A 72,089-nucleotide genomic window follows, 5' to 3' on the forward strand; every position below is an offset into this window, starting at 1 on the left:
TCTCTGTACATATTACATAGTGAATCTAGAGGGATTAAATATCAATTATTTACCAAATGCATTTTGTTTTTCATAAAACAGCAGCACATCAGTTTAGAGTGATTTGTTTAAGTCTGAAAGGACACCAGGGGAAGATATTCTTCACCAATTTTGCCACTTTTTTCCTCTTGAATCTTTTAGATATATGGGCCTCTCTAGCACAAGAAAAATAATTTTATAGAAAAGCTGTTTCCTCCCAGTTATGCAGTGAGAGATGATTTTTCCTTCCTTATATGATTATGTCATTATGTTTCACACTCCTTTCTGGTACATTTCCAAGAGGAACTATTTTTCCCTTTTCTACCTGGTATATCATCTGTATCCTTTCTCTTTTACCCTCTCTCCTTTTTCCATTTCATATCAGTTCATATTCTCATTATCCTCTTCCTGACTCACTGATTCTTTTGTGCTTATATATTTTCCTGTCCTAGCTTGGTCATTTCCCTCCTATCCTGTGATTACCATGATCCTAAACATTTTTGGTATGAAGCTTCTGATATGAACCGAGGCCTTTTAAGACACTTTTTCTAGCAAATAAGAAACCTCACACTTTATTCAAAGGTATGATTTTTGTGTATAACTATTAACAACTGTGCTCTCTTCCCAATTCTTAATTGAAAACAATGGTAACTACCACAATTAAGTCCCTAAGCCTTCCTCAGTGATCAATGCAAAGAAATGGAGGAAAACAATAGAATGGGAAAGACTAGAGATTTCTTCAAGGAAACATTTCATGCACAGATGGGCACAATAGAGGAGAGAAATGGTATGGACCTAACAGAAGCAGAAGATATTAAGAAGAGATGTCAAGAATACACAGAAGAACTATACAAAAAAGGTATTTGAGACCCAGATAATCATGATGGTGTGATCACTCACCTAGAGCCAGACATCCTGGAATGTGAAGTCAAGTGGGCCTTAGGAAGCATCAATACAAACAAAGCAAGTGAAGGTGATGGAATTTCAGTTGAGTTATTTCACATCCTAAAAGATGATGCTGAAAGTGCTAAACTCAATATGCCAGCAAATTTGGAAAACTCAGCAGTGGCCACAGGACTGGAAAAGGTCAGTTTTCATTCCAATCCCAAAGAAAAGCAATGTCAAAGAATGTTCAAACTACCGCACAATTGCACTCATCCCACATGCTAGTAAAGTAATGCTCAAAATTCTCCAAGCCAGGCTTCAGCAATATGTGAACCATGAACTTCCAGATGTTAAAGTTGGATTTAGAAAAGGCAGAAGAACCAGAGGTCAAATTGCCAGCATCTGCTGGATCACTGAATAACCAAGAGAGTTCCAAAAAAAACATCTACTTCTGCTTTCTTGACTATGCCAAAGCCTTTGACTGTGTGGATCACAACAACTGTGGAAAATTCTGAAAGATATAGGAATACCAGGCCACCTGACCTGCCTCTTGAGAAACCTGTAAGCAGGTCAGGAATCAACAGTTAGTACTGGACATGGAACAACAGACTTGTTCCAAATCGGGAAAGGGTTACATCAAGGCTGCATATTGTCACCCCGCTTATTTAACTTATATGCAGAGTACATCATGAGAAACACTAGGCTGGAGGAAGCACAAGCTGGAATCAAGATTGCCAGGAGAAATATTAATAACCTCAGATATGTAGATGACACCACCCTTATGGCAGAAAGCGAAGAAGAACTAAAGAGCTTCTTGATGGAAGTGAAAGAAGAGAGTGAAAAAGTTGGCTTAAAACTCAACATTCAGAAAACTAAGATCAAGGCATCTGGTCCCATCACTTCATAGCAAATAGATGGGGAAAAGTGGAAACAGTGAGAGACTTTATTTTGGGGGCTCCAAAATCACTGTAGATGGTGAGTTCAGCCATGAAATTAAAAGACGCTTGCTCCTTGGAAGAAAAGTTATGACCAACCTGCACTGCTGCTACTGCTAAGTCGCTTCAGTCGTGTCTGACTCTGTGCAATCCCATAGACGGCAGCCCACCAGGCTTCCCCGTCCCTGGGATTCTCCAGGCAAGAACACTGGAGTGGGCTGCCATTTCCTTCTCCAATGCATGGAAGTGAAAAGTGAAAGTGAAGTCACTCAGTCGTGTCCGACTCTAGCGACTCCATGGACTGCAGCCTACCAGGCTCCTCCGTCCATGGGATTTTCCAGGCAAAAACACTAGACAACCTATTCAAAAGCAGAGACATTACTTTGCCAACTAAGGTCCATCTAATCAAAGCTATGTTTTTTCCAATAATCATGTATGGATGTGAGAATTGGATTATAAAGAAAGCTGAGCACAGAAGAAGTGATGCTTTTGAACTGTGGTGTTGGAGAAGACTCTTGAGAGTCCCTTGGACTGCAAGGAGATCCAACCAGTCCATCCTAAAGGAGATCAGTCCTGATGTTGCAGAAACCAGTATTCTAGAAACCAAGCACACACTTGGAGAGTTGGAGATTTCAGGTTTATTATGCAGGCGGGCCCAGAGGAGTTAACACTCCAAGCTCTGAGCCCGGAACAAAGGTATTACAGGGTTTTTATGGACAGACTGTAGTGGGCAACACTAGATGTTAATAGGCTGGTTTAAACTAAGGGTTTTTGCACACTCAGGAACAGCAGTCAAGATGGGGAGAGAGATGTCTGGCCTTTAACACAAACAGGCATGATTAAGCAAGTTCACAGGGGCCAGATTATTGCAAAGAGCAGGACAAGAGTGAGTGAGATAAGCTCCAGTTCCTAGTATTCCAAGTCCCCACTTTCCGAGACTATGTGACCTAAGTGATCTAGACTTTGCAAGGGGCAAGCTGAGTTACAGAGACAGAAGGAGGAGGTTATGTAAAATTTTAGCTTTTTCTTTTCACTGAATATTCATTGGAAGGACTGATGCTGAAGCTGAAAGTCCAATGCTTTGACCACCTGATACGAAGAACTGACTCATTAGAAAAGACCCTGATCCTGGGAAAGATTGAAGGAGGGAGGAGAAGGGGATGACAGAGGATGAGATGGCTGGATGGCATCACCGACTTGATGGATGTGAGTCTGAGTGAACTCCAGGAGTTGGTGATGGATGGGGAGGCCTGGCGACTCAATACACGGGGTCGGAACGAGTTGGACACAACTTAGTGACTGAACTGAACTGATACTCAGGTACTGTTTAATCCCTTTCCATACATTATTTCTAATATTTACAAATTTTTTATTCGGTAAGGTCATGTTGTGCACATAAAGGAAGAAAGGTTCAAACAGTAACAACAATATATCCAAGATCAGTCAGCAGAGGTAATATTAGAACTCAGAATTAATCTGATACCAAGTTTTGTGTTCTTCTCATGAGATTATATAATCTTTTAAAACTAGGTTTTGTAGGAACCTAAATGGTAGAAGCATATTTCTATCTCATCACTTCTTTATAAAACTTGAATAACCTCAAAGACATTTGAAAATAGTACAAGTTTCATGGAAACTTTCTTCCGAACTGTAGGCCAGCACAGTCCAATAAAGCTTTCTGTGATGATGGACATCTATATCCATGGTGTCCATTATAGCAGTTGCTAGCCACATGTAGCTTGAGCACGTGAAATGTGGCTAGTATGCTGATGCAACTGACAAGGGATTAATCTCCAAAATTTACAAACAGTTTGTGCAGCTCAGTATTAAAAAAACACCAGTCAGAATGGCCACCATCAAGAAGTCTACAAACAATGCTGGAGAGTTTGTTGAAAAAAGGGAACTTTCGTAACATTGTTGGTGGAAATGTAAACTGGTGTGCCCACTACGGAGAACAGTATGGAGGTTCCTTTAAAAATTAAAAATAAAGCTATCCTATGATCCAGTAATGTCTGGGCAGACATCCAGAGAAAAACATGGCTCAAAAGGATACATGTACCTCATTGTTAATTACAGAGCAGTTTACAATAGCCCAGACATGGAAGCAACCTGAATGTCCACTGACAGATGAGTGGATAAAGAAGAAGTGGTACATATATATACCAGCCACTGGTATATACCAGCCACTGAAAAGAAAGAAATAATGCCATTTCCAGCAACATGGATGACCTGGAGATTATCATATTAAGTGAAGTAAAATAGACAGAGAAAGACAAATATCATATGCTTATATGTGAAATTAAAGAAGAAGAATACAAATGAACTTATTTACAAAACAGAAACAGACTAACAGACTAAGTCATGGACTTAGATAATGAACTTATGGTTAATAGCGGGGATGAGTGACTGGAAGGGAGATGGACTAGGGGTTTGGGGCTAATATACACACACTGCTATATTGAAAAGAGATAACCAACAAAGGCCTATTGTATAACACAGGGAACTCTGCGCAATGTTCTGTAATGACCTAAAGGGGAATGTAATTTGAAAAAGAATGGATACATATACGTGTATAACTGAGTCACTTTGCTATATACCTGAAACTCATGCAACATTGTTAATCAATTATAATCCAATATAAAACTAAAAATCAAACAAAGAAATGTGGCTTGTATGACTGATAAGCTGAATTTATAATTTAATCTTAAATCATTTACATTTAGTTTGAAATAGCCAAATGTGACTACCACGTTGGATAGGGCAGCTATAGGATGTGCAAGCTTTCTTACAATTGTTTCCTATTGTAGTAGTTTTACGGCATTTTTGCCCTCTTTGAGATCTTCCTGTCCCTTGTAGCCACTTTGAAATCACTGTGAGAAGGGCCAAATAAATTATTAGAGTCTTTGATTACAATCACGGTCATGGATATTAGTGGAAATTATGTTTAAATTTTAATTTCTAAGAACTATATTATGTCATCACAATACATCTTTGCTTTTGCTTAGCTTCTTTACAATGAATGTTAATAACTTAACACGTTTGTCTTTGAGACTTAATTAGCGTCAATGTGTAATGTAAAGGTTTTCTTTAACACCGCTAATTCATGGCAGGTTTTTTTCTCTTTTTTTTACTCCATGGCATCATCTCTTGCTCTCTTTACGCTTTGTACTCATGCATTTAGTATTCAAAGCTAAAAAAGGCTGAGGTTATGTACTCTACACTGTGGATATCATCTCTATGCCATGCAATTTATATATCAAAACATTAAAAAAAAACTCAAAATGAATTGGGGGTAAGATGTTATTCACACACATTTTTTCAAAGATGCTCTTCATAAAATATATCTGCTTGGGGACTTCCCTGACACAAGTATCTGTGTGTGTGGGGGGGTATATATATATATATTTATATCTACCTAACAAACCAAAACACACAATGAAATCTGTTTGCAGTACATAAAAACAAAATTATGTAAAGAAGTAATGTGGACCCATATAGTATGTATCCATCTTATTTTTACAATAGTATTTATTGTTTGATTTTTTGTATTATAAAATAAATCATTATCTCACCAAAAGTAATCCTCTAAAAGCTCCTTTAATAATGAACTCCCATGTTTTATTAAAAAGAGATTATATAATTAATATTTGTGGAGTATATCCATTGCCTACATATATTATATCTGAAATTATTTTGATAAGGGCCAATTTAGGATATAGTAATGAAAAACCAGAATTGTTTCAGGGAAAAGTTTATACTTGGGAGTGTATAACACAATCTCAGTTACAAAATGAAAGTATCTGGGCATTGAGAACTTTGAATATATAGGCATTTGTTGCCCACTAATGTAAGCTGTGCATAATTTAAAAAAAAAATCACTTTCAGGAACATACAATTCTACTGATTATACATACATTTTTCAAGGACATTTCTCCACTGTCTCCTCCCCTGGAATTCTTCCCTTAGGGTGTGAACCAAGTAAAAGGAAATGAGCCTTTAATAAAACTTAAAAACAACTACTCCAGTTCCAGTTCGCTTTTTGTTTTCAAAAATTTCATGACCTATAAAAGATAGGGGGAAAAGGTGGTGGAAGCAAATGTCAGAGGAAAAATAATAGTTATTTAGAGTATTATATTTCTCTTAATTTAATAGCACCATTTCAAAGCTTAGACACACTTTATTTATAACCAAAAGTACATTTTGTAGAGACTGCTGTTGAGAATATTTTCTGTCAGGACAGTCATTCAAGCTGGTTAGCCACAAGCTTCTACGGGTCATGAATTCTCCTGAAACAAGTAAATGTGACAGAGGTATTTTACCCACATGTGGGATAACACCAACTATCTTTCTCCTTTTTTGTGTAAGTATATTATCTTCAAGTAAAATTTATTTTAAGTTATTCAAAATTATAAAATCATGCTACTGTCACATGTAAGAAACAAGAGTAAATTATGTTCAAGATTTAATATTCACCAAAAAATACTACCATTGTTTTCCTTTTCCATTTGTACAAGACATGTATTTTTTTTGTCACTGTACATAAAGTAATTTCTACTAAAATATGTATTTAGATATTGAGGAGACCCATTTTAGGCTTCCCTGGTGGCTCAGATGATAAAGAATCTGCCTGTAATGCAGGAGACCTGGGTTCAATCACTGAGTTGTTAAAAATCCCCTTGAGAAGGAAATGCCAACCCATTCCAGTATTCTTGCCTGGAGCCTGGTGGGCTATATCCCAGGGGGTCACAAAGACCCATTTTAGTACTCTTGAAGTCTACTACTACTGTTTCATTTTAACTTTTTTATCTCCTTGATAAATAGCCTGACAGTTAAAAAATGAGAACTCAGTATGTCATCACTATAATTAGGAAATTATCACCATAAAATTAGCTAAAATCAGAACTAGAATAGTTCTTAGAGATTTTCTAATACAAGTCATTTTAGAAGACATTAAGAATGGAATTTGTATAGGTCGGGCACTAATTATAATTACCATATATTGACCTTGGGATCTGAACATTTTAAACAAGGCCTTTCATTAAATCATTTGTCAGTTCTAGGATGAATATTATAATCACCTCAATTACTATATAAGGAAATTCAACTTCAGAGACCAAGGAAAGAATGGGAAAAAATGAAAAAAAGAAATCAACAGGCAAAAAACAAAAGAGGTAAACATCTGTTATGCATGATAAGCAAGAAGAAATTAAATTTCTAATCTATGATTAGAAATGATTTGAAAGATATAATTGAAGCTCTCTTGCTTCCTGAATATTCCATTATAAAACATTTTTTGTCTCAGACAACTGATTTTCATGTAAAATAAATTTATAGGGCAAACGAAGTTTAAGTATGTGGTTGTTGTTCAGTCACTAAATCATGTCCGCTTATTGGGACCCCATGGACTGCAGCACGCCAGGCTCTTCTGTCCTTCACTATCTCACAGAGTCTGCTCAGATTCATGTCCATTGAGTTAGTGACACTATCTAACCATTTCAAATCTGCTGTTCCCTTCTTTTACTTTCAATCTTTCCCTGGATCAGAGTCTTTTCCAGTGAGTTAGCTCTTTGCATCAGGTGGTCAAAATTTTGGAGCACCAGCAACAGTCCTTCCAGTGAATATTCAGCATTGATTTCCTTTAAGATTGACTGGCTTGATCTCCTTGCAGTCCAAGGGACTCTCAAGAGTCTTCTCCAGCACCACAGTATGAAAGCATCAATTCTTTAGTGGTCAGCCTTTTTGTAAACATTACTATGGAATTAAAATCCTCTCAGTATAATAGAGGGGATTTTTCCTTGTCACATTAACAGATTTAACAATGTTATTATTAATCAAATCTTGCATTTTTATTTTTCAAATGCACATGGCATATGATACTTTGTAAAGTTATAGGTTTTTCTTTTACTAACCAAATTTTGCATAGCCTGTCAACATTTCTTGAAGTTACATTCATATCCGTTCTCTTATTTAATGGCTCAGCAGGTAAAGAATCCACCTGCAATGCGGGAGACACAGGAGATCTGGTTCCATCCAAATCCCTGGGTCAGGGAGATCCCCTGGAGGAGGAAATGGCAAACCACTCCAGTATTCTTGCCTGAACTACCGGACAGAGGAGCCTGACAGTCTACAGTCCATGGAATCGTAAGAGCTGGACATGACTGATGCAAGCATGCACATAACCATCCATGCCTGGTATCAGAGTCTCCGCTTTACAGATACAGCCTTTGCTTGACGATGAGTGGATGGGGAAATCGGAAGCAGATAGGATCACGAGGAAGGGGGCGTCCCTGGAGAAAGAGAAACAGCCATGGCCTTCTTGACCTGGCCACAGTCCTTGCTCTTGAACAGATCTCAGGTAATTAATGATCTTAAGGGAACAAAAGAATGCAAAAACAAATGACTGTTATCATGCAAGAGTGTAGAATTCCCCCAGTGGCAGGAACCTCGGGAGACCCAAGTTTGATCCCTGGGTCGAGAGTATCCCCTGGAGGAGGAAATGGCAACCCACTCCAGTATTCTTGCTTGGAGAATCCCATGGACAGAGGAGCCTGGCGGGCAACGGTCCATAAGGTCACAAAGAGTCGGACATGACTAAAGCGCCTTAGCAGCAGCCTACAAGAGAAGTAACTAAAGCAAAGAAGTTGAATCAGTTGTAAAGGCTCCCAGGGATGTCTCAATGATCAAGATTTGTCTGAAGCACTCAATCACCAGAACAGCTGTCATCTAAGGGAGGATGATGTTGGCTTTAGCTCTCCTAACTTCAGTCAGTTAAAACTGGAACTCTGTCAAGTGCCCAAGCCTGTTCATGAATATGCGTGTACCGTTAGCTTAACATTTCCCCAGTTCTGCTGTGCAGGGAGACACTGCTTTGGGGAAGATCCCCTGTGTTCTCCTTAGTTGCTGGAAGTAATCAATCCTTCCTTCTCCTGCTCTTTGGCTTGGTTATATCTTGTGGCCTGACCAAGGCGTAAACCCAGTTTTTAGGTGACAAGATGGCTGTAGCTCTGTGAAATCCTGTAAAAGCTAGAATTCATCAGCTTTGCTCTGGAACACAGACTCCCAGACTAGGTGCTCTAGTTTTCCCCAGAAACTATATAGAATCACTTCAGAAAAGAAAACCACTTTTTGCAGGATGGAGGAGTAGGGGAGTAGTGATGGAGTAGGAGCTGGGAGGTGGTAGAACCTGCTTATCTGGTTTCCAGTTATTCTTAGGTTGGGGGACTTGTTGGGAAATTGGTATTGAACTGCAAAAATGTATTTACAGTCAATCAACTTATTTTGATTCCCACATCTCTTGTATTTTTACTCAAACCAAGCATTTTTGCCTCCCAAGATTCTCTGAGGTTTGATGAGATAGAGACTTGATTCCTGGAGGCCTTGTCTAGTATTTCTGTCCTGTTTCATTAGTAACCACTTCATAGTTCATTTCAATCTTTCACAAAGTTTGGAAATTCTTTTTCTTTGTTTTTCGATCGTTGTAGACTCACACGCAGTTGTAAGGAATCATAAAGAAGGATCCCATGTACACTTTACCAAGTATTTTTAAATGGTAGAGTATTAATATTAACATTAATACAATCCATTAATCTCATATAGATGCTCCCAGTTTTACATGCATTCATGTGTACGTGAGTGTGTGTATGTGTGAGTGTGAGTGTGTGTGTGCTTATTCCTTTGCGATCCCCTCAAGATTCATCCAACTTGCATGTTGCAATGATTTGCTCCCCCTTTTTGCTGGTTTCTAACATACTGGGAATTTGAATATCAACTTATTAAATGTGAGTTTAGAGAGCCATGGAGAATAGGAAATTTTTTAGTTTTAATAAGAAAGAAATTGGTTCCTAAAATTTAAGGTAAATTTTTGCCATCAATCCTAAAAGTTTTAGAATGAGTTTTTGAATGAGGGCATTGCTCGAGAATGAACACTGATAATTGCAGGAGCGTGTATTATTGCAATAAAAGCAAGTCATGCCATGTTAAATTAGTTTTATTATTAAAATATGTCTAGGCTATAAGACCTTCAATGTTAACAATGATTGTATCAATCCAAGAGCTGTCATCCATCAAGGAGCCATTTCTGAATTCTCTATTCTGATGTGAGAGTTGGACCATAAGAAAGGCTGAACACCTGATGCTTTTGAACTGTGGAGTTGGAGAAGACTCTTTAGAGTCCCTTGGACTACAAGGAGATCCAACCAGTCCATCCTAAAAGAAATCAGTCCAGAATATTCACTGGAAGGGCTGATGCTGAAGCTGAAGCTCCAGTACTTAGGCCACCTGATGCAAATAACTGACTCATTAGAAAAGACCCTGACACAACTGAGCTACTAAACAACCACAGCAACATTCTACCCCTGAATCAAAATTTTACTGTACTGAATACAGCACATTATAAGGAGCCACAATATCTTTTGAAAAAATATTAGCTATTATTTATTTATTTAAAGTTCTGGTCACACCCCATGGCACGTGGGATCTGATTTCCTTGACTGGAGATCAAACCCACAACTCCTGTAATGCAGAAGGAGGAGGCAGGCAGTCTTAAGCACTGGACCACAGAGGAAGTCTGTCATAATATCTTTATATGTCCCCTAAGAAAGGTCCGTCTAGTCAAGGCTATGGTTTTTCCAGTGGTCATGTATGGATGTGAGAGTTGGACTGTGAAGAAAGCTGAGTGCCAAAGAATTGATGCTTTTGAACTGTGGTGTTGGAGAAGACTCTTGAGAGTCCCTTGGACTGCAAGGAGATCCAACCAGTCCATTCTAAACAAGATCAGTCCTGGGTGTTCTTTGGAAGGAATGATGCTAAAGCTGAAACTCCAGTACTTTGGCCACCTCATGCGAAGAGTTGACCCATTGGAAATTACTCTGACGCTGGGAGGGATTGGGGGCAAGAGGAGAAGGGGACAACAGAGGATGAGATGGCTGGATGGCATCACTGACTCGATGGACATGGGTTTGGGTGGACTCCAGGAGTTAGTGATGGACAGGGAGGCCTGGCATGCTGCAATTCATGGGGTCACAAAGAGTCGGACACGACTGAGTGACTGAACTGAACTGAAGCTAAGTTTTCTTCTTAAGTGTCTTGGCTGTTTTTAGCCCTTTGGTCTTTCATATATATTTTAGAATAAATTTGCCAAATTTATTAAATAATGCCCTTAGGAATTTTGAAGGAATTTTTAAAAATGCCTGAAAAATATATGTATGTTGAAAATTGACATCTTTTCAGTATTGATTACTCCCATCTATCAATATGTTGCATCACCACATTTTAAAAGTTTTCCTTCACATCCTTCAATAAATGCTATCATTTTCCATATAAATTTTGCACATTGTTTTTTCTTTTTTGTATTTTGTTGCTATTAATAACTCCTTTCATTTGTAGATTTAGGTTTTTAGTTTGTGGTAATGTAGACAATCATACAATGTATACAAAAATACAGTTTCATTTCTATCTTTCCAATTCTCTTACATCATATATTTATTTCTTTTTCTTATGGTACTGGCAAGTCTATGCAGTCCAATGTTGAATGCAAATGTCGATAGTGATCAGAATCATCTTGTTTCTAAAGGGAATGTTATTAAGGAATTATAAAGGGTGTGCTTTAGTATTTCTTTATATTTATAATTTTAACTGAATTTTTTCTTAGTTCATACTACATTTCAGGTTAAGAAAAGTGTCATTCTTTTCTTTAGATTATGTCATCAATATTTTATCCCTTTTTTGGACAAGTAAGTCATCTGAATATTTTAGCTCATTTTGTACATTTTACGTATAGACTGTATTTTCCTACAGACTTTTAGTTCTGTCTTGATTTTTTATCCTGATAATTTAATAATTTAGAACTTATTGTTATTATTTTCATAATATAAACATTTGGGTTGACCCACATATTATTCAGTTTTTATATCAAATTTGCTCTCTAGAATGATTTTTTTCTTTCTGATCTTTATTCTTTGGTAATTCTTAGAATAATAAAATCACTCAATTTCTGTTTTCCTGAAACTATCTGTAGTTTAATTTTATCTTTGAAAAATGGGTTCACAGTATATCAGTTGCTTGGGTACCCAGGTCACCTTTTCTCTTGAACCTTGAAGATATTATTTCATTGTTTCTGGTTTCCACTGGGATGTCCAAAATACTTTTGAAACTGAGAATTAGATTCATTAAACTCTAACTTGCTTGTCTAATAAACAGTAAATTATAACCTATCTTCACTAACCAAGCTCACTTTAATTGTTCTTGCAAACTGTATAACTTCCAAGCTTCACATAGCTTCTTAGTATATCATAAGACTCCTTTAACTGTCTCATATAGATAACACCTCTAATGTGTGGGCCAGAATATTAATGATTGCCTAAGTTGTTTTTCAGCAACTTGGAATTGGTTCTAGCCCAGCTCAAGTTAATCTAGACCACTCACCATTCAATTGGACCTATGGAAGATCCTCTAGAGAAGGAAATGGCAACCCAGTCCAGTACTCTTGCCTGGAAAATTCCATGGACTGAGGAGCCTAGTAGGCTACAGTCCATGGGGTCGCAAAGAGTCAGACACGACTGAGCGACTTCACTTCACTTCAAATGTCTGATAACCTTTCAACATCAGAGGGCCAAAAACTCCGCCCTCGGGTTATGTTAATGCTGCTATTTTCTGAACAGGCATCCTAGGAAGAAGCAGGTAATGTAGATAGACTTGTAGAGAGCAGCAATTACTTCCCTTTTTCCTGCCTTCAGTCACCTTCCCCTGAACCTCTGACCACCCTGTACTCTGCCTGTAAATATCCCGAGCCCTTCACCTTTGGGGAGGTGGATTTGAAGTTTGTTTTCCCATCTATTTGCTTGTCTGCCTCTTGAAAAAACCTTTTCTGGGCTACAGATCTCAGCATTTGTCTTGCTGCACATCGGACAAGCCTGGTTTAGTAACATTTTCATCTTCGGAGTCCTTGGAGTTATTTCATTCTCTTATTCAACAAATATTTAATATGAGCCTGTTACTAAGCCTGTTTTGCTCTTAATAACATTGTATGTGTGTACACATATACAGCATTATACGTGTGTATGCTCAGTCGTGTCTGACTCTTTGCAACCCCATGGACTGTAGCCCACCAGGCTCCTCTGTCCAAGGAATTCTCCAGGCAAGAATACTGGAGTGGGGTGCCATCTCCTTCTCCAGGGGATCTTCCTCACCCAGGGATCAAATCTGTGTCTCCTGCATCTCTTGCATTTCAGGCACATTCTTTACAGTCTCAGCCACCTCTATAAGGAGGAACAAGCCTCCAAATGTGTTGTATGACTACTGGGGAATCCAGATCTAAAGACCTATCTTCTGAAAAATGAACAGTAGAAGAAAAGACCTAACAATTTTTTTACAGATAAAAATCAATTTCCTTTTTTGTCATTAGAAGCCATTTGAAAGATATTTGAAAATGGCATAGACATAAATACTCACTTCTGTAGATCTCTGCCAAGAAAATTATGAATCTTTTACCAAGCAAGTTATATGCACAGATAAGAGCAAATGTTACACACATCTGTATACAGAAAAGAAAAATATTCCTAGGCCATAAAGTGCTAGAAAATAAATTTCTTCAGAGTTTTGACTGGCTTCTGAACATCTGCAAAAGTGAAAACTGGGAGAAAATCTAGATAATTAAACATGAAACAATGAAAGGAAGTCTCAAACTGTATCCTAGCCTTGAGATGGAGTGAGCCCAGCTTCCACACAGAAGGTACTTCCACCAAACCAGAATCTCCTCCACTCATCTGGTTTGTTGTTTTAGATCAAATGCACTCTATATAACCCTTTATAAAAATATATCCATTTTTGTAATTAGTGTGTATTGAATCAGGTAGCCAATAATACAACATGTGCACTTAAAAATAATGTAAGGACTTCCCTGGTGGTCCAGTGGCTAAGGCTAAGTCTCCATGCTCCCAATGCAGGGGGACCTGGGTTCAATCCCTGGTCAGGGAAGTAGATCACACATGTCACAATTAAGAGTTTGCATAAGAATCGAATTGCCCGTCCATGTCCGACGCAGGATACAGCATGCTTGGGGCTGGTGCACGGTGATGACCCAGAGAGATGTTATGGGGAGGGAGGTGGGAGGGGGATTCATGTTTGGGAACGCATGTACACCCGTGGTGAATTCATGTCAATGTATGGCAACACCAATACACTATTGTAAAGTAAAATAAAGTAAAAATAAAAATTAAAAAAAAAAAGTTTGCGTGCTGTAACTAGAGATCAAATAAATAATACTTAAAAAAACTAATGATTGACAAATCCCACAATAATTTAGAATTCAGAAGTATTTCAACACATTTTCATCCTGATTATGTTTTTCCAGAAGTAAGATAATTTAAAAATTTTATGTTTTTATAAATTCTGTCAAAAATATTGAAAAGTAAAGGTAACTATGAAAATGTGAGTCCCTTTTTTTCTGTTTTTCCTAAGCAAAAAGATGAGTATCTTACTTATTCAATTATATGGAAATAAACCTTAGCAAGAATATTATAGAGATGATGACTTTTCATATTTGCACAGTGGAGTCTCTAAATTTTCTATTACATTCCATTATTCTCCTTTCAGTTCAGTTGAGTTTAGTCGCTCAGTTGTGTCCGACTCTTTGTGATCCCATGAATCGCAGCACGCCAAGCCTCCCTGTCCATCACCAACTCCCGGAGTTCACTCAGACTCACGTCCATCGAGTCGGTGATGCCATCCAGCCATCTCATCCTTGGTTGTCCCCTTCTCCTCCTGCCCCCAATCCCTCCCAGCATCAAAGTCTTTTCCAATGGGTCAACTCTTTGCATGAGGTGGCCAAAGTACTGGAGTTTCAGCTTTAGCATCATTCCTTCCAAAGAAATCCCAGGGTTGATCTCCTTCAGAATGGACTGGTTGGATCTCCTTGCAGTCCAAGGGACTCTCAAGAGTCTTCTCCAACATCACAGTTCAAAAGCATCAATTCTTCAGCTCTCAGCTTTCTTTACAGTCCAGGTCTCACATCCATACATGACTACTGGAAAAACCATAGCCTTGGCTAGACGGACCTTTGTTGGCAAAGTAATGTCTCTGCTTTTCAATATGCTATCTAGGTTGGTCATAACTTTTCTCCCAAGGAGTAAGCGTCTTTTAATTTCATGGCTGCAGTCACCATCTGCAGTGATTTTGGAGCCCCAAAAAATAAAGTCTGACACTGTTTCCACTGTTTCCCCATCTGAAGTGATGGGACCGGATGCCATGATCTTGGTTTTCTGAATGTTGAGCTTTAAGCCAACTTTTTCACTCTCCTCTTTCACTTTCATCAAGAAGCTTTTTAGTTCCTCTTCACTTTCTGCCATAAAGGTGGTGTCTTCTGCATATCCGAGGTATTTGATATTTCTCCCAGCAATCTTGATTCCAGCTTGTGTTTCTTCCAGTCCAGCGTTTCTCATGATGTACTCTGCATATAAGTTAAATAAGCAGGGTGACAATATACAGCCTTGACATACTCCTTTTGGAACTAGTCTGTTGTTCCATGTCCAGTTCTAACTGTTGCTTCCTGACCTGCATACAGATTTCTCAAGAGGCTGGGCAGCTATATTTTAACTTCCAATGAATTTAAAATTGATGCAAATATATCAAAATTTTCAAAATGAGCAGAAACAACCTAATTTTAGAGAATCAGGACTGTAAAAATTTATACGGGATCAACTTCATATTATGGTTTTTCAGATTTTCCTAGAGCTACTCAGGAATATATGACAGGTTTCACGAAGATGATTATTGCTTCACACTAAATCATATTGTGATGACAATTGGGATGAATGAGAATTATACAAGAGTTAATGCTGCTGCTGCTAAGTCGCTTCAGGCGTGTCCGACTCTGTGCGACCCCATATATGGCCGCCCACCAGGCTCCCCCGTCCCTGGGATTCTCCAGGCAAGAACACTGGAGTGGGTTCCCATTTCCTTCTCCAATGCATGAAAGTGAAAAGTGAAAGTGAAGTCGCTCAGTTGTGTCCGACTCTTCGCGACCCCATGGACTGCAGCCCACCAGGCTCCTCTGTCCATGGGATTCTCCAGGCAAGAGTACTGGGGTGGGGTGCCATCGCCTTCTCTGAATTAATGCTTGAGGTGATCAAAGATGGGGGAAACCAGATTCTCAACAGTTTAGTGCTGTTATAAGTGGCATGGTACTGTTGTCCCTACTTCCAGCGCCTTCCTAATGCTCAGAGAATCCAGTCTAAGTAGCAAAACTTGCAAAGACTCTTGAAATTTTAACTAGCTTATGTTTCCCGAGATGTCTCATGTAATTCTTTCTCAAAGCCCACTTACCCACTTCCTGGACAGTGATATCCAGAATACCCACAGTGCTGTCATAACTCCTCTCTTTGTTGATGTTGCTTTCTGTCTAACTCTTTCTCCAACTGGCACAATTATTTTCATACTTTCATACACAGTACCAAAGTCATCACTTCATCATGAAGAAAAACAGCTATCCTTGTACTCCTTACAGCATAGTGCTTAACATTCTGTTGTAATTAAATGTTTACAGTTAGGTTTCCCCTAATTGGTTTTAAACGGGGCCCATCAATATAGAAATTTTTTTTTTTCTTATACTTACACACCACTTTATATTAAAAAAACTAAATATAGATTATATTTTAGAGGTATTTATGAAAACAAGAATTCCCTTTTCAAAATCAATATGCAAAATAGAGCCAAAGACATTAGAATTTTAGTAAGTAACTGAAAATTATAAAAAATAGGTATTGGATAAAATTAATTGCTTTGGAACAGACTATGGATTTCTGAAGAGTTCCCCCCCACCCCCAACTTACTGTATAAATATAGTTTTTCAACATTGGAAGGCAGTCTTTTTTTTTTTTTCCAGTCTATTTCTTTATCCAACACAAATTAAACCCAAAGTGTTGTAGCTGAGAGTTTGAAATCATCCTCTACATGTCAGTAGGAGATGAGGAAAGGACAGAAAAGGAGTCTCATGTCCCCAAAGCAGTTTGGAGGTGGGGGAAAGGCGGGTACTTAGCAACTGAGCTGAGGAAATGACGAGAAGGAAATTGTTTTGTGTCTCAGGAACTGTGTGGAATTCCAAGATAAGAAAAACAGTTGCTAATTTGAGTATAAAAGCAGGAAACATGAAACACTTATTTCCTTTCATGCAAACACAAGTATATGAGAGGTTGTGTGAAAATTATTCGTCTTCTGCCGAACTACAAAGACACAGACTCAAAGTTCTTCTTCTGGACACACTGGCTTTTCTTCTCTCTTCTCTTCTTTGTGGATATTATGGCTAATAACACAACAAGTTTAGGGAGCCCATGGCCAGAAAACTTTTGGGGTAAGATTTTCTTTAGCTGTTTTTAATTTAAAATTAGAATGTGGAGAAATGTACTGCCTAGAGGTGATTAAAACCTTGGAAATCCCTGAGCCATTTTGCTTACTCTAAATTGACGACCTAACATTTTCATAGATTTAGTACAAAAAAATGTGTTCATGTAAAATGTCTGTAATGTGGGCTGTGAAATCATTCAGGTAGAATCTGGACAACAAGATTTTGGCTGGTGTTACAAAATAATAAAAAAAATAATAAGAAATGATAATTAGAAAATAAGAATAAAAATGAAAAAAATGAAAGTCATTGCTGTTTAGAAAATACTAATGTGGATTTTGTTGGAAAATTGTTTTGTCTTATGGTTATACAGATTATGTATCTTATTTAATGAAACAAAGAATTTCTACAGAGATTAATTTTAACTTACATTGTCAGTGTTATACTCTTTAATTTCCAAAGTAAATCTAAATAATAAATGTACTGAAGGAATGTGATGACATGATCAAGTAAAAAAATCATATTATGAAATTAGAGGGAAAAACTGTAACAGAACAAGTTAAGTGGAAATAACATCACAAATAACATTATAAAGAAAGCTTATCACAGGGAAAAAGGGAAAAATACAAAGGTAGTTTTTGGCTGGGTTCCGACACAACTTCTGGTCAATCAGCAGCAACAGAATAGAGCTGAGGTAAAATCCATGTCTTCCAAGGCTGCAGACTCAGGGAAGAAGGGCTGAGACATGAAATTGATGCAGGTGCTTGGGTTTAGGGAAATTTAAAAAATAAAGGGAGAAGTTGGGTTAAATCCAGAAAAAAAATTTTTTAAAGGAGACAATGGAGTTCATGAAGCGATCACTTCCCCAAGGGAATCACTTGGAATCACTTTCCGCTGTGATTCCAAGGTATGTTTGGGGAGCTCTCAGGTGAAAAAAAAAGAAAAAAAGAAAGATGGGCGGGGGTGCCGCCTGCCCCTAACCACCTACCTGGTCTTCCACCATCACGGAAATTTTCATGGAGGAAATGAATTCTCTTTTTACCATCAACATTTATGTTCATTTCATGTCTGAAAATGAGAGATATTAGTATATATCCTATTGTAATTCTTAAAGAATTAAGAAAAAGAAAGTAAATTATACTTGGATATTGTAAAGAATAGCTTTTGGTAATGTTATTCTACTTACACCAAAAGACAAGTCTGAATTGTGAGTGTTAATTATATGGGTTTCTTACAATACAGTTTGCTGTCCTCCTTCATAGAGAAAGTGAATGTGCTAAACAGATGCTAAAAAATAGTGAGAATGTGTTTACATTAAATTCATCATTGCAAAAATGATGTATAAATTACTGAAAAGTAATTCTTACTGCAAAATTACCAAATCAACTCTTTTTTCAGACCAAAGTAAAATTTTCAAGACTATGTAAAGATTTAAGGGAAAAAAATAATTATCCACTGATTAAAACATGGAGCATAGTCATAAAATATCCCCAGTTAAAAATGGAATGTTTAGTGGCAATTTACCAATCCTACAATCATATTTTTTTAGTATAGAAATCTATGCTTAAGAAAGAATTCAAACTTATTATTCCAAAGATAGTTCTGAGTGTTTCTTTATCTTACTTTGTGAATACAATGGAAAATAGATGGAAATAATGAAAACCAGGAAGGGGAGTGTAACATTGATAAGCATTAACAAAGCCAAACAGATATGTTATGCAGATATAATATTATAATGTTTGATGATGTGGGGAAAATATATAGAAGATCCCATTATTTCTTCTGGGGTAAAAAAAAAAAAAATTAAGTGTAAAATGCAAAAATGTGGATCTATGAAAAAGTTTTCTAAAATATAAATGTTGACCTTTAAAATTTTTATCTCCTTTTTATGTCTAAATTGATATCTATCATGTCCACTGTCTCCACAAAAAATGTTATTTGAAAATACTGCAAAGTGCAGTGCAATGCATTGTCTATTTATTGCTTCCAAAATCAATTGTCTGCTTGTTGGCATTTTGAATTCAGAAGACAGGGAAAGAACAGTGTAGAAAAGCAAAACTTGTACATCAAACCATACAAATTTCCCAGACTTATGCTAAGGCTGCATAAAAAATTGCTTTCCAAATGTAATTTCCCTGGTTTACTTTAAAGAATATTGAAAAATTAGATAAAGATACCAGGTTATTACCAATAATGATAGTGTACATTTTACTGATAATCACCCAGTAAAATTTACTAAATGTTGTACAAACATGACAGTAATTAATGCAAAGGCGATGATAAAACTGGCCTGACCACACAGCTGAAGACTCACATTTCTCACTTTTGCTGTCTTTCATGCATTTCCCTTCCCTATAAACAATCCCAGTGAAGGCAACAGGAAACATAACCTGTTAAAGTTTGCTGCGCTCTGCTTTAATGAAATTGTAGACCAGTGTCATTAAACTTGGTTAGTCTTTTCGTATTTAGAGTCCTAAATAAGACCATTTGGTAATACTTCTTGCCTTACCATGTGTGGTTTTGGCTAGTATTGTGAAAAATTAGAGAATTTATGGGTTTAGGAATTTGCCTTTATTCACCTGATTTAATCCTCATCAAATCTATAATGTCTGTCCTAAAGAAGATTACACTTTTGCAAACATATGTATGCAGCATATGTCTATATTGCTATGGAATAATGCTAGATAATATTTAGTAAAATGGCAATGAATGTTATGAGTTAGAAAAATGAAAGTGTTAGTCCGTAAGTTGTGACGCCATGGACTATAGTCTGCTGGACTCCTCTTTCCATGGCAAGAATAGTAGAGTAGGTAGCCATTCCCTTCTCCAGGGGATCTTCCGGACCCAGGGATTGAATCCAGGTCTCCTGCATTGCAGGCAGATTCTTCACTGTCTGAAACACCTGATCCCTAAATACTTTTTAGAAAAAAAAGTGAGGCTTTACCTGTTTGTATAAATCGGACAAGGTTCAAATAGGGAGACCATTCTAGGAAGAACATTGTAGTCATTCATATTTCTTATATTATCTTATTAAATCATTCTTTCATCTGTTTATCTATCCAGTTCATTAGTTTACTCAGAAGCATTGACTGACCACTCTTTATATATTAGGCAATGTGCCTAGTGTTTGTGAGATAACTATGGCATGGTTTGAGAATTTCAGGAAAATCAGGAAACAATGTTATTAGCAAATATACAGAAGTTAAAAATACACAAGCTGAGTTTGCAGAGAACTGAATGACTTGAGAGAGATTTGTGTAGTTTTGGCTGTTAGTGTAAAAGTTTACCGGGAGGAGTGAATGGCTACCCACTCCAGTATTATAGTATACTGTAAAAGTTTGCCTGGAGAATTCCATGTACAGAGACCTGATTAACCTTGGCCTTCCCTAGTGGCTCAGAAGTAAAGACTCTTCCTGTAATGCAGGAGATCTGATTTAACCTAATTATTTTTAATTTAGTTACTTCAAGCTTCCCCACTCCCCTCTTAACTTTCCTCTACAGCTGGAAAGGGGATGAGACAGGACTGGGAACCCTACACTATCAAGGGTGTTGGAAAGAGCGGGCTATTGGTTCTTGGTCAAGTTCTGCTCTCTGTTGCCTCTACTGATGTGTATTTCTCATCTGCTTTAGGGGCATTGCCCTTTTTTCTTGCCTTTACTGCTGAAGATTATTACCATAAAATCTGATGATCTGTGCGACATTTGCTAATGGCATGATTTTTCCTTTCTAGTCTATTGGCTCCTTTCCATCTGTCTCAGCTGGCACAGAACAATATTGAATGCTCTTTCATAACCTTGGACTTGAGGGCATTTGGGCTGTATATAAGACCCTTAGATCTGGATATACTAATGTCAATACTTCCTCATCCCTACTCTGCTTTTCAGGGATCCAGAGTTTCTCAAAGGGGTTTATCATCTTTCCCATCTGGATCCCAAGAAGTTGGAAATGGAAATCAATTTCTCTGGGATTCCCTAAACAAATCTGTAGCTCATTCACAGGCAGAAATGGAGTAATGGCCCCTTATCTAGGACCCTCACTGGTCACATGTATGCATAGCCCTTTTTCGGTCTCCAAAACTTCTCCTCTTCACACTGCTTCTGAAAATTTACTTGTTACAGATTGAATATTTAAGTCCCCTCCCCGATTCAGTGTTGAATCCTTAACCCCCTAATGCAATGTTATTTGGAGATAGGGCCTTTGAGGCTTCATTGGGATCAAATTAGAAGGTGGGTCCCCCATGATGGGGTTAATGGCCTTATAAGAGGAGAAAGAGATAAGTGTTCTTTCTCCATCTGTGTGCTAGCACTGAGATGAGGGTGTGGGCTCTCACTAGAACCTGGTCATGCTGGCACCTGGATGCTGGGCATCCTGGTTCCCAGAACTGTGAGAAATAAATGTCTGTTGTTGAAGCCACCCAGTCTGTGGTATTTAAACAGCAGCCCAAGTTGACCTGGGCATGACTCATGGACCACAGTTCATTTTTCCAGCACTGTTCATTATATTAAAAGCTATGTTCTTGAGTCTTTCAGGTGCTCAGTATTTTGAAATTGCAACAAGTAAACAAACAAAACAAAAAACTCAAACACTCTTGTGTCTTTCACAATGTCTACTGATTGGAGTAAAACAATTTGTTTTCAAGACTATCTTCTATTCTAAGTATTTAATAATCCTGTTAGTAATTCTGACCATCAGTTTTTTTCTTTTTGTGTGTGTGTGCATCTTTGATAACAGCTCTAATTCTCTCCAAGATAATTGAAGAGATGGAGGATTGTTAATTGATTTCTTGGGCAATCAAGTGCTGTCAAGGGAAGCAAACCTTGGCTAATAGCTGAAAACTTTATTTCATAACCTGAGAAAAATATGTCACTTAGCGATCTACCCCAGAAGATGAAAGAAGGTTGTTTCTAGAGAGGTTGAGGAGGGAGAAAGCTTATGGGCTAGGAATGCTCCCCAACAATGTTCTTTATATTCCCTCTTCCCAAATAGTAAACAATTACTATGTTTCAAATGTGTATTTTTAATTTGTATTTTAAAAACTCTTGGACATCTATGCAACATTTCATATTAACAGCCTAATAACTACTTGCATTATATCAGTTACCTAGGAAGCTTGATTGACAAGTATTTACAAATGCTTGTCTTTAAAACTGCTGTATCTCAGTTCCACAGACAGAAGTTTCATGATTCATCTCGCACTGAACTCCATGCTCAGAGACTGGCTCAGTAGGATGAAGCAGAGCCTAGAAGAATGTAATTTTTAATAGGTTCCTGACTTTAGAACTTCTGCATTTATGTTAATGATAGAAATTTGCTTATAGTAGTCTTTTCTTACAATAGCCTTGTCAGATTCTGGTATCAATGTTAGGCAGGTTTCCTAAAACAGGTTAGGAAGTGAAAAAAACTCTATTATTTGGAAAAAATTGTGTAAGAGTGGCATTGTTTATTGTTTAAATGTTTGAAAGAATTCACCAGTGTAATTATCTGTAGTATTTTTAATAAGAAGGTTTTAAGTGAAAAGTCAATGTGTTTAACAATATTGGATAATTCAGATTTCCTACTGATCATTTGATTACTTTAGTGCAGTTTGTGTCTTGTAGGAATTTGCCCATTTGAATTAAATTTCTAAATGTGTTGCCTTAAAGTTGTTCATGACCTTCTCTGATATACTTTTCTAAAATTTATTATGAAAGAAATATACAGAAAAAATGGAAGAATTTTGCAGTGAAATCCATATACTTACTCCTAGATTATGCTATTAACATTTTTATAATATTTATTTTATCAACCAATCTTAGTTTCTATTTCCAAGAAAATGGAAGATATCAGTATGCTTCCCCCCAATTAATTTAGCATTTATAGTATTAACAAGAATTTAATATTTTTAGTTTTTTTCTTTGAAAGTCAAACATACATCAATAAAATGTGTAAATGATCAAAAAATGAAGTGCACAGATCATAACTGAATATTTGCTGAATTTTGATAAAGACTTACACACCCGAGTAACCCAAAGCCTAGTAAAGATATAGAACATTATCTCCAACCTGAAAAGTCCCCTAATGATAATGACACTTCTTAGTCAACCCCGTTTACATCATCCCCAGAGGAAATCACTACTATGTATTTATTGAAAAAATATCCACGTATAAGTGGACCTGTGCAGTTCAAACCTGTGTTGTTCAAGGGTTAACTGTATTTCTATCTTTGTGAGGCCTACTTTATTCCTTATTCACTATTACTCTTAGGGAGCAGCTCTCTGGAAACCCTTAGAGTCTAGAATATTTCCCAAAGTCTACCTTCCTTGGTATCACCTGTGTTCCAGACCTACAGAGATTTCACAGAATTCTACTCAGACTTTTTGCCTCTCTTTACAGATTATTGTGATAAGGCATTTCCTTTTCGCTTAAAATTTTCTCCCTCAAGTTAGCAGTTTGGGTAGGTCTCTAATGACTACAAGTTAAGTCACTTCAGCCAAGTCACTTTGTGACCCTATGGACTGTAGCCCGCTAGGCTCCTCTGCCCATGAGATTCTCCAGGCAAGAATACTGGAGTGGGCTGCCAAGCCCTCCTCCAGGGGATCTTCCCGACCCAGGAATTGAACTTGTGTCTCTTATGTCTCCTGCATTGGCAGGTGGGTTCTTTACTGCTAGTGCCATCTGGGAAGCCCCCTAAAGACTACGCCAAGATTTTAAAATATGTATTTTTGATCTATATTTTATAATTGGTCCCAGCAGTTTGATACAGTTGGTTTATCACACACAGAAAGTGATGGTCTACCTGTTCCTTCTGAACATAGTTTAACTTACCTTCTACTCTAACAGTACTTTTGAATAATTATATTCATAGTATGACTACAGTCTGGCTACTGTACTGAGAACTGAGTAAGGAGAGAAGCAGGAACCAGCGAGAAGGCTATATAGTAATAGTCCAAGTCACAGATGGTGGTGACTTGGATCAGGAAGGTAGCAGAGTAGATAATGAGAAGTTGAATTCTGGATACGTTCTGATAATAGACCCAATAGGATTTTCTGGGAGATGAGATACACATAAGAAATGCTTGCTCTTGTTTAAATTATTGTAATTAAGTTTTCTGAACCTTCAATATAATTATTCCTAAAAACAATTTTTGCCAAAATCTTATTGTCTGAACCATCCTGCTATATTCTCTAGGGTACCAAGATTAGCACAGTCTCCTTCAGTAATAGCTAAGCTTAATGATTCTTAAGATTGCAAAGGATTTTGTGAATTGATCAATGTTCTATTGTCAAAGATAAAATCACTGTTCAGATATTAGAACAATTCAACTCAAGGCCACTAGGTGGTGACGTTTACTGAATTTTGATAGTAGTGGCCAGAATTTTAGGTACGGATTAGATTTATTGAAAACCAGATTTAATATTAGAATCTTAGAATTGAAAGGCACTATAGTGACCATTATTATTAGACTAGGAAGAGTAGTCAAATGACACAGGAAAGCTTTGTCGTTCTTTGAGGACCAATGTGCCAGCCCCTTAGTAGATATATAGACATGTTATAAAATAGGATAACACTTGTTATATGCTATGCCTTACTGATGTTAGAGTTTGTTCCTTTTTTTGCTTTAAAGGGAGATCTGTCATTTTTAAAGCAATCATTTGATCTTTTTAGTTGCATTATAATTGTTGTTACTTGAAGTAAAATTGTTTCCCCTTGGTTTTACATTTTAAAAGTTTCTAATTTTTTCTTGAAATGAAGTTTATGCTAATTTTGGCTATAGATTAATCTTTTAGAACACATTGTCTGAAGAAGCTGTGGTAGAATGGCTCAGAGGGCATATGCACTGAGATGATGCTAAGGAACTCTTGGAAACTTTAAATGCTTTTATGGAATTTTAAGATTTTAGCTTCACTGAGTTGAAATAAAGTAAGTATGTCTCTTTATCTCATCTATTATGCATGCTTATATACTGAGATATTCAGAATCTTCCATCAGACTCTAGTGGTTACACAGGTTTATACACAAAAGCAAGAGCATGCTTGGTCAAAAGTTTGCTTGGGTTTTCTGTAATATCTTATGGAAGCACTCAAATGAACTTTTTGGCCAACCCAATATTTTGTAGACTTTAATATTTATTTTCTCACTTTATGTCGTACCTAAGTGAATGCAACAGTGCCCCGACTAGTGTTGGTTGCCAATATTCAATTATTAAAATAAATATTTTATTTATGTGCAGTGGTTGGCTCAGACAGTAAAGAATCCGCCTGCAATGTGGGAGACCTGGGTTTGATCCCTGGGTTGGGAAGATCCCCTGGAGGAGGAGATGGCAACTCACTCCAGTATTCTTGCCTGGAGTCTGGTGGGCTATAGTCCATGGGATCACAGTCAGACACGGCCGAGTGACTAACAGACACACACTCACCCATAGCATAAATCTTCTTGTTCAGTTGCTAAGTCACGTCTGACTCTTTGCGACCCCGTGAACTGCAGCACACCAGATTTCCCTGTCTTCACCATCTCCCAGAATTTGCTCAAACTCATGTCCATTCAGTCAGTGATGCCATTCAACCACCTCATCCTCTGTCACTCCCTCCTCCTGGCCTCAATCTTTCCCAGCATCAGGGTCTTTTCCAGTGAGTTGGCTGTTCATGTCAGGTGGCCAAAGTATTTACTGGAGCTTCAGCTTCAGCATCAGTCCTTCCAATGAATATTCAGGGTTGATTTCCTTTAGGACTGAGTGGTTTGATCTCCTTGCTGTCCAAGGGACTCTCAAGAGTCTTCTTCAGCACCACAATTCGAAAGCATGACTCTGTTTCAATATAAAAAAAAACAACTCAGAGTTTTAGCTGAGGCAAGAGTTTTAGTTGAAACATTATATCTCTGATTCTATATCTGAAGTTGTTGATATTTAAAATTCTCTGGTGGAGGTTGTTGATTCAGAAATGTAATTGCAAAATATATAACACTGCTTTACCACATTTCCTCCAAGTATTTCTATCTGTAACTGGCTACCAAATCTGGTATTAAATCAATACAATTTTATGCATTTCAAATTTTTCATTTCAGATTAATATTTTCTGACAACACACCAAAGATAAAGAGCTTTTCCCTAATTGGGGTTCTTTGACAATTAAGGGATGTAATACACTTAAAATAGTGTCCAAGACCCTACATTAAATTAATCAATTTACAAATGCATATTACTGTTTACCAAAATAATGAAATAAAAATATGGTTGCATTTGTAAACTGTGTTCATTCCAACATCAAAATTTTCTTAATCTTAGTTTTAGTGAAACCTTTCTAACTTAGAATAATAGAAGTTCGAATTTAGAAGGAGCTTACAGTTTACCAACTAAGTCTCAACTTAATGCGTTATTTTTCTACTCAAAGACACAATAACATTAAAATGAATCATAGTATATCTCTCATTCATCCATTCTAAATAGAAAGACAGAATTTCTGAGTGACTTTATTCATATTCTTTGATTAAAGTGCTTATCATGATAATCCACTTACGTATCCTCTGGAGCATAAACTACTTAATGCATAAACTCTTCCAGAGACAACCGACCGCTTAATAATGTAAAATAAATTATTCAAATTATGTGCAATACACCTCACAAGAGCAGAGATTGCTAAACCTCACTGAAATATAGTGAAATTAGGTATTTTTCTTAACAAAAGAACCTAATTTAGTAAAATTTCTGGATTCACATACTTATTTGGAAGAAGACAAAGGACTGGGTTTTATGAAGTATTTGAGTAGTTTATGATTTTTACTTAGTTCTCTTACAAAAACAATGAAAACATTTTTCAGTAAAATCCAGAATTTAGATAGCTATTATAAACAACACAAAACTTCAAGTAAAAATGTAATGGTTATAATACAAATTAAAATTTTATCTAGTAAATCTATTCTCTGATAAACTACTGTTGCATAAAATGGCAAAGGCAAGTAAATATAAAGTAAGCAGATGATAGAATTTCTAAAACATTAAAATTTGATCTGATTATCAAATTACTACTATAAAATAACATTACTATTTAGGTTTTAGGAGCAAGAGCTTCTAAGCCTCAGTTTATCACCATTTTTCTCCTCAATGTCTTATCTCTAGGACGTTAGATGGTGTGATACTATGGAATAATTTTTATATTCTTTTCACTTTGAGACTCCCATGATCAGATTCTTTCCTATTCTTACTACAGCTTCCCAGATTAAGCCATTGTTATTTCATGTTCGAATCATTGTTTCCCTCTCCTCCCTGCTTCTCTGTTTTCAGTCTACCACAGATATCAACACCAGCTGCATCTTTATCCTTCCTATGGGTAACTGTTCAAGCCTCTTCTTTGCCCACAGGGAAAGGGTTGAACTTCTTAGAGAAGTACTCAGGGCTTTCCATCATCTGTCTCCCAGCCTACTGTGGGTAAAGTGGCCAATGACCCACTCACTGTCCCACCTAAAGGGCATTTTCTTACTTTAAGTCTTCTAGAATGTTAACTCCACTACAGATTATTTTCTTCCCTGCTCTTTCTGTACTTAGCAGTACTGGGTATCTAGTGGGTGCTTTATATGCTAACAAATGAATTGATTAAATTTCTCTGGGTCTCCTGGTTGCTAATCACTTCTCCCTAAAAGTCTCTTTCCACTTTGATTCAGTGCTAGTAACCTTTCTTGTCTCTGTGGGCCATCCTAATTAGCCCTTCTGTGTTTCCCTGGTGTTGACCTCTGCCACCTGTTAAATTCTGGTTTGCCTGGAAGTTTGTTGTCAACTCACTTCTATAAACACATTTGTTTCTTTTAGTAGAAGTGCGTTCCTTGGATAGTTGAACTCTCTTGCAGCATGAAGAGTCTGAATTTTGCATCCTTTTAAACTCCATATTTATTTAACCCTGAATTCCCTAATATACACTCCAGGACACGCAAACTCAACATCTTCCTAATATCAGTTCCAGCCCCAGTTTTACAGTCTCACATTACTTCCCTATTTGGACAAACAATACTAGTCAGCACCTATCCACCCTCACTTGCCCACACCAGAACCTGAGAGTCATTCTAGGTTCATCCTTTCCTCAGGGTAGCAAAATGTGGTGTTTTTACTGGCTGACTGTGTGTGCATGTGTGTGTGTGTGTGTTTGGTTGCTTTTTGCTTTTTGTTGGTTGACTTTAATTTTTAGAGAATGGAGTTGGGAGGAATTGCATGTCCTTTGTCTTAAATTTTCTTTTGTTTTGAAGGATCCTCCAGTTTCCCCTCAGTCTTGCCTCTTCCCTCCTTCATTGTGTGGTTTCCAAAAAGCACCCGTCTTTTTCTTTCTTTTTTTAAACAACTTTATTGAGATACATTTACAGACCATATAGTTCCCCCACTTAAAGCATACAATTAAATGGTTTTGTTATAGGAGTTGTGTGACCACCACCAGCATCAGATTTAAGAACATTTTGTCCTTCAAAAAAGGGCTTCCCTGATGGAGAAGGGCTAGGTTTCCCACTCCAGTATTCTTAGGCTTCCCTGTGGCTCAGTTGGTAAAGAATCTGCCTACAATGTGGGAGACCTGGGTTCAATCCCTGGGTTGGGAAGATCCCTTGGAGAAGCGAAAGGCTACCCACTCCAGAATTCTGGCCTGGAGAATTCCATTGAGTCCATGGGGTTGCAAAGAGTTGGACACGACTGAATGACTGTCACCTTCACTTTTGTCCTTCAAAAAGAAATCCTGTCCCAACTTACAGGTCCCTCCCATTCCCTTCCACCTCACCCCCTTGGCCTAGATCATCACCAGTCTACTTTCTTTCTATGTAGTTTGTGTCTTCTGGAAATTTCCTGTGGGTAGAATCATAAAATGTGTGATCCTTTTGTGATAGGACTCTGCCTCTTCTCATTCCTATATTCACTTGTAAGTCCCTTTCCTGGTCAGCATGCTCATGGACCAAAATACCTTTTCATTTTATTTTTATAGTATTTCCAGAATTGCTCTTCTTCTCCACGACAACATGGTGGAAGTATGGGAGATAATTTATTGATTTTTATTTTCCATCATTTATTTTTTAGATAAATTGAAGTTTGGATATTTGTTGTCTTCTAATTATGCTGAAAGCATAGTTTTGTATATTTTTATTTGGTCGTCTTGTTGTCCTCTATTGTTTTTCAGAAGAAACTTTGGAAAATCCTGATTTCCATGGTCTCTTTGTGTTGGCAGCCCAGATTTTCTATAATTCCCTTTTTGAGTTCTGAATATTTGGGGGCACTGATAGTTACAAGTTAATTTGGAATTTTACTGTATTATCGATAAGGCTAATTTTAGGTTCTGACAGTGCTTATTGCTTTTTTCCAGATAAAGCCTAACTCTATAAAACTCCAGTCTCAAGAGATTTCACTTTAAGGCCATGACTCAATATTAGATGAGAGACAATTTTGAAGAACTATCCTGAGTCTAGAAGATCTGCTATAAATCATCTTGTATTTCAGAAGTCATCTTCCTGTTATAAAGAATTCACTGCCTAGATTTGACATGAAGAGTTGTTTTAGAGATTTTGATACAAGCATTTGTGATAAACATTGGATATAACAAATATGGTCTTTCCACAGGAGAAAAACATGACAATATAAGATAGAAGGATGCTAAAATAGATCCAAAAATGAAGGAACAATGAATATCCTTTTTGTTTATTAATACCGGCTTGTTTTGTTATTTCTATATTATAGATTTGGTGCATGCTGTCATAGACTATATTAACAAACTGGAGAGAACTTTTGTTATCATAAAATCTAACTCCTTCATTTGAAGAAAGTAATAAAATAAGTGAGTTTAAATAAATTTTTATAAAAATCACACAGAATGTTAGGAATAGAGCTGAGTTTGGAACCCTGAATCAATTAGCTTTTGCTGTGTAACAATCCACCCCATTTACTTAGCTCACAATTCCGTAGGTGGACAACTTGGGCTGGAGTCAGCTTGATGGATTTTCTGCTGGTCTTTTTTCATGAGCCATACTCAATTGCTAGGTTGACTGTATTTAAAATTCAGCACATACTGAGTTTTCCAAATAGAAAATTCTAAAATTATATCCAGGTATCAGGGGGAAATATACTGAAATGTATGGGATTTGAGTGAGAACAACAGATTTTAGGATAGTGTGAAAATCAATATGGGTTGTGGGTTAGATCATGGGTGTGTGTGTCTGTGTGTGGTGGATGATAAGGGTGGAGGGGTCTTCTAATATTCAGCATGTCTTTCCAGTTAATGCAGGGCTCTGCTACTCAGTGTTATTCAAGAATATGTTTTTATTTCATAAAAAGAAGCAATAAGGTATTTGGGAAAGGCATTTTTCCCTCCTTACAACAGGAAATCTGGACAAGTTCTGTGAACTGGAGGATACTGGTGTATAGCAGAGATTCTATGGAGGTTCAGGGGATAGGAATTTCATGATCACAAGGGCATGATAAGAGCGTGAACCAGCTTGGGGACCAAGAAAGAGTTCAGCAGTCTGCAAAGCTCATGTCATCAATGAGTGAAAGATAAAGGTGACAGTCCAGGAGTTCTGGAAATAAGACATAAATCAGTCAGCCCCCCAGATGGTTCTAGCCCAGCACTTCCTGTCTCAGAATGAGAACGGATGTGAGGCATCAGGCAGCCTGCAGGGTGGGAGACACTGGTGGGGGATTTGAAAGCGGACAGAGGAAAAGGCAAAGTCAATGTGACTATGAAATTCTTTATCGATTTTTGGCACATTGGTTACTACTGTCATTCAAAAGGAAGTAACCTTTGGATTATATTTGCAACTATAAAAATTTATGAGCTCAATAAAGAAGAGCCTTTTTTCAAAATATGAGACTTTTTAATTATGAATTTCTTAAAGATAAGAAAATAGTGTAAGCAATGTGGAATGTTGCAGCTAAAAAGATGTCCTTTTACATCCTTTCTTGTTTTTCTTTGATAAATGAAGCCTAACAGCTTCATTTATTTATACCCACCCAACACCATCTTCTATCTCCCAAATCCAAAACCTAAGTTAATCAAATATTCCATAGTCCTCATTTGCATTTTGCCTGTATATTTAGTTGAACACCTATCTATAAATCATATTACCTATTTGTTTTCTTGGTTTCAGAGGATGTGATAATGTCCTTCACGGTATCCGTGGCAACGGTACTTGTAATCGGAGGATTTATTTGGGCTTTGTCTGTCTGTTTGTCTCGAAGAAGGGCCAGCGCCCCCATCTCGCAGTGGAGTTCAAGCCGGCGATCCAGATCTTCGTATACCCACGGCCTCAACAGAAATGGATTTTACCGCCACAGTGGCTGCGAACGTCGAAGCAACCTCAGCCTGGCAAGCCTCACTTTCCAGCGACAAGCTTCCCTGGAACAAGCCAATTCCTTTCCAAGAAAATCAAGCTTCAGAGGCTCAACTTTCCACCCCTTTCTGCAATGCCCACCACTTCCTGTGGAAACTGAGAGTCAGCTGGTGACTTTCCCTTCATCCACTACCTCCTCGACCATCAACACTTCCCACAGCCTCGGCCGTCCAGATTTCCACTGGTCCAATCACAATCTTCGGATTGGCGTTTCACCCCCACCCCCACCTGCCTATGAGTCCATCATAAAGGCTTTCTCGGACTCCTGAGTAGGGTGCTTCTGTTTTCGTTTCTTTCTTTTCTTGTTTTTTATTGAAGGGAAATTACAAATAGGCAAAACAGAATTTTGAGGACCTGGCCCAAATGCCTAATGAGTTTCCAAACTGAAATATGCACACACAAGTTGGACATCACAATGTAAAACAGATTTCCTTTTTTTTTTTTTTTGTCTCACACACAAAGATAATATTTTTCCAAATAGTTATATATTTATGTATTTTGTATTCAACGTGGGAATTTTTAAAGATAGCGATTCTTACCAAAGAATCAACTGGATACAGTATATATGTCTTTTAGACTAAAACAAAAACTCTGGATTTTTGTGGTTTACAATTTTTACTCAATGTCCAATGTGACTATAAAGGGGAAAAATTACTGTGTAACTTTAAAAAATTCCTGTCTTAAGGGATTTTAGTTTAACTTTCTTAAGAAAGACAAGTGAATCATTTGACAATCTTGGATTTTTAGTGATTTTATGGACATAAAATGATGGAACATAGGAGATTCTGATGTTTCTTGCTTTTACTCATTTGTGACAAGTGAGGAAATCAAGCAAAGAAAGCTGAACTCAGTGAGTGTTACAGAATAGTGCAATTCTGACACGTATTTTCCCCCCAACTCCTTTTGTTCTTTTCCCAAGAATAGTTATCCTCTTTACGGAGGCAAAATCCTCGGATTTACTCACTTGATGATTTGACCTTTCTTTACTGTTTTCGTTCTATTGTTATAAAAACAATAGCAAATCCAATTCATTTGCTCTAAAAACAAACTCTAATACTGAGTTTACATTTTTCTTAAGGGATAAACTTTATTCCTTACATTTAAATCTAGCAATGGGGAAAGCTTGTTACCTAAGGATTTTCTGTAACTTCAAAGACAAATAAAGGAGGGCTAGTAGAGAGAAAGTCTGTTATCCAAATTAGATGTTACAGCCGTGAAGAATTTTCCTTCCTGGATGGGCCCATCAGTCATCATCTTTTATTTACTTCTCTATGGATTTCAACCTCAGCTTCTGTGAAGAGTCTTTGTACAAAGATGAAACTATGCCAGCTGGTCCTTGGTGCAGACAGTTATTTAAGGAGTCCATCTCCACAAGAAGCCACCCTTTTAAAGGAAAAGAGCTTCAGTGGCCAGAGATGACTGGCTGGTCTTTTTCATTTAAGGACATGAGTTCCCAGAATTATTACTCAGAAGACCTAGGGTTTGTTTGTGAATATTTAGCTTATGTTGCTGTTTCTTCTCTGAACACTGGGATTTTCCGTAAAGAAAAATGTCCTCTCATGATAATTTCTGCAATGCAGCAGTCCCAGCTAATGGTGTCTGAATACGATTCAATACTGTAATAGATATTTACTCAATAAAAGATTCTGCATAGCATTTTCTTTATTTTTTTTTAGCTTACATTTTCCACTGTTCCTCAAGAACAGTTATGCTTAATGATGTCTATAGTAAATGTCTATAAATAGATGCTTTCTAATGCAATATACCTGAAAGGAGGAAGGAGGAGGGACGGGAGGGACAGAGGAAGAAAGGAAGGAAAGAGAAAAAAAGCTCGAAAGATAGCAAATTTGTAAGTTTTTTTTAATAAAAACTTAGTTATAGTCACATAAAATTTTAAGAGATCTTTGCTTGTTGCTGTTCAGTCGCTAAGTCGTGTCCACGTCTGTGGGACCCCATGGACTACAGCACACCAGGCCTCCCTGTCCCTCACTACCTCCTGGAGTTTCCTGGAAATCATGTCCATTGAGTCAGTGATGCCATTCAACTCTATCTTTGCTTGTATGCCATCTTTAATGTCTAATATGCGAGGCAAGCAAAGTATATGGTTTTTGTGTAGAATTTATGTTGAGAGTAAAAACTGCTTCATCTCTCTTAAATAAGGAAAATGAGAGCAGAGATCCTCTCTATTTAACCATCTGAAAGAATTATTACCTTTTCCCTCACCAAGTTATGAAATGATCAAAATGAGTATGTTGTAAATGTGCAATGTATAAAACATGAAATTAAAACAAAAACTGGAGGCCTTCTCTTAATGTAATTATTTTATTTGAAATATTTAGTTGATTATGAAATAAAATTAAACATGTCAATTTTGATTCAGAGTTTATTTATTGAATAGCTTGTGACTGTTTCCTATTTATATGGTATTTTAACTTAAGATCATTCTCTAAAAAATGGGAAAAAAATCATTCTTTATAAACTATTCTAGAGACACAAACCTTGTTTTATCTAATAATGTATAATAGAAAAAGGGTATGATCACAAAGAAAAAACCAGAATTTTTAATGAATTAATATAGATGAAAAATAAGTTATTTGTTAAAAACATGAATTTAGATTCTTATCTCACTTAGATAAACAATTCCAGAATTGTTTAATTAATTTTTTTAGAGAATAAACTTTTTGAGATATAATTTACTTTTAATGTTATATTAGTTTTAAGTGTACAACATAAGGATTTGATATATGAATGTACTGTAAAACGATCACCATAGTCCACCCTAATTAACATCTGCAGCCACATTTAGTTACTTGTGATGAGAACTTTGAGGATCTACCCTCAGTTCAGTTCAGTTCAGTCGCTCAGTAGTGTCTGACTCTTTGCGACTCTATGGACAGCCGCACACCAGGCCTCCCTGTCCATCACCAACTCCCGGAGCTTACTCAAACTCATGTCCATCGTGTCAGTAATGTCATCCAACCGTCTCATCCTCTGCCGTCCCCTTCTCCTCTCGCCTTCTATCTTTCCCAGCATCAGGGTCTTTTCCAATGAGTCGGTTCTTTGCATCAGGTGGCCAAAGTATTGGAGTTTCAGCTTCAACATCAGTCCTCCCAATGAATATTCAGGACTGATTTCCTTTAGGATTGACTGGTTGGATATATCCATCTTTACAATGTATATGATCTATTTTTAGCAACTTTCAAATATACAATACAGTACAATTAACTATAGTCACAATGTGGTACATTACATCTCCAGGGTTTATTTCTTTCACAACTAGATGTTTATGCCTTTTTTGACAAGCTTCACCCTTTTGATCTCCACTCCCCACCCCCCCACCTTGTCTGGCAGTCTGTTCTCTGATATCAGTAGACAGTCTTATTGGTTCATTTGGAATTTTGTCTAATGTATATATTGCCTAGTTTTGAAACAACTAGAAATAAACTTTCTGAAATTAAGAAAAAGAACCCTAGTAATGCATGAAAATCACAAGAAAAAGAAACAACTGCAGAGCTACAGAAGTGTCTAATTTTAGTTCAAATAGTATCTGATTTACATGTAAGAAAGAAAAAAAAAATCAAGCTAGAAATTACCAAAATTAACTAGCTACTGGGTCAGGAAGATCTCCTGGAGAAGGAAATGGCAACCCACTCCAATACTCTTGCCTGGAAAACTCCATGGACAGAGGAGCCTGGTAGGCTACAGTCCATGGGGTCACAAAGAGTTGGACACGACTGAGCGACTTCAATGTCAATGTCAATGTCAACTAGCTACTGGGTGTTGGGAACAAAAGAAAGGATAGGTTGTCTCTCTTTCATAGTGAGAGTACAGGACATGCTCTTTTGGCTGGCAAATCCTCTACTAGTCTGAAAACCAAATTCCTTTCCCTGACTACCTACCCATGTGATTATAGCAGGAACTATAACCACATCCAATGTAACCTCATTGACGGGTCTCAAAGGCATCTGATTAAACCAATCCTGTGGTCCTTTGCAAAGGATTTTGTAGTAGGGATCCCGAGAGAGATCAGTGTCTCTTTTTAGATGGTTAAAACTGTAAGCAAGATGTAAAAGCATTTTTCTTGCCATGTGATAGGAAAGAAATTAAACTGATCCACAGACAGTAATTAAAAAATGGCATAGTCAATGGATTTGAAATCCTTAGTTTTTGTAGCTCTGGAAGTCTGGACACATTCCTTGCCTTCATAAGGCAAGAGTAATGAAATCTTTCCTGGATTCAACTGAATACTATAATAGCTTTCTAGCAAATTCTCATTTTTCTATAGATCAAATTGAGTTAGACTACAATCACTCTCCGAAAAGGTTTCTAGCAAAACAGAAATTGAATATATACTGCTTTATTTCTGAAGCTGATAAATTAAGAAGTATGGGCATAAGTGTATTATGAGAAATTTTATTAGCAGCTGCTGGTAAAATTAGAGTATCTATTTTAAGAAAATAGCAAAGAACAGATGAGATAACAAATGATAGAAAACAAAGGAAATAATAAAAGTGAAAGTGTCAGATATCAGATTTAAAATAAAATAACAAAATGAACTTAATAAATCTACATAAATATTATTGAAATAAAATCTATTCTTTTCAAAATCAACACAAATGAGATAAATATACAAAAGAATAGCTTCAATTGGATCAAAAAATTCCAACTGTAAGCCAACTGTAAATCTTGCCTAAAATGAAGTGATTCAGAAAAACTGAAAGTAGGGACAGGGACTTCCCTGGTGGTACAGTGGTTAAGAATTTATCTTCCAATGCAGGGGACACAGCTTCTGTCCCTGACTGGGGAACTGAGATCCCACATGCTTTGGGGCAACTAAGCCCATGTGGCTCAACTACTGAGTCCACGCCTAGAGCCCTTCGGCCACAAGGCTAGAGAGAGCCCATGGATGCCACAACGAAGAGGGTGCTGAAACGAAGACCCAGCGCGCGAGCGCGCACACACACACACACACACACACACACACACACACACACACACAAAGTAAAGGCAAAGATATAATAAAGTATACCTACTATCAACATCAGAAAAAGTTATGTGAATAGAATAAACAGTATCACTTCATGACATTAAAAACCATAATCCCAAGGAGGATATAAATTATCTTGAAATGTAGGTAGCAAGTATTAATAGCAAAGTACCAAAAACGTCTTCATAAAGCAAACTAAAAACACACTGAGGGATATAAAGAAATATTTGAATATATATGAGGGACATGCCTTAATTATAGCTAGGAAGCCTCAATATTTTAAGATATTTTACACCTAAATTAATTAATACATTCAACCTATTTCAGTCAGAATCCTTCTGTAAGGGTTTATGCTTTGCTTTTTGTATCTGTTTTTGTTTGTGTTTTAACTTAGGTGAAGATGGAAATCATGTTGGAAGTAAAACTTGAGACAAAGTCATCAAGACTCTGACAAAGAAGAGTAAGGAGAAAGAATTTGGGCTATTAGATATTAAAATATTCTTAAAGCTAAAGTAATCATTCAACAAAAAAATCAAAAGAAAATTAATTTACAAATCAACTTAATGGAATAAATGATACATAAATAGAACAAAGCACATATGGAAAATTACTTAAGTGGAGGGTAGAATTTCTAATAAATGAAAAAACTGATTCAGAAATGTTTTTGGGAAACTAGATGGTGAAAGAGAAAAATATCTCTCTCATGTACCTTAAAATAAGTTTAAAATAAATAATAAATGTAACCATTAAAATAATGGCATATAATAAAAATAGAAAAATATTTTAAAGAATATTTATATGGAAATAATTGTTCTGAGTGAGTTTGGATAGTTGGTAATCAGATTTTTAATTTTTAAAAATAAATCTTGCTATTTACAACTTATACTTGGAGTCAACGTTATGAGATTTAATTCATATACAGTTAGATTCATTACATTTTAAGTGTTGAATCTGATCCATTTTAAAATAGGTAGACACCCATCTTAAGGGCTTCCCTGGTAGTTCACCTGGTAAAGAATCTGCCTGCAATGCAAGAGACCCTTGTTCAATTCCTGGGTCAGGAAGATCCAATGGAAAAGAGATAGGCTACCCACTCCAACATTCTTAGGCTTCCCTGGGGATTCAGATGGTAAAGACTCTGCCTGCAATGTGTGAGACCTGGGTTCGATCCCTGGGTTGGGAAGATCCCCTGGAGGAGGGCATGACAACCCACTCCAGTATTCTTGCTTGGAGAATCCCCAGGGACAGAGGAGACTGGTGGGCTACAGTCCATGGGGTCACAAAGAGTTGGACACAACTGAGCAACTAAGCACACACACAACACAGACACTGTCACAATATTCAGGAGACATAACACTGGGAACTCCCTGGAGGTCAGTGGTTGGGGCTCTGTGCTTCCACTGTAGCGGGCACCAGATTGATCCCTGGTCTGTCGGGAAGCTAAAGTTCCACATGATGCATGGCTTGGCCAAAAGGAAAAAAAAAAAGGGAGAGAGAGAGATAACAGCTCCATCATCACAAAATGTTCTCTTATACTCCTTCCCAATCAATCTTCATTTTCTAATACCACCTTTAAACATACTCATAAAGAGTCAGACATGACTAAGCAACCAACACTTATACATACTTAGATGTACTTCCTATCATTATGGATTAGGTTTATTTGTCTCCAAGTTCTCTACAAATGAAATCACACAATAGGTGCTATTTTGCCTCTGGTTTCTTTCTCTCAAGGTAAGTATTTGAAATTTATCCATGTTGTTGCATATCTCAAAGATCATTTTTAATTTTTTTTACTTTTTTTTAGGGACTCATTATTTAATAGATGAATAATACTCCACTGAGTGCATATACTATAACTTGTTTATTTGCTAGCCTATTCAGCATTTAGGGCTTCCCCAGTGGTGCAGCGCTAAAGAATCCTCCTGACAATGCAGGAGCTGCAGGAGATGGGAGTTTAATCTCTGTGTCGAGAAGATCCCCTGGAAGAGGAAATGGCAATCCACTCCAGTATTCTTGCCTGGAAAGCCCCATGGACAGAGGAACCTGGTAGGCTACAGTCCATGGGGTCACAAAGAGCTGGCCAAGACGGAGCAACTGAGCTTACACACATCCACCCTGAAGTCAGAAAGATCTCTGACCTAGTTTGTTGCTACTGTGTAATAACTGTGCCAAGCCTTGTAGTCGCCTTGACACCCCTGAACCATGAACTCTCTCCTCAACTTGGTGAGACCAGTGTGCTGTGCTTAGCATTCCTTCTTCCTGGCCTGGAATACACCTTCCAAAAAAAGAAATAGGAGTGATTGTCAGGCATCCCTCATTTGTTTAAAAACTGCCTGTAGCCAAATATGTTCAATTTTATAGCTTGTTTGTTGTCAGAAGATTTATCTTATGTCTTTTATCTATTTTGACTGTAGGTGGAAATCTCTGAAAAACTTTTTTTCAGAATAATAATAAAAAAAACGATTAAACATTACCTGAGGATGCTCTTAAACCCCATTAAAAGACAAATTATGAACTGTAAGAGCTTTAGTATGGATTAAATGTTCTGTTCAATTTAGAAAAATAATACCTTAGAGAAAAATGCACAATGGATCAGGTCTTTTGCAAAATAAGGATATAAAAACGGCTAAAATAGCCTTGAAATTTACTTTTCTGGAGTGGACTTTGGCCATATAAATACTCTTTGAGGATTAAACAATCATTTGCCATAGAAAAGTAACCCTAGCTACCGTAAAATTTTATGTTGTAACTTACTTCCTCAAAGACCTGATGATTATTAAACCAAAGCCTCCACTGACTAGACAGCATAAAAACAAGCCACTTTCCCAAATCCAAGCCCACTTACGTCTCCACTGGACTAAAAATGTGCTCTTGACCTAGAGGTTCCTCGGTCATCATTTGACTAGTGAGATGAGCTGGGGTTTGAATTTACAGTCAGAGAAGGAGTGAGTGAAAGTTAAAATTCTCACTGTACACTGTGCTATGTACACTGTACTGGGAAAAGAAACCCAAATCTCTGAACTCAGATACAGGTCACCTTCTGCAAATACTCAAGCAGAAAAGCCTGGTGTCCTACAGCAAAGTAGGTATTAAATAGGGGTTACAAATAAATTGCAGGACCTAGAATCAGAGATCGTGGAGAAGTAAAAGATGAAGTGGATAGTAGAAATCTGTTAGTGTTGGTTATTCAGTCGTGTCCGATTCTATGGGACCCCAAGGACTGTAGCCTGCCAGGCTCCTCTGTCCATGGGATTCTCCAGGCAAGAATACTGGAGTGGGTTGCCATTACCTTCTCCAGGGGATCTTCCTGACCCAGAGATCGAACCCACATCTCCTGTGTCTCCTGCATTGGCAGGCGGTTCTTTACCACTAGCGCCACCTGGGAAGCCCGTATAAATCTGACCAGGGTGAATAAACAAAGTGGAAGGACAAAAAGGAGAGCAGACTACCAGAGAGACATGCCTGAAGTGGGAAGACAAGAGGAAACGGGAATCCTTTCTGTTTTCCCCACGGCTCTCTAGTCCTCTGGTTTCCAGCTCTTTCTGAGATTTATTTTGTGGTCTTGAGTTCCACCTGTACCGGACAAGTGTTTCACTTGCTTGGCTAACATATGTGTCCCTTTTTGCTTACCTAATTTTCTTAGAGGAACCATTCTTCATTTGACATGGCCTTATGATAACTCTCGGTTATCCTTTCCCACCTGTCCCTATGCCCTCCACCCTACTTACCAAAATGAAGGTACTTCCATGCTGGTCCAGTGGTTAAGATTTCATCTTTCAAGGCAGAGGTTGCAGGTTCCACCCCTGGTCAGAGAGCTAAGATCACATATGCTTCGTGGCCAAAAAAAACAAAATACAGAAGCAACAGTGTAATTCAGCAAGGACCTTTAATGGATCCACATCAAATAGATCTTATTACAAAAAAAAGTGGTGAAAATGTCCCTCTTTCAATCAATATTTGACTAGTGCTTTTAGTTTAATTCCCTCTTTCCTTCTTAATGATTTCACTGGTTCAAGTACTCCTTGTCTTTCTGGCATTAATACTTCCAAATTAAATTGAGATCACTGGAAATTAGACTCAAATATTGATCTGTATGCAAAAATTTGTAATGGAGGATCTCAGGAAGAATATAAATGAGCCAGGGAAGCAGGACAGGGTGGAAAGAAAATGAGTGGCTTTTCCAATACAAATCTCAGCCAGTCTTGTGGACAGAGCTAGCATGGTCCTTCAGAGGGGTCCCTAATTGAGGCAAAGGGTTAGACACTGTTTAGGGTTAGGGCTAGGGTTAGGGTCGAGCTTCCCTGGTGGCCCAGTTGGTAATGAATCTGCCTGCAATGCATGAGACCCAGGTTTGATCCCTGGGTCAGGAAGATCCCCTGGAGAATGGAATGGCAATCCATTCCAATATTCTTGCCTGGAGAATTACATGGACAGAGGAGGCTGGTGGGCTATTGTCTATAGGGTCACTAAGAGTCAGACACGACTGAGCCCCTAACATTAGGGTTAGAGTTAAGTGTGCTCTGAATGAGGCGATATAAAGATATGCCTTGTAGATGGACTTTTCAGGGAGTTAGCTGCCAGTCAGGTCAAATTGTCAGAGAAGCCAATGGCAACCCACTCCAGTACTCTTGCCTGGAAAATCCCATGGATGGTGGAGCCTGGTGGGGTGCCGTCTATGGGATGGTACAGAGTCGGACATGACTGAAGCGACTTAGCAGCAGCAGCAGCAACATCAGGTCAAATTGTAAACATGGGGCTTTGTTGGACTCTAAATGGACAAAGATTCTCTCCTTGCCTAAATTCTACTCAGGCTTCCCCCAGTGCTCTTCGCAAATAGACTGTGACTTTTGGGCTTCTGTTTTTGTCTTTGACTAGTCCAAATATAACAAGAATCCTGCTACGGCAGTTTACCCATATTCCTCCACTCTTGATATTCGATCACTGTTGGTATCTAATCAGGTTCCTCCTCCTCCACCACCCCCCAGGTAATGTTGGTCTTCCGGCCTGTCTTAACTAAGAATCTCAATAGGCCAATCTAGCCAGTTTCCCCTCTTAACTGTGATGTTTCCTCTTAGTAATTTTCCACCCATTGAACCCTACCCTGCTCCTTGACTATCGATCGTGAGTATTCTTTATGGTATTCAGCATTGAGCCTAGTTCTCCAGTGAGGTCTCTTCTCCCCTTTGCTACTGACTTTTCTGAATAAAATCTGCTTTTACCACTTTACTGTCCAGCTCTGTTTACTCTTTGACAAAACCCACTTTCACTTCTCCAGGGACTGTTAGGCTGTTGATCTTCATCGCCAGTGAGGTTGCAAAGGCTGCTGATGTTGGAGCTATGACAGAATTGGCAAGAAGGAGCTGGAAGTAGGTAAGTTAAAAATACCACACAGTTCAGTGTTCTTACCAAGACTGTGCTCTTTTTCCTGAATAAATACTCCTTGAGTTGTTGCAAGTATTTAGCTAATTTCCAGAGCACTCAAAAAGTTCATAATTTTGATCCGTGTCTTCACTAAGCCCAGGCGGCTGCTAGCCGGTGCACTAAGCCTAAGCGCCGCGGAGAGGAGCTACCCCACGTCCGAGGTCAGGGGCAGCGGCCTAGAGTGCCAGGCTGCGACGCTGCAGTAACGACCGAGAGGAGCTACCCCGCGTCCGAGGCCAGGGGCGGTGACCCTGAGAAGCCACCCCGCGCCCGAGGCCAGGGGCGGCAGCTGGGAGGAGCCACCAACGCCAGGGCCGGCGGGGTGGAGCAACCCGAGGAGGGGTGGCTGCGCAGGCACAGGAGTGCCTAGAGGAGCTATCCCACGTTGAAGGTCAGGAACGGCTGCGGTAAGGAGATACTCCTCGTCCAAGGTAAGGAGCAGCGGCTGTGCTTTGCTGCAGCAGCCGTGAAGAGATACCCCACCCTCAAGGTAAGAGAAACCCAAGTAAGACGGTAGGAGTTGCAAGAGGGCATCAGAGGGCAGACACACTGAAACCATACTCACAGAAAACTAGTCAGTCTAATCACACTAGGACCACAGCCTTGTCTAACTCAATGAAACCAAGCCATGCCCATGGGGCAACCCAAGATGGGCAGGTCATGGTGGAGAGGGCTGACAGAGTGTGGTCCACTGGAGAAGGGAATGGCAAGCCACTTCAGTATTCTTGCCTTGAGAACCCCATGAACAGTATGAAAAGGCAAAATGATAGGATACTGAAAAAGGAACTCCCCAGGTCAGTAGGTGCCCAATATGCTACTGGAGATCAGTGGAGAAATAACTCCAGAAAGAATGAAGGGATGGAGCCAAAGCAAAAACAATACCCAGTTGTGGATGTGACTGGTGATAGAAGCAAGATCTGATGCTGTAAAGAGCAATACTGCATAGGAACCTGGAATGTCAGGTCCATGAATCAAGGCAAATTGGAAGTGGTCAAACAAGAGATGGCAAGGGTGAACGTCGACATTCTAGGAATCAGCGAACTAAAATGGACTGGATGGGTGAATTTAACTCAGATGACCATTATATCTACTACTGCAGGCAGGAATCCCTCAGAAGAAATGGAGTAGCCATCATGGTCAACAAAAGAGTCCAAAATGCAGTACTTAGATGCAATCTCAAAAACGACAGAATGATCTCTGTTCATCTCCAAGGCAAACCATTCAATATCACAGTTATCCAAGTCTATGCCCCAACCAGTAACGCTGAAGAAACTGAAGTTGAATGGTTTTATGAAGACCTACAAGACCTTTTAGAACTAACACTCAAAAAAGATGTCCTTTTCATTATAGGGGACTGGAATGCAAAAGTAGGAAGTCAAGAAACACCTGGAGTAACAGGAAAATTTAGCCTTGGAATGTAGAATGAAGCAGGGCAAAGACTAATAGAGTTTTGCCAAGAAAATGCACTGGTCATAGCAAGCACCCTCTTCCAACAACACAAGAGAAGACTCTACACATGGACATCACCAGATGGTCAACACCGAAATCAGATTCATTGTATTCTTTGCAGCCAAAGATGGAGAAGCTCTATACAGTCAACAAAAACAAGACCAGGAGCTGACTGCGGCTCAGATCATGAACTCCTTATTGCCAAATTCAGACTGAAATTGAAGAAAGTAGGGAAAACCACTAAACCATTCAGGTATGACCTAAATCACATCCCTTCTGATTATACAGTGGAAGTGAGAAATAGATTTAAGGGCCTAGATCTGAGAGATAGAGTGCCTGAAGAACTATGGAATGAGGTTTGTGACATTGTACAGGAGACAGGGATCAAGACCATCCCCATGGAAAATAAATGCAAAAAAGCAAAATGGCTGTCTGGGGAGGCCTTACAAATAGCTGAGAAAAGAAGAGAGGCGAAAAGCAAAGGAGTAAAGGAAGAAATAAGCATCTGAATGCAGAGTTCCAAAGAATAGCAAGAAGAGATAAGAAAGCCTTCTTCAGCGATCAATGCAAAGAAATAGAGGAAAACAACAGAATGGGAAAGACTAGAGATCTCTTCAAGAAAATTAGAGATATCAAAGGAACATTTCATGCAAAGATGGGCTCAATAAAGGACAGAAATGGTATGGACCTAACAGAAGCAGAAGATATTAAGAAGAGATGGCAAGAATACACAGAAGAAATGTACAAAAAAGATCTTCATGACCCAGATAATCATGATGATGTGATCACTAATCTAGAGCCAGATATCTTGGATGGAATGTGAGGTCAAGTGGGCCTTAGAAAGCATCACTATGAACAAAGCTAGTGGAGGTCATGAAATTCCAGTTGAGCTGTTTCAAATCCTGAAAGATGATGCTGTGAAAGTGCGCACTCAATATGCCAGCAAATTTTTAAAACTCAGCAGTGGCCACAGGACTGGAAAAGGTCAGGTTTCATTCCAACCCAAAGAAAGGCAATGCCAAAGAATGCTCAAACTACCGCACAATTGCACTCATCTAACACACTAGTAAAGTAATGCTCAAAATTCTCCAAGCCAGGCTTCAGCAATACGTGAACTGTGAACTTCCTGATGTTCAAGCTGGTTTTAGAAAAGGCAGAGGAACCAGAGATCAAATTACCAACATCCGCTGGATCATGGAAAAAGCAAGAGAGTTCCAGAAAAACATCTATTTCTGCTTTATTGACTATGCCAAAGCCTTTGACTGTGTGGATCACAAGAAACTGTGGAAAATTCTGAGAGAGATGGGAAAACCAGACCACCTGACCTGCCTCTTGAGAAATCTGTATGCAGGTCAGGAAGCAACAGTTAGAACTGGACATGGAACAACAGACTGGTTCCAAATAGGAAAAGGAGTGCGTCAAGGCTGTATATTGTCACCCTGCTTATTTAACTTTATGCAGAGTACATCATGAGAAACGCTGGACTGGAAGAAACACAAGCTGGAATCAAGATTGCTGGGAGAAATATCAATAACCTCAGATATGCAGATGACACCACCCTTATGGCAGAAAGTGAGGAGGAACTGAAAAGCCTCTTGATGAAAGTGAAAGAGAAGAGTGAAAAAGTTGGCTTAAAGCTCAACATTCAAAAAGCTAAGATCATGACATCTGGTCCCAGCACTTCATGAGAAATAGATGGGGAAACAGTAGAAACAGTGTCAGACTTTATTTTTTTGGGCTCCAAAATCACTGCAGATGGTTATTGAAACCATGAAATTAAAAGATGCTTACTCCTTGGAAGAAAAGTTATGACCAACCTAGATAGTATATTCAAAAGCAGAGACATTACTTTGTCAACTAAGGTCCGCCTACTCAAGGCTATGGGTTTTCCTGTGGTCATGTATGGATGTGAGAGTTGTACTGTGAAGAAGGCTGAGCGCTGAAAAATTGATGCTTTTGAATTGTGGTGTTGGAGAAGACTCTTGAGAGTCCCTTGGACTGCAAGGAGATCCAACCAGTCCATTCTGAAGGAGATCAACCCTGGGATTTCTTTGGAAGGAATGATGCTAAAGCTGAAGCTCCAGTACTTTGGCCACCTCATGTGAAGAGTTGACTCATTGGAAAAGACTCTGATGCTGGGAGGGATTGGGGGCAGGAGGAGAAGGGGACGACCGAGGATGAGATGGCTGGATTGCATCACGGACTCGATGGACGTGAGTCTGAGTGAACTCCAGGAGTTGGCGATGGACAGGGAGGCCTGGCGTGCTGCGATTCATGGGGTCGCAAAGAGTCAGAAACGACTGAGCAACTGAACTGAACTGAACTTCTTCGTTTTTATGAAAGAGAAAATTTTCACAGGTCTTCATTCCATTCACTCCAAAAGTGCTTCTGCTTATCTTGGAATTTAGACAATAGTGCTGTAAAAATCTAAGGACACAGGTTCTAAAAATTATAAACAGCTTATCATTTCTTCACCCAAATACCGTATTGATGCCTCTGCCTCTGCTTTTCTTATGATACAAAATGATAGGTGAGAGTTAACCATCCTTTGGGAATAGTTGGCTGATTTTAATGGCAACCCTTTCTCAACCATGAATCTCGAGTGAGTTGAAACAGAATGGCATGAAGTAAGTTAGAAAGAAAAACACCACTACTGTGTATTGATGTGCATATATGCAATTTAGAAAGATGTTAATGACGACCCTATAGGCAAGACAGCAAAAGAGACACAGATTTAAAGAACAAACTTTTGGACTCTGTGGGAGAAGGCAGGGGTGGGATGATTTGAGAGAATAGCATTGAAACATGTATGTTACCATGTGTGAAACTGATGACCAGTCCAAGATCGATGCATGATGCAGGGCACTCAAAGCCAGTGCCCTGGGACCACCCAGAGGGATGGGCTGGGGAGGGAGGTAGGAGAGGGGTTCAGGACAGGGGGACAAACGTACACCTGTGGCTGATTCATGTCAATGTATGGCAAAAACCACCACAAGATTGTAAAGTAATTAGCCTTCAATTAAAACCAATTAAAAAAAAAACAGAATGGGGAGTTAATGTTGAATGGGAACAGAGTTTCAGTTTAGGAAAGTGAAAAATTCAGGAGATGAATGATGATGAGAGCTCCACCACGGTGTGAATGTACGCAGTACCACTGAACTGTACAGTTAAATATGGTTGAGGGAGTGAGTGAGTGAAAGTCACCCAGTCGTGTCTGACTCTTTGCAACCCCATAGACTACACAGTCCATGGGATTCTCCAGGCCAGACTACTGGAATAGGTAACCTTTCCCATCTGCAAGGGATCTTCCCAACACAGGGATCAAACCCAGGTCTCCCACATTGCAGGCGGATTCTTTACCAGCTGAGCCATCATGGAAGCCCAAGAATACTGGAGTGAGCAACCTATTCCTTCTCCAGCAGATTTTCCCAGGAATCAAACCGGGGACTTCTGCATTGCAGGCAGATTCTTTAGTATAAAACATGAGACTTTCACCACGATAAAATAAATAAATAAATAAATAAATAAATAAATATGAATATGCAATGCCTATTGTTGGCTAAAAGACCATCACATTGTATCACAGTTTCAAAATCTGGACCATTTTCCCAAGGTTCTCTTTCAGTCCTCCAACTTGCCTGCTAAATCCACAATTTCATTTAACCTATTTCTTCTGGACAACTATAGAATTCTATAGTTCAGTCCCTTTCCCCAAAGGTCTTTGAATGAGGAGATGCTCACGTGTAATAAACATCAAGATCAAAGGTGCTGCTTGAGATAATTTCAGTTTTTAATGTTTAGACATTTCTGTTCACCTCACTGGAAGGACACACAGCCATCCAGTTGTAGAAGTAGGTGATGAGACTTGTGTGCAGGGATATATATATATTTTTTTAAATTCTGAGTCCTACCTTGAAGTGTGTGCTTTTCCACAGTTTTTTCCTCTCTGAATTCCTCATTAGATGAGACACTTTAGTAACATTCCTCACATGCTTTGACATCTTTTTTTTTTTTTTTTTTGAGGAAAATGTTTCATCCTATTAGGTTAATTCCCCCCGAAGGTATTTGCATAAGTGGTGTGGGTCTGGCCTTTTGACGTTATCTTCCTGAATGATCTCTGACTGCTCACTCAGGCCTGTTGTATTGTAGATGCAGGGTCTGGCCTCACTGAATCTCGTGCTATCTTTACCAAATCAAATCTGTAAAGTTCACTTGCAATTTAACGTATTGTTTTTGAGTCATCTTGACATTTTGACTTCATAAGTGTAAACTGAAAACTGCATTTACTGGAAATTTGCTTTTAAAAATAAAACAGCATAGGCCAGATCCCTGATCTACAGCTGCTTTATAAAATTAGGCAATGCTTATGAGATCATGCTCCTCAAAGAAATTTTTAAAAAGAAATTTATAGCTAACATTTTAAAAATGCATGAAGAGTATGACTGTCTTCAATAGGAGCAGAAAATATACAAGGAACAGTATAAGTTATTATGATCGAATCTAGTGTTTTAAAAGGGAGTCAGAGAGCGTTATCAAATGTTAAAGGGGTGACAACTTTTAGCATTGTTAAAAAAACTGACAGAGAAGTTTCTCTTTGTTTCAAAGTTAAAACTGCTATACATAAGTAAGGTTTTTGGTACATTTAACCTATATTTAAAAGCCAATGCATATCAATTTTATTTAATATTTAGAACCTTTGGAAAATTCATAATAAATGACATCTTATTTTGTAGTAATATTCAAAATTGAAATTTTCCTAGAGGATAATTTTTATTAATGACTTAAAGAGTCTTGAGCTAATTCTTACTGTTGAATGGGACCACAATACAATCAATTTCATCATTTTGTTTTTCTTAACCATTTAGAGATACTCAGATATATTGGCATTTAGAGGTGAACAAAATGGTTAAATGGAAGTGAAGAGGAACTTTGAGTAGCTTACTTCATATAGTCTACGATTAAGAATTTGGGGCAGTTATAAAAGGTATTTGGATAACTGGGTAGTTTGAATATCGAGTCAGTATGGATGTCCCTGGTGGCTCAGAAGATAAAGAAACTGTCTGCAATGCAGGAGACCTGGGTTCGATCCCTGGGTCAGGAAGATCCCCTGGAGAAGGGAATGGCAACCTACTCCAGTATTCTTGCCTGGAGAATTCCATGGACACAGGAGTCTGGCAGGCTACAGTCCATGAGGTCACAAAAAGTCAGACATGACTGAGCAACTAACACACAGATAACACACACACACATTTGGTGACATTAGTTTTAGTGTGACACTAGGAGATTATTATAAATTTTAATAGGTGTGAAAATGTTATTGTGATTTTGTAGAAACAGATGTTTCCATTTCAGAGATGCACGCTAAAAGGTGAAAACCTTAACGTCTGAAGGAAGTTGGGAGGAGATGGCGGTGAAGTCACTTTTGAGAGAAGCCCATGGGTTCAGTCTGAACTACCCACTAAGGATGATGTCTCCTTGGTGAAGTTCAGTCCCAAGACCAGCTCCTGCTTGTCTCCTCCTGGGATTCAGCGATGCATCTCTGCGATGTTCTGGTTGTTTGACTCAAGTACCAGCATCCAGAGCTGTCTGGAATGTGTGTTCAACGATCCAAAACACACTTTGAGTGGAGGACTAAACCTTCGACTGAAAATGCATGATTCCAACACTGATCAAGAAAATCTTGTTGGAACGCATGATGCCCCATCAGATGCAGTGAATTCTGTCCAGAAGTGACGGTGGTGGTCACTGGGCATTGGGATCAGACAGTTAATCCGTGGAACCCCAGGACTCCTTACAGTGCTAGACCCTTCTCTCTGTCTGAAGATGGCTGACTGTGAGCAAGGCGGGCAGTAAAGTATTAATGTGGGCTCACAGAACACGGATTCTATGCAACCGTGCTGGATGTCCAACCCAAAGTACCAGGCTCACTGCTTTGAGCATTTTCAAACAAGCAGAATTATGATTTAAGCTCTTTAGAAGGCCAAGTGTCTGTTGAATACTTCCTGCTGAGCCCTGAGGTACAGTAGAAGCTTGTTTTCAAGTGTCCAAGGCTGAAAGAAAAGAATACCAAGCGGATTTATCTAGTCAGTGCCATTTGACAATGTACAACATCGACAATGTACTTGCCATGAGTGGTTCTGATGGATTTATAAATATATCTGGTCCATAGATACCCCTCCAGCATGACATCAGTTGTCTTCAGTAATGATGAGACTATATTTGCAATTGCATCATCACCAATATATAAGATGGATGACATAAGATGTCCTGAAGATGGTTTCTCATTTGCCAAGTGACAGATACAAGAACAAAACCCAAGTCTACCTAATCATCTCCTGAAAGTGGTTTCTCTACAGAAAACTCTTCTGCTTCCTGCAGATACATGTATATCTCCTGGGTGTGTTAGAGCCATTGTTTTTGATACGTTATTTAGTATGAATTTCTCTGTTTTCTGTCTAACAAAAAACTTGTCTGTATGTCTTTTCATACTGACTTTGTGTAAAATGAAGAGTCTTTATGTGCTTTGTATGCCAGTGACTCTAAAATACTTTTAACAGAAGAAAACTAAAGAACCAAATATGGCAAAATCTTAAAATCTAGGCAATGGATATATAAAGGAGTGTTCATGATACAATTTTCTCTACTCATCTATACATCTGATTGTTTCAATAATAAAAATTTTAAAACATGTTTCTTAACTAAACAATGTTTTAGCAATTGAGATTTTACAACATGTAAATTAACATCTTATTGCCATTTTTTTTGTTTTTTCCCTAAATTTTCTAATGCCTTTTAAAAATAAAATATAAATCAGAATTAAATATTTGATTGATTGCTTGTTTTGAAAGAAATTGCAAGTAAAGGAATATAACAGTTCATTTAAGAAAACTTGTCTACATTTTCCTTTGTTCTCTTTTTTCTTCTTTCTTCCTACTGTCATAAAATGTTTATAAAAGGCTTTAAAACAAAGTAACATAAATAAGAAGTATATGACAATGTTAGGGCTAAAAGGAAGTAAAATAGAGCCAGTAATGAGATTAGTGCTCAAGTGAGAGAGCCTTACATCTTAGACACTTACCAGCAAAGGGCCATGGATTTGGTTTTTAGCTTTCTAGATGGAAATTTAAAAACAGAAACATAAGTAGTCATATCATTCAGAGTGCTCATAAAATAAAGGCAAATTATTCACAAAGAAGAGGCACAGTAATTTCTGATTTGAAGTTTATCCTAAACAGGATCTATGTGATGAAATGAACAAAGCCTTAAGCAATGTGCTTAGGGTAGCTACTGCAGAGTTTTATGAGAATGCGTCTTAATTTAGGCAACTGTCCTTATAACAAAAAAATAATCACTTAAAATAAAACCATAGGGGAAATGCCATAGTATCATCCAGATAAATGGCATCTTAGAGACCTTGAGAGATGTTGGAGTATCTGGAACAAATCTTTTTAACCAGTTTCAGAAGCCCAAAGGGAGTTGATCAATAAACATTAAAAGAAAAGTTCTAGGGATCCTGTAAGTTGTGTACATAAGTGGGTGTGAGTGGGCATGAATGCATTTTTCTGAGGACAAGATTTGTAACTTTCATCAGAAGGATCTTTGTTCCAGGAAAGATTGAGAACCACTGATTTACAAAAGTAAAGAAGCTGCATATCCATTATGGATATCTTTTTCGGAGATTCCTTAAAAAATTGCAAATAGAACTGCCATATGACCCAGCAATCCCACTGCTGGGCATACACACCAAGGAAACCAGAATTGAAAGAGACACATGTACCCCAATGTTCATTGCATCACTGTTTATAATAGCCAGGACATGGAAACAACCTAGATATCCGTCAGCAGATGAATGGATAAGAAAGCTGTGGTACATATACACAATGGAGTATTACTCAGCCATTAAAAAGAATACATTTGAACCAGTTCTAATGAGGTGGATGGAACTGGAGCCGATTATACAGAGTGAAGTAAGCCAGAAAGAAAAACACCAATATAGTATACTAACGCATATATATGTGGAATTTAGAAAGATGGTAATGATAACCCTGTATGTGAGACAGCAAAAGAGACACAGATGTATAGAACAGACTTTTGGCCTCTGAGGGAGAGGGAGAGGGTGGGATGATTTGGGAGAATGGGACTGAAACATGTATACTATCATGTAAGAAATGAATCGCCAGTCTATGTTCGATACAGGATACAGGATGCTTGGGGCTGGTGCATGGGGATGATCCAGAGAGATGATATGGGGTGGGAAGTGGGAAGTGGGTTCAGGATTGGGAACTCATGTAAACCCGTGGCAGATTCATGTCAATGTATGGCAAACAATACAGTATTGTAAAGTAAAATTAAGTAAAATAAAAATTAAAAAAATTTTTATTTATTTTCTTATTTTTGAATAGGTTGAATCTAACTTGAAGCATACAGGCTCAGTAGCTGTGGTGTGTGGGCTTAGTTGTTGAGAAGTATATGGGATCTTAGTTCTCTGACCAGGGATTGAACCCACTTTCCCTGCATTAGAAGGCAGACAGCCACTTGACCACCAAGGAAGTCCATGGATACCTTTTTCTTAAAGACCTTTTCAAAAATATATATGATAATGAGTTTTGAGATTGTGCTCTCTACTTCTCAGAATGAAAAAAATTCTGCATGTCCCCTAAAAAAAGAAAACATATGTCCTATGAGTCAGTTCAATATAGCAGACTTATGGGTGCATGCTAAGTCGCTTCAGTCTTGTCCGACTTTTTGCAACCATATAGACTGTAGCCCGCCAGGCTTCTCTGCTCATGGGATTCTCCAGACAAGAATACTAGAATGGGTTGTTAGTCTTTCCTTCAAGGGATCTTCCTGACCCAGGGATCGAACTCATGTCTCTTATGTCTCCTCTATTGGCAAGCGAATTCTTTACCACTAGCACCACTGACTTGACCTCTTATAAGATCTGAGGCGCTGATTTAGGACAGATTCGAAGAGAAATCTGCTTCATATACGCTCAAAGGTAAGGCCAAGTGTATCTTCAAGAAAGATAAAGATTTTTATAGAAAATTATTTTGCGTTTACTACAAATGAAATGAAAAAAAGTTCAGTCCGTGTGTTGATAAGCATAACATGAATATTTTTAAAGCTGGTGTAATCAGGAGCTTATCTTGAACATTACAAAAGAAATGTTGAATAAATCACCCATAGACAGTCTGGCTTTGAGTGATGCAGTTTCCTGGAACAATATACTAACGGAAATTGCTTTCAAAATGTATTCCTCTGTAAATGAATGAGCTACCTTGCTGAATGGTATTGTTAGCTTTAAAGAAATTAAAAGTTTTGTTTCTAGCAATAGCCAGTCAGGCCAGAAGTTTCCTAAGATCTTGTTTCAATCATAAGTATAAATATTTATTGTGTATTTTGTGTGTGGATGCAACTAAAATTTTCATATGTATTTTATGTATTATGATAGTGAAGTCAGTCATGTCTGACTCTTTGCAACCCCATGAACTGTAGACTGGCAGGCTCTCCGTCCATGGGATTTTCCAGGCAAGAATACTGGAGTGGGTTGCCATTTCCTTCTCCAGGGGATCTTCCCAACCCAGGGACAGAATCTGGGTCTCCCACATTGCAGGCAGACTCTTTACTGTCTGAGCCACCAGGGAAGCCCTGATAAAAGATATATAGTCAATATATATTTTCATTTATGTATATTCATATATAAAATATATATGAAATCTTAAGCTGTTCTCACACACAAAAGATGTATAATAAATTTTTATATTTGTAATCTAGCCAAGTCCTTAAGACTGCATATATATTAAAGCTATATAAATATAGTCTTAATATTTTTATTAATATAAAATATAATTAATTTATATTTAATATAAATAATGTATATTATGCTTATATAATTTATATATTATATAAGCATAGTAAATATATGTGTGTATATTCTAATATGGACTTCCCTGGTGGCTCAGATGGTAAAGCGTTTGTCTACAATGTGGGAGACCCAAGTTCAATCCCTGGGTTGGGAAGATCCCTTGGAGAAGGAAATGGCAATCGACTCCAGTACTATTGCCTGGAAAATCCCATGGACAGAGGAGCCTGGTAGGCTACAGTCCATGGGGTCGCAAAGAGTCGGACAAGACTAAGCAACTTCACTTCCATTTTCATATTCTAATATATTTTTCTTAATACATAAAATATACAAAATATATGGGACTTCTCAGGTGGCACTAGTGGTAAAATAATCCTCCTGTCAATGCAGGAAACACGAGAGACATGATACGAGAGATGTGATACAATAGACAAATACCGTCACGCTATTTACTTTTAAAAGAATATGCCTTTCCATCGTGTGTGTCTAGAAGAGGAGAAACATATCTATTGCACTCAAAACGCTATTCAGTTATTAAAGAACAAGATAATAGGGAAGATCCCCTAGAGCAGCAAATAGCAACCCACTCCAGTATTCTTGCGTGGAAAATTCCACGGACAGAGGGGCCTGGCAAGCCACAGTCCATGGGGTCGCGAAGAAGAGTCGGACAGGACTGAGTGCGCAGGCATGTTCTTCAGGAGCGGTTGTACAGTGATCATTCTGTTTAAGGTTGCACGGCTGAGAGAAGTTGAGAGCTGCTAGCAGAATAGCTGGGCATCTCCTTTTAGTCAGCTGCTGTTTAAGTATAGGACGTATTGTTGCATTTGTATGTAATTAAGAGCATCTACTTAAATGGTTTATTCTTCATCCCTTCAAATTTCTCCAGCCAGCTGTATGACTGTTTACACCAGAGTTGACACAGCAATTCTACTCCAAGGTTGTATCCCAGTGAAGCTATTTAAGGAAAGCAAAAGAGCTATATATATTCATGAAGATATCCAGCATGTCTTTATTTATAAGAGAATATAAGAAAATATTGGGAAGAACCCACCTCTCCCACCTCCTAGAGATGCTATATTAAGGGGGATGTCTGTGTGTGCCCAGTTGCTTAGTTGTGTCTGACTCTGAGACCCCAGGGACTATAGCCCCGTCCATGGAATTTTCCAGACAAGAATACTGGAGCTGGCTGTCATTTCCTCCTCCAGGGGATCTTCCCAACCCAGAGATCGAACCTGCATCTCTTGAATCTCCTGCATTGGCAGGTAAATTCTGTACCACTAGCACCACCATATCAATGCAGTGCAATATTATAAAAATATTATGAAGTTCTAAAAATTTGTAAACTCATGAAAACATCGGACTAAGCATCGAGAAAGGATAGCAAAATACTAAGTTATAGACATATACTTAACAACTGTTATACATTCAACAACTAAAAACATATATGTATAAAAATGTGAAAGAAATGGAAATAGTCATTGTGTAATGGGATTATAAATATTTTTCATTCTTTCCTTAATCTTGTGATTTTTATTTCATAAATATTTGAAAATTCCTTGACAAATTCCAGGGTTTTCATTAGAGTTTTTCAGGATTTCATTAGTCACTAGTAGACTTCCTATCTTTTAAATACTGAGTCCTCCACTCATTAGTCAGACAATATTGTGCCAATTAATTAATTCCTCTAGATGGCATTTTCTTTTCCCTGCTGAAAATGGAGAAAATAACACTTAGCTCATAGTATTGTTTGGATCAAATGATATTGTATTTAATACAATGTCTCCTATTAGATTGTATGTGCTGTGCTGTGCTTAGTTGCTCAGTCATGTCCAGTTCTTTGTGACCTCATGGACTGTAGCCTGCCAGGCTCCTCTGTCCATGGGGATTCTCCAGGCAAGAATACTGGCATCGGTTGCCATACCCTCCTCCAGGGCAATCTTCCCAACCCAGGGATAGAACCCAGGTCTCCTGCATTGCAGGCAGATTCTTTACTGTCTGAGCTACCAAGGAAGCCCACTACACAGTATATGTTTAAAAAACAAAACAAACCAAAAAGAAACCAATAAGCAGGGACTTCCCTGGTGGTCCAGTGATTAAGAATCCACCGCCTTCCAATGCAGGGGATGTTGGTTTGATCCCTGGTCAGGGAACTAAGATTTTACATGTCGTGGGGCAACTCCGCCTGCATGCCACAGCTAGAAAGTCTCCCACACCGTAATGAAGACCCAGAGCAGCCAAAAACAAACAAAAGAGAGAAAGAAAGAAGGAGGCAAATTCAGTTACCATTTTATGAAGTGTTTAGCATTTTGCACTAATGTGCGAGACATTTCAGTAAACTATGCTGCTTCAAAAGAAGCTGAAGTTTAGTTATTTTAAACAAGTGGGCTTCTCTCAGAGAAAATCATTTTCAGGTTGAGGTGTCTTACTGGGAAGGAAGAAAATGACAAATGTTCTTCATCTTTGAAAAGCTAGTACTTTATATAAAAATGAAAGCATATTTAGTCATCTCTGATTTACAGATATATTTTCCATTAGCCATAAACACCTTGTTTAGAAGAATAGTTTTAGGGATGCAAGGTTAATTTTGAAAACTCTTTATAGGTTAATGCTGTCAGGAGAGTTAAAAAAAAATTTTTTTTAAAGATTTTCTGTTTCCTATATCTTTCCTTTCTAATAAGCCACCCACCATCTTCACTTTCACCTCTCTTACCCCAGAAAAGGAGACAAGCAAGCAGGCAATTATCCTCCAACTCAGAGGCACTAGCTTTAGCTTCAGACTATCTAATATTGTATAGTTTTTGTGATACACTTGATATTTCTCTAGTTTAAGATTCTCCACATTTAGTGACTGTCTTGTTTAATTTATTCTAATTATCTTGCTGTTTATTTAATTACTATTTTTCAAACTACTGACATTTTCTAGGTCCTCCAAATTGGTTTCTAAGAATGAGGGAAATATGCAAGATTAAAGCTATTTAGGCAAAGCTAAGATATATTTTTCTCAATTTGGCTTTATAAAGCATTTAGCTTCTCCATACCTATATTACCTTAATAACTTAAGCCAGCTATTTAACTGATGCCACTTGGATTAACAAAATTTGTTTGTTGTTCAGCTGGTAAGTCGTGTCCAACTCTTTTCGACCCCATGGACTGCCGCATGCCAGGTTTCTCTGTCCTCCGTCTTCTCCTGGTGTTTGCACAAACTCATGTCTTTGAGTCACATAACAATGTTGACAGGGAGATTTTTGAAAGACCCTGGCCATTTTTTACACTCTAAATCACAATTCCTGGATGAATTGACTTTGGGGGAATCTTTGTAAAGACAGAAGTCCTTATACATTTGAAACCTACTATCTCTTAGAAGAAGCTACAATTGATGAGAGGATCCAATTTCTAACTCTTATTTTTACAAATGATTAAACAGTTTCTCTCCTTATTAGATCCCAAGGACTCTGTTTCTTCCTTTCTTCTTTGGGATAGAAAATCTGCTTTAGTATCCTCTGGAACTAGAACACTAGTCTCAGCAGACTGACATTCTGGTCTTTCTATATCCAGTAAGTTATCTGTTATAGCAGACAAAGCAAATAGAAGCTCATATCATCCCCCTACCTATTGGTGCTTCTTTTCCTTAAGATGAAGTTTCCGTATCAATTTCTCATGTATGTCATACCTCCAGCTCTTCTAAAATGTGTTATTGTTTTGCTTTTATACATGGAATGTTTGTCCCTCTTTTTCTCCTTTAGTTTTTAAGCCAAAGCTCATGCCCTCAGTAAATTTCTGCTTTGATATCATGCTCTTAGAAATACCTGCTCTGCCTTACATAAACTTTATAATTATGTGCCCAGTGTCTATATTTTCCACTGATCTTTGCTCCACTTGAGAGCTAAGATAGGAAACAGAGTTTGGCTTTTCAACTCTGTGTCCCTAAATGAAATAGAAACTGATGCCTCTTTTGGATATCAAAGCCCAACAATCTCTCAAAACAAACTGGCAGATAAGATAAAACACTATCTTACATTCTTTTTACCTAAAAATTACGGTTTTATGAGTCAGAAATTAGAACATCAGTCTCTCAGCCTGGGAAGTACAGAGAAATAACTACAGATACAGGATATTAGAAAGATGATTAACTAAAAAATAAAGTTTATCAAATAGCCACATCTCCTGCTTCCTAGACAGTGAGAGTCTATTTCCTGAGGACCAGGCGCCAGGAGCCCTGGGAGGTGGAGGCTGTGATGCCCTCAGATGTCCTTCCCAGGACCACTGCGCTGCTCACCACAGAGACCCCATCAGGGTTTGGTGTTTGGCTTCTGGCAGTATAATGACCTTTCTTCCTGATATGTGTCACAATAGAGCCAGCCTCTTTTCCTGGAGGGACCTGAGTAACAACAAGGGTCTGAAAGGGCTTCTTGTTTATTTGTGTTTCACAACCTTCAAAAACTAATTGTTCACCAGTCCGGCAGACATGCTCAGGGCTAGAGTGACCTTCCTATAAGCGTCCACATTGATTATTCGAAGGATTCTCTCAATTTAAATTTAAAATATTAGAACTTTAAAAACAAGAAATCTTTCTAAAGTTTTGTTGTTGTTGTTCAGTTGCTCGGTCATAATCCAACTCTTTGCGACCCCATGGACTGCAGCACACCAGGCTTCCCTGTCTTTCACTGTCTCCTGGAGTTTACTTAAACTCATGTACACTGAGTCAGTGATCCCATCCAACCATCTCATCCTCTGTCTCCCTCTTATCCTCCCACCCTCAATCTTGCCTGGCATCAGGGTCTTTTCCAATGAGTTAGCTTTTCCATCAGGTGGTTAAAGTATTGGAGCTTCAGCTTCAGCATCAGTCCTTCCGATGAATAGTCAAGATTGATTTCTTTTAGGGTTGACTGGTTTAATCTCCTTGCTATCCAGGGACTCTCAAGATTCTTCTCCAGCACCGCAGTGTGAAAGTCTCTATTCTTTGACACTCAGTCTGCTTTATAGTCCAACTCTCGCATCTGTACATGACTACTGGAAAAGCCATAGCTTTGACTATACAGACCTTTGTTGACCAAGTGAAAGTCTCTGCTTTTAATATGCTGTCTAGATTTGTCATGGCTTTCTTTCCAAGGAGCAAGCCTCTTTCAGATTTGGAGCTGCAGTCACCATCTATGGTGATTTTGGAGTCCAAGGAAATAAAATATGTCACTGAAAAAGTGGAAACAGTGACAGATTTTATTTTCTGCAGCTCTTGAATCCTTAAATTTCAATGTCTCCAGTTACTCTTTGAAGCGTGAGGTTGAGGTACGGTCTGAGCAGGACACACATGGCTCTCTCCAAAGGTTAGATGAACAGAGTTTCATGAAGATACGGTAGAGTTTAATAAGGATTGAGGAGAATTTAGTAAATATGTTGAGAACTAATGAGGTGGCAAAGGACCCATGGAATAGCCTCAGCCCCTGAGCTTTTGGCACCTGTAGGGCTGCAGGAGAGGGGCCACTGTGCAGATTCTGGGTCTTGAGAGAGGAATGTAGTCTCTTCCAAACCATGGCTTATGGAGAATAAATATTCAGAACATTTCTTTCTCTAGTCTTCAGTCCCTTAGTTTTCTACTAGTGCCTCCCTTTGGCTAAGTCCAACCAGAAGCCAGAGGACCACAGAGCATAGTAGAGCGGAGAACAGATGCAAAGGGGCAACGGGAGAGCATTCAGTAGAGGGAGGCTTTCGATATATGCATACATTATGTATATAACACACAGGCATTTACATACAAACATATTATCCAAGAAAGTGAAAGTGAAAGTCACTCAGTTGTGTGTGACTCTTTGCAACCCATGGACTGTAGCCTGCCAGGCTCCTCTGTCCATGGAATTCTCCAGGCCAGAATACTGGAGTGAGTAACCGTTCCCTTATCTGGGAGATCTTTCCAACCCAGGGATCAAACCCAGGTCTCCTGCATTACAGGCAGATTCTTTACCATCTGAACCACCAGAGAAGCCATATTATCCATAGTGTATATTAAAAGTATATATATATATATATATATATATTATACACATGCATATATTTCCCAGTACAAGTTACTGAAATCTAAAGGATTTAAGAATGCTAAGTTTAACACAACTTCTTAAATATCGTCCTTAACTGGAGGCTCTAGGCCAGATGTCCACAAAGCTTATTTGTGAAGGGTCAAATAGTAAACATTTTAGGTCTTGCAGGCTATACGGTCTCTGTCACAACTATGCAGCTTGGCCATTGTATCACAAAAGCAGCCACAGATAATACATGTTTGACAAGCATTTCCGTGTTCCAATAAAACTTCGCTGATGAGCACTGAAATTTTGTTTCATATAATTTTCAAATGTAACAAAGCATTTTTCTTCTTTTAATATTTTTCAGCCTTTTAAAAATATACTTTCAGGCACTGAAATGAATCTGTGTGCCTGTTTTTTTTAATAATATCATTTTCATGAAAAGTCTTAGGTAGGAAATAAGTTCTGCTAGAGATGTGGGAACACTGTGGAAAGATATGCCAAAGTAGGGGGAAAGCAGATTTAAACAGTAAATTCGTATTTGTAGTTTTGTGTTTACTGACTTTTATAGGAACATAGTGTTCAGGATAAACTCAGCTACAATATTTTTTCACATGGTTATTTTTCTGGAAAATTCCATAATTTAGCTGGATAAAAGACCTCTGGTTTACATCTAGTTCCTTAAAGAAAAGAGAAGAAAAAAAAAACAAACCACACATTTTTAAAAAATCTGTGATGTAAGACTTATGAGCCTGCAGATGGTGCTATGATCCCATTTTGAAATTCAGTTTTGCTTTCTATTAGTTTGAATTCATAGGAGAAAATGCAGTTCTTTGATTTAGTTTACTTTTATTCAGAGGCATTAAGGTTGAATTAATTCTATTTTGTGTTTTATTATTATAATTTATTGTTATAATTGGAGAGACTGTCTTCACCGTTAGAAAACCTACTGTGGGTACTCTGTGTGAAAGCTAAGTGCTTGCTTAGGCCAAGTAATAAATAAACTTTTATGTCTTACTTTTAGGTTTTTTCTGCTTACCTTCAGCATTGGATTTCCTGTGACTCTCAATCAACATATTTTGCTGTTGCTGTTCTTAAATAAAATTGCTTCCCTGGGAATTAGGTGACGAAAAGCTAAAGATAAAAAGATTCCATATGAGAATAATGTCAACCTCTAGCTTGTAACCATCAGGTAAAAAAAGATTTCCTGGAATTAAGCCACAGGAACTCTGGCTTAAGTCAGAGCTGTCAACTGGGAAACAAATTTCCAGACATTTTGAAATTTAATTCATTTAATTTTTCTTGTAACTGGGTTAGAAAATATGATGAAGCATAGCAGGATATTCTTTTACTAGATTTGAATGAAGCAAATAGATACTGAAATCATAAAGTAGAAGGAAAGGAGGCTTAAGAGCTGTTACCCCTTCCCTCAGGAACTTACATATCCCAGCCATTATTTTAAGTAAAGGGAAGGATAGCATTTTACTTTGTTGTCCATGAAGTTGTTCAGGCTTCTGTATTTTTTACCTTAAACTCTGATTGAATATATGCTAGGCTACTTTGAATTAGAAACCCACAAATAGAAATTAAGTATTTGTCAAAGTACTCCATCAAGGCTTTCCAACCAGTTCTTTGAAATCACCTGTCGAGTGACTGAGTTGGAAATGTTATAAACTGCTATGGATGTTGGTATATGTTCAGGGACACATAAAATTCCACATGGGGCAAGAACTTAAAAAATTGATGAGTATGACTTTTAAAAAGAAAGAAAAAATGACCCTTTGGGGCTATCTAGTATGATAGTTTATTTAATTTTTTTGGATCATTGAGATCATGTATGTGAAAATGCATTAGGAGTGATGACATTTTCTACCAATATGAAACAGCAGTACTGCTACTATTCTATGCTATAGTGTTCATACTACACTGTCTTAGAGGCTTTTTGAAAATTTACCCAGGGATTAGTTTCAATATAAGGAAAATGTAATAATAGAAAGAATATGGAAATCTATTTATGGTGGTTTTACAATTAAGATAGATCTCAGAAAAGATTAAGTCAGAGTCTATATGAATAGTATAAAACTAAAAAGGCTTTAGGGCAATTGATGACTTGTAATAAAGGAGAATTACACATTGGAAAGCCCATGAGCCTAAGTATTTGTTGCTTTCTGCATCTGTTCCTACACATAAAATTCTTATTTTCTAGAGGCATTACCAGTGGCCCTGCTGCTGCTGCTAAGTGGCCCTGGGCATAATACTAATCATTCTTTTATTTCATTACTATTAATTAGAGATTAAAATATTTCACATGAACCTCAGTACCTTTTTCTGTTTAAAGAAAAGTAAATTTCCTCTTTATATCTTACATCTTGAAGTTACTCACTCTAAATTTATATAAATCAAGCATAATGACAATTTAATAAGAACTTCAAGCCCTATTCATCCCATGAGAGTACTACTGTGACGTCTTTCCGAGAGCTGTGTGATTGCTCAGCCCAACGCATAAGCCCTATAAAATGATGGGCTTGAAATGCTGGTCAGGGTAGAGTGAGAAGCAGTTGCTGCCAATAGTAGCCAACCTCAGCCAGCACCAAATTCTGGTTCAGCTGTAAGGGCAAGAGAACTCGTGAAAACAGTCGACTCCCAGGACTTCAGCACCTGAGACAGCTCTCATAGTCCCAGAAAAGAAAGCTCTCGAAGAACACTACTCGGCAAAGTAAGTGAAAACTTTACCTTTCTTCTTTTTTCTCCCCCTGACTCTGGAACTTTTCTCGGGATATACTGAGTTTTTATTTCTCTTGAAAAATAACTTTACAGTGTTCCTTCTTTACAACAATAAAAACGCAAGTTTCTTAAGTCACCTGGTAAGTATAGAAATGCCTCAACTTCTCACATATGAATGGGTTTTCTGAATCCTTTCGTTGGAAATGCTTTATTCTGTTTTTTCACTCAATGCCAACTTTAAAATAATGCCTTCGTAGGGTTTTTTTTTTCTTTTTTTTGGCTTGTTTATAAATTTTTAACTGAAAGTTCAGTGGGTACAAATGTATTGAAAATTTCAACTTGTTACTTAGTGCTGTTCTCTCCATTTCATTTTTAATTATGTGAACTTACAAAACATTTATTTTCTTCTGAGTTTAAATACTGTCTTACAAACAGCACAAGAAACAGGCACCAAACTCTGAAGTTTCTATCTGCACCCTATTTACAAATGAAATGTGTAAGTAAATTCGATGTAAAAATATACAAGCTTTGCATTTGTTATATTTTTCCTTTTATGGCAGAAAATATTTTGGTGGTAATATGAGCTTCAGTGATTTTTTGGTATTAATTTACACTATTAATTGAATTAGTTTGCTCAGACACAAACTCCTTAAGGAGATTAAGCTCCCAGTAAAATCTATAGTTAAAAGACGAAAAATGTGTATACAAAATAATTTTACTAATCTGTATCTATATACACAAATTATTAAATAGATGACACTCCACTTTTCCATCACTCAGGTACTAAAAACTTAGAGTAGAAGAAGAAACGTCAGTTTCTTGAAGCTGCTTCATAGTTAGAAAATATACTGAACATGGATGTTACAACTCTGTTATAAGAAAATGGCCCTATGGTTGCTTCTGGTGCTGTAAAAGTATTGCATTCAATCTTGTGCCTAGTGAGAGACAGGCAGAAGTTGAAAGGATCCTAATCTCTATTCAAGCATTATTCACACACCCAAAAACCTTCTTGATTTAAAAAGTAATCATACTGCAGTTTAACACTTTCTGTAAGATGTAAATCCCTTTTTCTAAACTCTTCATGAGTCCTCAGGAATTACTGCTGGACACACAGAGTCACCTTTCAGGCACAGCTGTGGTTGGAAAAACTTACAGCTGTGATTGTCTCCCCTTCCAGGTCCTGTGATGGAAACAAGAAGTAAGTCCCAGCTTCTTGTGTTCCTGACGCTGTTCAGCGTGCTCTTCTCCCAGACCTTGGCATGGCCTCTTTTTGGAGCACCTTCGGCTCTGAGGTAGGCTCTCTTTCAGTTCAGACAGTTGAACAGTCTTCCTCCATGTAAATGGGGATTTCTGATATGTTATTTCAGACAGCTCAGTTTTGTAAACTATGTATTAGTGATTCAAATCTGTTGGTTGACTTGTGAAGCAAGTTTTGTCAACTGTAGGGCAACATGGTTGTTCTGAGTTTTGGAATTCACTCTCGGGGCCAGAAAGACAGCATCGATGACTAGTTGTATGGGTAAGAAGGATCACATTTCCAAGCAAGGCAGAAAGAGATCTTGGATTTCCTTTCATTCAAACCAGTTTCAGTTGAGTAATTAGCTGTTCTCCATTGTCACCTCAGTTCAGTTCAGTTTCTGATAGAAAAATGGGTGTCTAGTTGCCCACTTCATTTGAGTTCATTTTTCGAGATCACTCAGCAAATAATCATGAACAGTTGATTAGTGGAATATGTATAAAATCATGTTGGACAGACTATCTAGGCAGAATCAATTTGTCAATGTTAAAAATTGTGAGATAATTAATCTACTGAGTTACCCTTCCCCAGTGAGTGAATTTTAAGGTGCTTAGTTTTTACCACAAATCCTTCGTTTTACTGCTCTCTACATTGCTTTCATATTTCAAATTCATATAATACAACTCACCTTTAAACCTTTATTTGAAATAAATTTATGCTAAAGAAGGAAACAGTAAAAGGAAACTGCATTAGCTTTATTTTTCTTTCCAGTTTACATGTCATTGCTTATTTTCTCATTTCCAATTCTTTGTTCAAGGTAAGCATATGCTCAATAGAATGAATAATCTCTTAGCTGTTAATGGTTTTCTGTGAAATTTGCTTAAAGCCAGATTGTATGTTGCTTTGATAATTAAATAGAACTAGTCTATCAGAATAGTTATATCAAAAGAGATGAATAATCTCAAGAATGCTGAAGCTTACATTAATTGCTAAACTTCACTCTTAAAGAAGGCTGCTTGCTCCTGACTAGCAAGAACTGCCTCACCCAAAGATAGACAAATGCCCAGCAGCCAGCACAGTTCTTAATAGGGTAACACTGAAGACATGCACACACATAATTTTAACTGTGTTGGTGTTCAAAATGTGCATGTACCCACAAAGTCCATGTATAGGCAGGACTATTCTTGGCCTTCCAGTAAAAGCATTGTATATCCTATTAAAATTGTGCTACTACATAAAATTGAAGACAAAATTCACTGAGTTTGAATGACTATTCAGAGATGGAGACAGTCTTTGGACTTGGTCAATATATAGAAATGCACCACACCAAAGTGAATCTTTGAAATAAAATTAATGGACTCAGAGAAAGAAAAATAGTTAATACTCAGATCTTGAGAAATGTTGAGACACATGATACTGGCCATCAAGAAATATGTGAATTGCTTGCAATTTTCATACTGAATATAAAAAAATTTCTTAAGTTTCTATTTTGTGTAAGATCTTTCTACCTGTGTACTTTGCAAAGTGAAGTTACTTATTGCTAAGGAAGTGTACTTTGCTTAATGTTCTGAAAGACTGAGCTAAGTAGCTCTAACTTCTGTTACATACAGCTTGTAAAAGTTGTATGGCATCTGTTTTATGGGATAAACAAGAATTTTACTATTTATACTTTTATAAACTATAGAAGTCATTAATTCAATTTTGCCATCCATATATTATGAGTGGGTGATATTTCCTAAGATTTTGAGTATCTCATCTCAAATGACTGTAAAACTGTAAGCACCAGCTTCTGAGAAAGGAATGTATTTTACTTTACTGTATCTTTTCCTACCAGGATGGGGGACAGAATACCATTTGAAGGAGCAAATGAACCTGATCAAGTTTCATTAAAAGCAGATACTGACATTTTACAAGATGCACTAGCTGAAAATGACACACCTTATTATGAAGTATCCAGGTGAGTTCATTTTTATTGAGTTTTATTTTAGCAAATCCTTTTTTGAAATCTAAACATTTTATTTTTGTGTCACCATGAAGCTATTCTCATAGCATTGCACTATGAGTTTCCATGTGTTGTGGCTTCATTCAGCCTGATTTATTGAAACTCTTGATGCTTGCATAATTTTTACTTGTAGAGATTGTAACAGGCCAAGCTAAGCAAGTCATCCACCTATATTATGTTGCATGCATTTTTAACATCAGAAATTATGCCAACAGTAGTAAAACTACAGCATTTGAGATTCCATGATGGAAAAAGTTCTAAGGTTAGAGTTTCACTTCTATGTAAAGAAAGGGTGTCTAATAATAAAAGCTATTCATTTCACAGAATGTTATCCAGAGCAACTTTCCAGTTTAGACAGAGTAACTATCCAGAAGGCAAAGCATGAAGTATTTTTCATTTGGATGGAAAATTTGGTTGATAGACTTTTAGAGTCTTTCTATCTTAAGAGATTTTGTTTACAACCTTTTGGCAGAAGAAATAGCAAAAGGGATAATAAGGTTTGCTACAATCAAAATAATTTCCCCTTGCATATATCTTTATTCAGAGTAGAAGAAATAAATCACCACAAATAATTAGAAAATAAATATATCTTCCCACCAATATTACTTAGAAAAGAATTAGTTTTACAGATTCTACCAGGGAGCATTAATATTGAGAAATGCTCCTTAAAAACCTAATTTCTTCAATTTTTCAAAATTTGGGGCTGGAAATAAGTCACTAGGATATATTATTTATTCAGTTGTTTAAAAATTTCCTTTCAGACTTAAGTTTGAACGAGACGCTATCAAATAAGTTGATGTTTCCTTCTTATTTAATGAGCCAAAATAATCTTTTAGCAAACTATTTATAAAATAATGGCTATCATTTTTTCTTTGTTTCAGAAATGTCAGACATGCTGATGGAGTTTTTACCAGTGACTATAGTAGACTCTTGGGTCAACTTTCTGCCAAAAAGTACCTTGAGTCCCTTATTGGAAAACGAGTTAGGTAAAGAGAATTTATTACTATTAAAAAGCATGTTATGGTTATTAAGTTAGACAATTATATCTTCACTGTAAGCAACTTATTTGTTTTATTAAAAACTGATAACTCTTAATAATGTTTAATTTCACTATAAAATAGCTTATATACTTCAATAAAATATACTAGACCCATGGATTAAGAAAATAAGGTTTCCTAGTAATATCATATTCATAGGCTCCAGACACACTTATTTTTCTTAAATAATAATCATTTATAAATTGGCAAACAAAGTAAACTAGACACAGTAAAAACAAAACAAGACATATTCTAAACTGAAGCAAATTTTAAGGCTAGCGTTAAAATATAGCGTTTGTATTTTACTTCCTGCTCAAACTAAGCATTGGAAGATTTTGTCTTTAAATGGTTAATAACCGAATTTTAAACGGCATTACTCAAACTGGCATCTCTTCACGAAGAGGCATTCATTCATGTTTTTAAGAAGCGTTTACTTTTAAAGAACTCTTTCTTTCAATGGAAGAACACAATTTCAATTAGTCCCTCTTTTTTTTTTAATAAATTATTTGCTCAGTTAGGACAGAATGTCTAAAGGCACCCTGCTGCTGCTGCTGCTGCTGCTAAGCCGCTTCAGTCGTGTCCGACTCTGTGCGACCCCATAGACGGCAGCCCACCAGGCTCCCCCGTCCCTGGGATGCTCCAGGCAAAAGCCACCCTAGTAAAGGTCAAAGTGCATTGGATTATTCCATGCTCCCCCATCCTTAGGCTTAGAGACTTTTTTGGTGATAGAAAATGAGCTGGCTGTTGGAATTCCTTTTTATCTGACTCCAGGAAATTATTATTTGACGTCCTTATCCTCATGTTTCTTAGCAATAGCATCTCAGAAGACCAGGGACCAATCAAACGCCACTCAGATGCTGTCTTCACTGACAACTACACACGCCTTCGAAAACAAATGGCTGTGAAGAAATACTTGAATTCAATTCTAAATGGAAAGCGAAGGTAAAGAAATGAGAATTTGCTAACATGAGAAATTATAACTGAATTTCAAAATAGTAGTTGCATATGGAAACATATCTCCCTCTCTACCTTTGAAGCAGTAATTCTCAACCTTAGCTAACATTAGATTACCCTGGAGAATATAAAAAATAGTGATGTCTGACCCTAACCCTAAACCAAATGCCAGGAAATTAGTGTCCCTAGGCATGTGGTTGTGGACACTGGTATTTTCTGAGTTCCCCAGTTGATGCTAATGTGCCTCCAGGGTTAAAAATGATGACTGTAGAGACATCTAGTCTGGGTCTAGGAAAAGGTTTTATCAAAAGTGCTGCTTTTTAAAACACGTGAAGGACAGTCAGCTAGCAATTTGTTACCATGTGGAATTCCCTTTTTACCTGCAAATTCAATTATCTATATTTTACCAAATTAATCCATGAATTATTTTGTCTGCTTGGATTCAGTAAAACCTGTGTCTCTCCATGGTATGTAAATATTGGAACACAATTTATAGGAAATGAGATCCTTTCTCTCTTTTATTAGAGTTATTTTTATTTAGATGGGGAGTATGCAAGACAATTCTGTTTGGGTGAGATCAAGCAAGATGGATCTCTTTGCCCACCAGATTATAATTCTTTAAGAAAGCTTTTAGACAATTTAGGACTGAAGAGCCAGTCAAAGGTAATGGCTCACCTGAAACAGAAGTGTTTAGCCCCCAGAGCACTTAACCGAGCACCCTGTGCAGTCTAGGCCATTCTTCACATTTGCTTTAGAAGCTTTCTCATCCAAGAGTCTTCACAAGCTCAGTCCTCTCTTTCTGGTCTGCAGCAGCGAAGGAGAGTCTCCTGACTTTCTTGAAGAGTTAGAAAAATGATGAGAAAGCTCTTTGGAGCAAAGCTGCTGACAACTTCCCAGTGGTGAGTATATCTGTGTGTTCTTATATGCTAGTAGGAATCATCTCAGTATTTAAGTAGGTAGGACTCACTTGGTAAAAAACGTCATAATGTTCTCCCAGTGAGACCTTATCTAAGAAGGACACTTCTACCTAAGTGGATCACAGCTTAGTGGACCTTGAAACTGTTGTTACAGTGTTCTGATAGCGTGAAAGAGACAGTTCACAATGAGTAAACAGTTCAGTACCTCCTACTTTGATCAGACTCATTCCTGTCATTTTGAAGAAATATTGAAAAAAGAGACTGACTCACATTACTGAGAAAACTGGCTTTCTCTTTGGTAGTAAAGCCATGTTGCTTTTATTTAAGTCCAGTCTCAGAATTGACTGTTAGCATCTCATTTAAGTAAAAGGAAATACTACCAAATTACAGTGTGGCTTGTTACTGTGAAAATACCAAGACATCCTGGGTCTCATTATGTTTCTTTTTATTTTTTTAACTTTTTATTTTGCATTGGGGTATAGCCGATTAACAAAGTTGTGATAGCTTCAGATGAACAGCAGATATTGTAGTTCTTGAAACATAATAAACTTCATGGAGTAAAAGTCAAACTTAGCTTATTTTATCTATAAAGTGAGTGTAGATACTACGACTCTAGTAATATCCACTGTAAAACATTTTTGGAGTAGAGAAAACACAAATAGATTTTTTTTTTCTTTGCTAAGTTGACAAGGTTGTCATCAAAATTGTTTTGTGTGAACATGGACACAAGGCATATCTCTTTCCTGAGTTACATTAATGTTTATAGTAACTCATAAAATATTTTTATAATGCTTGGCAAGTCTTTAAAGAAATTTTGTAGCATCACTGTATCAAGTTGTCACAATTTTTCTCTAAAGGACTCTGAGGACAAACTTTTGGTTTTGTGTATTCTACAGTTTCTGTAACATCTGTCCAACTCTGCTACTGTAGCATGAAAGATCCCTGTGGGAGAGGGAGAGGGTGGGCTGATTTGGGAGAATGGCATTGAAACATATATAATATCATATAAGAAATGAATCGCCAGTCCAGGTTCAATGCAGGATACAGGATGCTTGGGGCTGGTGCACTGGGATGACCCAGAGGGATGGTACGGGGAGGGAGGTGGGAGGGGGGTTCAGGATGGGGAACACGTGTACACCCATGGTGGATTCATGTTGATGTATGGCAAAACCAATACAATATTGTAAAGTAATTAGCCTCCAAATAAATAAATAAATTTTAAAAACAAAACAATACAACAACAACAACAAAAAATGATCCCTGTAAGAGAGAGATGTGGTCAAGGGTGCTGCAGCTGCCCTTTCCTCATCATGCACAGACATTTCAGAGAAACAGACTCCTCGAATGCTCAAAAAAGAGAGTAACATACAGATTCTCAAAGAAGTTTATCAAATAAGACTTTTCCATTAAATTAAGAAATACAATAGGCACTACAATATAACAGAGGATTCATTACTCTGTCCCTTTATGAGATTCCATCCTCCATTTTTTGCTATTTTGAATGGGCAACATTGGGCAAATTCTTTTAACAGGAAATTTTGCTGGTCAGCCAATTGGGAAAATTACAAATAAGTAATTATTTATGAGCAGTTAAAGAACCCCTTCACATTCTGGCTCCCTTCCCAACCATAAGTTCTTTGGAAGACTCCCTCTTGATATTCCAAAATGTGATCCCCTCTCAAAAGCTGCTGATCAAGTGCAAAGATAAATATTTATTAAATGAGTGGATCAGTAAATGAAAGTCAGAGGCTGTAAATAAAAATGATTTTATGCTTAAAACACCAATTCTTTCTTTTTCAGAATTCTTGAAGGAAAACAATAAGTGAAGTAATTTTATTTTGAGTTCTACATAAGTAATTCAAGAAAACTACTTCAATATCAAAACCAAATAAAATACATTGTGTTGTGAATGTTGTGATTTATTTTACTCTGATGTAATAACTGTGATGTTTACACTGTAAATATTATTTGTGAGTTCTGAAATTTGTCTTTAACTCATGAGAATTCTGTGATTTCATGTGCTGTGTATCCTTTCTAATAAAAATATATTTAATGATAAGTAAATACTAGGTTAATTCCAATTATATGAGGCTTTTTGGAAGGATAGTAATCAAGCAAAATTGATGTGTTTATTTATAGGACATACTTAACTATGCAGAAGAGTGGAGGAGATAATTAGCACATCTAAATTTGAATGTTGAGCAGATAGAATGCTGTGTTAAATAAACTTCAGAGTATCTAAGAGAATACCAAAAGCAAAGATTAAAAAAAAATTCTTTAAAGAAAAGATTTTCAGAAAATGTGTGTTTCCGTGTTCTTAGACAGCATTTATTTTGAATGAGATTTTTAAATCTTTCAAATTTGAATCTCTAATTGCCAAATACTCTTCTGATAGAATGTTTCAGTGAAGGAGAATGGCCTCTATTTCTGACACTGAACTTTTCCTTTATGCTTGTGTTAAGTATGTGTAACGTGTAAACTGAACAGAACACTTGTTTTTCAGTGATAAAGATTTTTTCCATTGTCTCTCAGATAATGCTTAGGTCATATCAGCTTTCTTCCGTGAAAGTACATTTGGAGAAACAACTATTTTTCCAAAATGATTGTAAGAAATTAAATATAGAAAATAAAGACCTTTGATTATCATTGCAGTCACTTTCTGTTGTTTTGATTCTTTATACTGTTTTAATTCTTTGCAGTAATTTGTTGTAGCTCCAAAGTTCCAGGAACTAAATAGTTCTTGTGATGTTTAGGATAGAATTATATTTGACTTTGGGTGTGTTCTAAAATAACTATGACTTAAGTAAGAGAGAAATTTCTTTCTAATACAGGCCAGAAGTAAAATGTCAAGGGTTAGCATGGTGGTTTTGCTCCATGAGTCCCTCAGTAGTCTAAACCCCTTCTAGCTCACCCCTCATTTTCTAGGACATAGCCCTTTTCCTCATTATCCAAAATTGCAGCTAGGGTTCCAGCCATCACACCTGCATTTTAGGCAGCAGGATGGAGGAAGGGACCTAGAAGAAAAGGGAAAAAAGAGTGCATGCTGATTCTCTCTTAACTGATGTCTTACATTAACATTCCCTTGAGTAGAACATAGTGTTACAGTCAAAGTCATTTGCAAAGAGGCTGGAAATTTTCTTTTTTTCTGGAATATCATGTGTTCAGTGAAAAACCAAGGTTCTATAGCTATAAATCCCTCCTCTATAACTCTATAAACTCTAAAACTATAACTCCTCCTCCCTGGAGGAGGGCATGGCAATCCACTCCAGTATTCTTGCCTGGAGAATTCCGTGGACAGGGAAGCTGGTGGGTTATAGTCCATGGGGTTGCAAAGAGTCAGACACGACTGAGCTACTAAACAGCAACAACAACAATAACTATAAAAGCCCCAAAAAATGATTTAAAAAAATGAATAGGTCCATGCAGGGATTTTTTAAAATCTCAGCCTATGCATCTTAAATTCTCACCAAAAAGGCTTAAAGAAATGACAAGGAAAATCAAGTTAGGTGGAATCAGGTAGCCCCTAACTATTAATGAACAAGCATCATCATTACAGGCAGAACCTTTCTCAGTTTCATTTGCTACAATTAGAATAACTGGCTACTTGAGGAGAGACTAGTCTAAAATTACTAGTAATTGGAAAATAGTTTATACAAATTGAAATGAATTGGACTAACTGTACCTTTCCTTCATATCTGATTTCACAAATTATAGGTCTTTGTTAAGTGACTTTTCTATGCAAAACGCTCACTGCAGTGAAAACAAAACTTCTAGATGCTATTTGCAGACACGAAGCTTATAAAGATCAAAGTTGGGCATCATTAAAGTGCAATTTGAATGTGAATCTAGAGTTTTATTTTATTTATGTATTTTTTTGGCCATGCCACACAGCATGTGGGATCTTAGTTCCCCGACCAGGGATCAAACCCAGGCCCTTGGCAGTGAAAACGTGGAGTCCTAAACACTGGGCTGCCAGGGAGTTCCCTAAAG

The 72,089-nt window shown here is 37.6% G+C and overlaps 2 protein-coding genes across 2 annotated transcripts; both read left to right on the forward strand.

The window, feature by feature from the left end:
* The first annotated feature begins 17,030 nt into the window (after positions 1-17,030).
* MYCT1 (MYC target 1) lies at positions 17,031-33,780 on the forward strand. The gene is made up of 2 exons (XM_068985141.1): positions 17,031-17,181; positions 31,253-33,780. The coding sequence occupies exons 1-2, from the start codon at positions 17,130-17,132 to the stop codon at positions 31,762-31,764; spliced, it is 564 nt and encodes a 187-aa protein (XP_068841242.1). The 5' UTR covers positions 17,031-17,129; the 3' UTR covers positions 31,765-33,780.
* A 29,357-nt stretch (positions 33,781-63,137) lies between these two features.
* On the forward strand, positions 63,138-68,038 carry VIP (vasoactive intestinal peptide). Its single transcript, XM_068985508.1, has 5 exons — positions 63,138-63,244; positions 65,024-65,146; positions 66,073-66,177; positions 67,039-67,170; positions 67,993-68,038. The coding sequence occupies exons 1-5, from the start codon at positions 63,138-63,140 to the stop codon at positions 68,036-68,038; spliced, it is 513 nt and encodes a 170-aa protein (XP_068841609.1).
* The last annotated feature ends 4,051 nt before the right edge of the window (positions 68,039-72,089 follow it).

This window comes from Capricornis sumatraensis, chromosome 13 (genome assembly GCF_032405125.1).
Source record: "Capricornis sumatraensis isolate serow.1 chromosome 13, serow.2, whole genome shotgun sequence".
NCBI lineage: Eukaryota > Metazoa > Chordata > Mammalia > Artiodactyla > Bovidae > Capricornis > Capricornis sumatraensis.

What these genes read in the sequence shown, in the direction of transcription:
- MYCT1 (XM_068985141.1), top strand. Translation starts at nt 17,130, where the DNA reads ATGGCTAATAACACAACAAGTTTAGGGAGCCCATGGCCAGAAAACTTT. An exon ending in ATGGCCAGAAAACTTTTGGG is followed by an intron (nt 17,182 to 31,252) that starts GTAAGATTTTCT and finishes TCTTGGTTTCAG; the next exon opens with AGGATGTGATAATGTCCTTC.
- VIP (XM_068985508.1), top strand. Translation starts at nt 63,138, where the DNA reads ATGGAAACAAGAAGTAAGTCCCAGCTTCTTGTGTTCCTGACGCTGTTC. An exon ending in CTTATTGGAAAACGAGTTAG is followed by an intron (nt 66,178 to 67,038) that starts GTAAAGAGAATT and finishes CATGTTTCTTAG; the next exon opens with CAATAGCATCTCAGAAGACC. An exon ending in ATTCTAAATGGAAAGCGAAG is followed by an intron (nt 67,171 to 67,992) that starts GTAAAGAAATGA and finishes TCTGGTCTGCAG; the next exon opens with CAGCGAAGGAGAGTCTCCTG.